The 72,089-nt window shown below is 43.4% G+C and overlaps 1 protein-coding gene across 5 annotated transcripts; it reads left to right on the plus strand.

The window, feature by feature from the left end:
* Window positions 1-2,104: 2,104 nt before the first annotated feature.
* LOC130273744 (serpin B6-like) lies at window positions 2,105-54,866 on the plus strand. 5 transcript variants are annotated; one of them, XM_056521023.1, is made up of 9 exons: window positions 2,105-2,385; window positions 34,274-34,451; window positions 35,029-35,166; window positions 35,379-35,496; window positions 39,516-39,658; window positions 46,837-47,004; window positions 47,747-47,933; window positions 49,027-49,041; window positions 53,464-54,866. In XM_056521023.1, the coding sequence occupies exons 2-9, from the start codon at window positions 34,284-34,286 to the stop codon at window positions 53,661-53,663; spliced, it is 1,137 nt and encodes a 378-aa protein (XP_056376998.1). In that variant the 5' UTR covers window positions 2,105-2,385; window positions 34,274-34,283; the 3' UTR covers window positions 53,664-54,866. The 5 variants fall into 5 exon arrangements, with proteins under 5 accessions (XP_056376998.1, XP_056376997.1, XP_056376993.1 ...); XM_056521022.1 differs by lacking the exons at window positions 49,027-49,041; window positions 53,464-54,866 and having other exon boundaries at window positions 47,747-48,408; XM_056521018.1 differs by lacking the exons at window positions 47,747-47,933; window positions 49,027-49,041 and having other exon boundaries at window positions 2,109-2,385; window positions 53,259-54,866.
* Window positions 54,867-72,089: the final 17,223 nt, after the last annotated feature.

Genomic DNA, 72,089 nt, shown 5'->3' on the forward strand with positions numbered 1-72,089 from the left:
GATCGGTGCTGCACGCTGTTAGCCCAGGGTCCCGGCTATCATTAGCAGCCAGGACCGACCCGATGTGATGCGGGGTCACGGAGTGACCCCGTTTTTCCCACCGGGATCGGGCTTAGGGCGTACAGGTACGCCCTAAGTACTTAAGAGGTTAAAGGAGAACTGCAGCGTATATTTTTTAAGTCCCCCTGTGCCCAGGCTGAAAAACAAACTATAACTCACCTTCCTACATTCTCCTGTTGCAAGAGATATCGGCGCCCCGTTCCTCCGATGCTGCTGGCTAGAAACGTCACAGTGTATAGCCGGCCGCAGCGATGTCCCACCTCGGCCGGTGATAGACTGAGCGCACTGTCATGTACAGAGCCCGGGACCTGCCTTCTCCCTGCTGTCCAGGCTCCTTACATGACAGTGTGCTCAGGCTATGACCGGCCCGAGGCAGGACATTGTTGCAGCTGTCGATATGCTGCCTGCACTGTCACGATTCAAGCCTAATAAGCCAGAAGCCAGCAGCACCAGAGGAACTGGTATCTCCGCAACAGAGGAAAGTAGGAAGGTGAGTTAAAGTTTGTTGTTTATGTTTTTGCATACCTGTACGCCCTGTGCCCGGTATATAATGCGGGGTCACGCCGTCATAGTGGGTCGGTACTGGTGGCAAATGAAATCTGGGACCCTGTGCTAATAGCATGTGGCACCGATCTTTGTGCCGCGCGCTATTAACCCTTTAGACGCAGCTTTCAAAGTTGATCGCCACGTCAAAAATGAAAGTGAAAGCTTCCCGGCGGCTCAGTCGGGTTGATCGGGACCATCGCGGTGAAATCGCGATGTCCCAATTGGCTAGAACGCGAGCGGAGGTCCCCTTACCTGTCTCTGTCGCGTACGATCGGTGATTGATTGCTCCAAGCATGAGATTCCAAAGTACAAAATAGCGTATTTTTGGTCACTCTTTATATCATGAAAAAATGAATAAAAAGGGATCAAAAAGTTCGATCAATACAAACATGATAACTTCAAATCACTGTGCAAAAAATGAGCCCCCATACCGGCCCATATGCGGAAAAATAAAAAAGTTATAGGGGTCAGAAGATGACAATTTTAAACGTATACATTTTTCTGCATATAGTTATGATTTTTTCAGAAGTACGACAAAATCAAACCTATATAAGTAGGGTATCATTTTAACCGTATGGACCTACAGAATAAAGATAAGATGTCATTTTTACCAAAAAATGTACTACGTAAAAACGGAAGCCCCCAAAAGTTACAAAATGGCGTTTTTTCTTAAATTTTGTTGCACAATAAAAAAAATTCCGTTTTGCCATGGATTTTTGGGTAAAATGACTAATGTCACTGCAAAGCAGATTGATGGCACACAAATAAGCCATAATATGGAATTTTAGGTGCAAAATTGAAAGTGTTATGATTTTTAGATGAGGAAAAAAATTAAAATGCAAAAACGGAAAAACCCTGCGTCCTTAAGTGGTTAAATATCATGTACATAGTGTAGACTAGTGTGCCTCCAGCTGTTGAAAAACTGCATCTCCCAGCAAGACTGGACAGCCAAAGACATGCTGGGAGCTGAAGGCACACTGGTTGGGTAACACTGGTGCAGACCAGTGCTCTACAAACTGCATCCCTCCAGATGTTGCAAAAACTACAACTCCCAGCAGTTGTTGGCCACAGTTTGAAGACCACTGATGTAGATATTACTGCGGCACAGGGTCCCTAAGAGTATGGCGACATGGGCCAGAAATGCTGCAGTAGAAAGCTCATTACATAACTGTGATATACTCCCATATTTCTACATTCCAGTACATGAGTCTCATGCACAGGCAGTTTTAGGCCATACAATCCTTTTTTCTACATATTTTCTATATAATACAGCTATGCCACATACAACACACACAGCAGTGGTAAAACCCTTGTTTGTTTTCTTGTAACAATACTAGTCCTAATTCACACACAACGGCTGCAGCAGGCTGACAAGATACTTCAACAATACTGCCTAGAGACAAGCACACCCATCTACAGCAGCCTCCCACACAGTCCACATGTCACATGACCCTCACGTCAGCACAGGTCCTGCAACTCACTGGTATACAGAAACCCCCATAAAAGAAAAAAAGAAAAGTTCCCACCGCTGCCCCACCCGCCAAACGCAGCCCCACCCGCCAAACGCAACTGTGCCATAATCCTCACTCATCACCACCCTAGTGACGTCACGTCTCCCTGGAGCCCATACACTGTAGCTTCTGGCGTATAGTATCGGCCCCGGGTGTGCACGTGACCTGCTGTCTCTTCACTACTAGACACCTCAGGCGCTGCACTCACTACTGCGCTGGACTGTACTGGAAGCAGTGTCACTCCCATCCGCTCCTATCGCTACCGCAGGTGAGTGTACACGGTATATATGAAAGTATTTATTACACACTACAGTGGATACTCTTTAGCTGTTCTATCATTAACTAGGTGCGTTATCCAGAAAACTTTTCACACACCTATTGTGTGTGTGTGTGTGTGTGTGTGTGTGTGTGTGTGTGTATATGTATGTATGTATGTGTATATATATATATATATATATATATATATATATATATTCGTTATGGCACACTGGTTGGGAAGCACTGATATAGGTGTGTGTGTGTGTGTCTGTCAGATAGATAGATAGAATATATATATATATCTATCTCTCCAGGACTCCCCTCAGCCTTCTATGACATGACAGCTGTTCGGAGGAGCTGTGGGAGTTGGGCTATGCTGTCATTTGCTATAATATGTCCACTTGTGAAGTGTAAGGTAAATTCAACATTGCAATATGAAAGGAGAACTCCAGAATAGGAAAATTATCGTCCATACTGCCGGCAGTAAAAAAAAATAAACAGGTACATACCTTCCTTCGCTCCCCCGGTGCCTCCAGTAACTGGTTCCGGCCTCCGCCGCGATCCTCTTCCTGGTTGCCCTTCGTCTGCGAGTCATACTGCACTCAGCCAATCACCGGCAGGCCGCCCCCTCCCATAGGTTTGCATTGAGGGGGCGGAGTGTGATGTCACACAGGGGCAGAGCCATGATGTCACAACGCTGATTCTAACGGGGTGCTGCGTGCAAGATCACAGGGGTCCCCAGTGGTGGGACCCCTGTGATCAGGGATCTTATCCCCTATCCTTTGGATAGGGGATAAGATGCCTTAGCGCCGGAGAACCCCTTTAACACCCCACAGGAGCTTGATAAATGTTCATTAAATGGGAAGTGAAAATGAAGAATTTTATTTTTTTTACACAATGCTGGGGTTACCCCAAATTTTTCATTTTCACATGTGGTAAAAGGAGAAAATGTCACCGTAAGTTTGTAAATACATTTCTTTGGAGCAAGGACATACCTCATATTGGGATGTAAACAGCTCTGCGGGTGCACACCTGGAGCGCAGTCAGGGGCCTTGACCATTAACATAGCTGCCTATGGAGCCAGAACAGCGGGACCCCCCCTCAAGGAGCGTTAAATGGGGTACACTAAGTTACTAAAGTGGGGTACAGTGGGACATAAAATAATAAAACAGGTTATGTTCCCAGAATGATGACCCAGAGCATAGCCAAAACTAAAAAATATTCCCACCCCAAACCCTATGCTCTGAGTCATCATTCTGGGAACATGATGTGTGTGGCCGTCCCTAACCTGTTGCCTCAAATGCGCACCCGCTCAGGTGGAGAGAGAGCGCTGCACATTTGAGGCGACATAAAAAAGTCCCCGATGATAGTGACTCAGTGACCCATGACCCATTTTTGGGAAAAATACCCCCAGAGGTCTTATCAGTTTTTTTTGTTAACCCCTTAAGGACTCAGCCCATTTTGGCCTTAAGGACTCAGACAATTTAATTTTTACGTTTTCATTTTTTCCTCCTCGCCTTCTAAAAATCATAACTCTTTTATATTTTCATCCACAGACTAGTATGAAGGCTTGTTTTTTGCGCGACCAGTTGTCCTTTGTAATGACATAAACCATTTTATCATAAAATGTATGGCGCAACCAAAAAACACTATTTTTGTGGGGAAATTAAAAAGAAAAACGCAATTTTGCTAATTTTGGAAGGTTTTGTTTTCACTCCGTACAATTTATGGTAAAAATGACGTGTGTTCTTTCTTCTGAGGGTCAATACGATTAAAATGATACCCATTATTACATTTCTATTATTGTTGTGCTTAAAAAAAATCACAAACTTTTTAACCAAATTGGTACGTTTATAATCCCTTTATTTTGATGACCTCTAACTTTTTTTTATTTTTCCGTATAAGCGGCGGTATGAGGGCTCATTTTTTGAGCCATGATCTGTACTTTTTTTGATACCACATTTGCATGTAAAAAACTTTTAATACATTTTTTATAATTTTTTTTTAATAAAATGTATTAAAGTAGCAATTTTGGATTTTTTGTTTTCGTTCACGCCGTTCACCGTACGGGATCATTAACATTTTATTTTAACCTCTTCAGGACACAGGGCGTATGGATACACCCTGCATTCCGAGTCCTTAAGGACCAAGGGCGTATCCATACGCCCGTGGGAAATCCGGTCCCCACTGCTAGCCGGTTGGGGACCGGAGCCGGATGCCTGGTGACCCGATCACCCGGAAAATAGGGCTGATCGGAGTTGTCAGCAACAGCCCCGATCAGCCTAAAGGATAGGAGTGAGGTCGCAAAGCTGCGATCTACTCCTATCCCCGTGCATTAGTCAGAACGGAGTTCTGACTAATGGCAGCGCAGGACAGGGGGTTCTGCCCGCCCCTGGATGTCAAGGGGCTCTGGGAAGAAGATGGAGGCCATACCTGCAGAAGAAGATTCCTGGGGGGCCTGGGGTCTTCGCTGGAGCCTGCTGGATCCTGATCAGGTAGGGAATCGACAGTGGGGGGGGGGGATTGAAAGTGAAAGTAAATCGATCTTTACTGTGGCAACCACTAGGGGGGCCAAACTGCAACTCCCAGCATGCCCAGACAGCCAAAGGCTATCTGTGGATGCTGGGAGTTGTAGTTTTGCAACATCTGGAGGGTCACAGTTTGGAGACCACTGTTACAGTGGTGCCCAAACAGTAGCCCTCCAGATGTTGCCAAACTACAACTCTCAGCATGCCTAGACTGCCCAGGCATGCTGGGAGTTGTAGTTCTGTAACATCTGTCCCTTCAGATTTAGCAATTTTCATGACATTTTTGAAAATTGCTGCTCTACTTTGAAGCCCTCTAATTTTTTCAAAAAGCAAAAATATGTTCATTTTATGCCAACATAAAGTGGACATATTGTGTTTGTGAAGAAAAATACAATTTATTTGGAATATCCATTTTCCTTACAATTAGAGAGCTTCAAAGTTAGAAAAATGCAAAATGTTAAAAATTTTCATGAAATTTTGGGATTTTTCACAAAAAAAGGATACAATTAACGCCGAAAATTTACCACCAAAATAAAGTAGAATATGTCACGAAAAAGCAATCTCAGAAACAGAATATTCGGTAAAAGCGTTTTCGCGTTATTAATTCGCAAAGTGACGGTGGTCATAATTGCAAAAAAGGGCTCAGTCCTTTTTATAGACAAATATGTCTATAAAATTAATTTTTTACGCTTTTTGGGGGTAAAATAGGAAAAAACGGACGTTTTACTTTTTTATTGGGGGAGGGGATTTTTCACTTTTTTTTTTTTACTTTTGCGTTTTTTTACATTTTTTTTTTTTTACACTTGAATAGTTCCCATAGGGGAATACCATGATTGCTAATACTGATCTGTTCTATGTATAGGACATAGAACAGATCAGTGTTATCGGCGATCTTCTGCTCTGGTCTGCTCGATCTCAGACCAGAGCAGGAGACGCCGGGAGCCGGAAGGAGGAAGGTGAGGGGACCTCCGTGCGGCGTTCTGAATGATCGGATCCCCGCAGCAGCGCTGCGGGCGATCCGATCATTCATTGAAATCGCGCACTGCCGCAGATGCCGGGATCTGTATTGATCCCGGCACCTGAGGGGTTAATGGCGGACGCCCGCAAGATCGCTGGCGTCGGCCATTGCCGGCGGGTCCCTGGCTGCGATCAGCAGCCGGGATCAGCCGTGCATGACACGGGCATCGCTCCGATGCCCGCGGTTATGCACAGGACGTAAATGTACGTCCTGGTGCGTTAAGTACCACCGCACCAGGACGTACATTTACGTCCTGTGTCCTTAAGGGGTTAAAGAGTTTTTTTTGGGCAATTAAGTGGTTTATGGAGTTAAAATTTGCAATATACTCTGGACTTGGTACATTGGGGTCAAATTGTGGAAAATTTAAATGAAAAGGGAAAATTTTGTACCGCATGTGATACTCTGAAGCAGTTTTTAATGCAGAGGCCCGGATGATCGGGGCAAGTGTCACATTGAGTGATGGTATCCTTCCGAATCCCCCTCTTGTTACACACTCTGTTTTTTTTTTTCTGGGATCGTCCCTTCTTTCCAGTGTGGGGGACCTCACCTGGAAAGTGTTGGCCTGGGACGATCCTGGCACCTATTACTTCAGTTCCTTGGGAAGTCCGGCCTGCTCTTTCCCGGTCAGCAAAGATCAGGACCTTTAGGACGTCTTCTTGGAACTGGAGGAATGTCCCTGTGTTGCCAGCGTACGGGGACAGTACAAAAGAGTTGTACATGGCAACCTGTACCTAGACCACAACTTTTTTGTACCATATCTTTGTTTTCCGCATGGCCATGTATGGCTTGAGGACTTGATCAGAAGGATCAACTCCCCCCATATACTGATTGTAGTCCAGAATATAATCGGGCTTGAGGACCGTTGTTGTGGTACCTCGCACAGGGACAGGTGAGCTGCCGTTACCATGAATAGTGGTCAGCATAAGGACATCCCTCTTATCCTTATACCCAGCAACTGGTTTTCATGGGTAAGGGCACGGGACACGGGTATGTGTGTGGTGGGGGGACGGGGAAGTGTAGTGTGTGTGCTTGGTGTAACTTTTATATGTAACGTTGTGGGATTATAACTTGCACACCGTTATATCGGGAAAAAAATGCTGTAGCCTGAACCCCTAATAGGGCCCGGGTCATGCTGAAAAATACGCGGCGGAACCTTGAGGACCTATTGGGGGGGGGTGTTTATTGTTGATGGGCACAGATCTTGGCAGAGGGCGCTATGTCCTTTAGGGGTTAAAGGGGTACTCCGGTGGAAAACATTTATTAATAAAAAAAAATATATTTATATTATAATTTAATTTTTTTTTTTTTTTTTTTTTTAATCAGCTGATTGCTGTATGCTGCAAGGGAAATTCTTCTCTTTTTGAATTTCTTTTTGTTTTGTCCACAGTGCTCTCTGCTGTCCATGCTCTGGACAGTTCCTGATACGGGCATCAGGTGTCAGCAAAGAGTACTGTAAACAAGAAAAAATAAATTCAAAAAGAAATGAATTACCTCTGTAGCATACAGCTGCTAAAAAGTACTGGAAGGGTGAAGATTTTTTAATAGAAGTCATTTAAATCTATTCAACTTTCTGGCACCAGTTGATTTAAAAAAAATAAATAAATAAAAAAAAAATACACACACATATATATATATATATATATATATATATATATATATATATATATGTTTTCCACCGGAGTACCCCTTTAACATGTCACACAATGTGCTCACATTTACATGATCGAATAGGGGAGTTTATTAACCCCTTAAGGACACAGCCCATTTTATTTTTGCATTTTAGTTTTTTCCTCCTCGCCTTCTAAAAATCATAACTTTTTTATTTATTTATTTTTATATTTTCATCCACAGACGATTATGAGGGTTTGTTTTTTGCACAACCAGTTGTCCTTTGTAATGACAGCACTCATTTTACCATAAAATGAATGGCGAAATAAAAAAAATACTATTTGTTGGGGAAACTGAAAAGAAAAACTGCAATTTTGCAAATTCTGGAAGGTTTTGTTTTCTTGCTGTACAACTTACAGTAAAAATGACATGTTTTCTTTATTCTGTTGGTCAATATAATTATATCCCTAGGGTATAGGTTTGATGACCTATAACTTTTCCACTTTTCCATATAAACAGCGGTGTGAGGGATAATTTTTTGATCTGTACTTTTTTTGATACTGCATTTGCATATATGAAACTCTTAATAATTATAAGTATTATTATTATTTTTGGGGGGAATATTATGTGATAAAAAAAAGCAGCAATTTTGGACTTTTTTTTTTAACGTGTATGCCGTTCACCATACGGAATCATTAACATTATATTTTGATAGTTTGGACATTTACGCACGTGGCGATACCAAATATGTCAATTTTTTTTTTTTTTTTTTTAACACTTTCTGGGGGTAAAATGGGGGGGAAAAGTGGCTATTTACATTTTTATTGGGGGAGGAGAAATTTTTTATTTATTTTTTTACTTTTAACTTTTCTTTACACTTTAATGGTCCCCATTGGGGACTGTTTATAGCAATCATTTGATTGCTATTACTGTTCAGTGCTATGCATAGGGCATAGCACTGATTAGTGTTATTGGCTATCTTCTGCTTGATCTCAGACCAGAGCAGAAGACCCCTGGAGATGGACGGAGGCAGGTGAGGGGACCTTCGTCCACCAATATGGATCATCCATTTTAGTGACCGCACTGCCGCAAATGCCGTGATCTGTATTGATTATGGCATCTGAGGGGTTAATGGTGGACAGCAGCGCGATCACTGATGTGCGCCATTACCGGCGGGTCCCTGGCTGCTTATAGCTCATGAAACGAGCACCACTCGCGGTCATGTACAGGATGTAAATGTACGTCCTGGTGTGTTAAGTACCAGGGCACAAGGACGTACATTTACGTCCTATGTCATAAAGGGGTTAATTAAGTTCATTGGAATGAACCCTGTGGGTGCTCATATGTTGTGTTTTTTTTTTTTTTTTATTATCCCTGGGCATTCCAAAGCCTATATTATTTATGAACCCACATAACAAATCACCTTATAACCCAGTGTTTCCCCACCAGTGCGCCTCCAGCTGTTGCAAAACTGCATCTCTCTCATGCTGGGAGTTTTAGTATTACAACAGTTGGATGCGCCCTGGTGGGGAAACACTGCTCTAACCACTACAGTAGTTTTTCTTCCTGTACAGTGGTCTGTCTCTCAGATTACAATGTTTTCAGCATACAATGGTCTTTTCTGGACCAGTGTAACTTGAAACCAGACTCAACATACAATGCCATGGACAGTCCAGATATGTGAAGCATGTCAATGACTGGAAGAACTGGTCAATTAGAATGGGCATTCACTGGTAAAACACCTGTATTCCTGAAGCGTATGCACTGATTGGCTGTCTAGGAGCCGTATAATACAGGTAGATAGTACTTGTTGTGTATTTACCTGTGCCAGGGTTAGCTGCTTCTTTGGACACCAGGTGAAGGCGGCTCCATTTTACTTTTTTGGGTCACTATGTGTACTGTACAGGACCCTGAAGAAGTTCATGTCCTCTATAGAGACAGTGATTTACAGCTCCCAGCAGATCTTTCTTTCTCTTATATCTAAGGACTTACTTTATCTGTATTAGTTATCTACTTATTTTTCCTTTTTAAGGGGTGCTCCGGTGGAAAGCAACTGGTGCCAGAAAGTTAAAGGGTAGCTCCCGCCATCACTTTTTTTTCTTTTTTCTGTCCCTGCCTATTACCCATCTATCCCTTACCCCCTCCCTTTCTTTAAAGGGTACCTCTCATCAAAAAAAACTTTTGATATATTTTAGATTAATGAATGTTAAATAACTTTCCAATAGCATGTTAATGAAAAATATGCTTCTTTCTATTGTATTTTTCCCGATCAGTCCTGTCAGGAAGCATTTCTGACTCATGCTGGAGTCCTAAACAATCAGAGCTGCCAGCCTGCTTTGTTCACAGCCAAACAGGCTGTGAACAAAGCAGGCTCGCAGCTCTGAGTGTTCTCCTTTGTGAACAAAGCAGACTGGCAGCTCGTAGTGTTTAGGACTCCAGCATGAGTCTGAAATGCTTGCTGCCAGGACTGGTAGGGAGACCCCTAGTGGTCATTTCTTCAAAGTGGAAAATTAAATAGTAAGAAGCATATTTTTTAATAACATGCAATTGTAAAGTTATTCTGCATACATTAATCTATAATATATCAAAAGTTTTTTTGATGAGAGGTACCCTTTAATTTTAATTTTTTTTTTACATATTAAAAATTCCTTTTTGTCTGCCTGATAGTGTGCTCACTACCAGGCAGACTTCCCCAGCAGGCACCACGTCACTGATGCCTGCTGGGGCCGACACTTCCGCCCGTAGTTCACCTATACAGGGCGCCTCCAGCTGTTTCCCCACTGCAACTCCCCAGCTTGCCCTGACATCTATTGGCTGCCAGGGCATGCTGGGAGTTGTAGTGGGGAAACATCTGGAGGCATACTGTATAGGTGAACACCGTGATGGCCGCACATCCCGCTCCCCGCCGTGCAGCCCGCAAACCCCCGGCCCCGTCGCGCCGCTCAACTCACTCCCCCTCCCCCTTAGTTCACCTATTCAGTTTCCCTCCAGCTGTTTCCCCACTACAACTCCCAGCTTGCCCTGACATCTATTGGCTGTCAGGGCATGCTGGGAGCTGTAGTGGGGAAACAACTGGAGGCATACTGTATAGGTGAACACCGTGATGGCCGCACATCCCTCTCCCGCTGCGCAGCCTGCAACCCCGCCCTGCTGCACCGCTAAACCCACTACCCCCCCCCTCCCCCCGCAAAAGTATAAGCATTGAGAACAGTAATTTTACCGGGGCCGGCGTGCGAGGCCAGGGAGCCTGCGCGCGTCCTCTTCCTTCAAAGCGCTCGCTCCCGCCTGTCTGACAGGTGGGAGCGAGCACCGCAGTGAATGAATTCCGACTCGTTGCCAGGCTTCAACGAGTCGAAATTCATTAGTGACGTCACTGCCGAATGCATTCGGCCACTAGGAGGGCTACCCCTAGTGGCCGAATTTAAAAGGGATTTTAAACGGTTTTAAAATCCCTTTTTTTTAACTAAAGTATATTAGAGATGTGTTGTAGTACTTAAGTACTACAACATATAAATTTTTTGATTTCATGACAGTGCCCATTTAAACATAGCGTGAGCAAATTCCCATAGCAAACCTACCTGCTCTGGGCAGTTCCTGACATGGACAGAGGTGTCAGCAGAGAACACTGGTCAGACAGAAAAGAAATTCCTCTGGAGCATACAGTAGCTGATAAGTATTAGAAGGATTACAGTTTTTAAATAGAAGTATCTGTTGAACTTTCTGGCACCAGTTGATGCCAAAATGTTTTCTACCGGAGAACCCCTTTAATCTTCACTTTTTCCTATTTTCGATGACATTTTGGGGGCTTCAAAACCAGTTACCAGGTTAACATAGTTATGGTCCCAACAAACACTGGTTTCCACACACAAGGACCACTATGTTTGTGATCCAGTGTTGCTGGCTTTCCTATCTCCAACACGGAGTGACAGCGGGAGATGCAACCAGCAGATCTGGTGGTACTGTTAGGCTAGGTTCACACTACAGAAATTCTGATTTAGAAATTTCAGTTGAAAATTCCGGTGCAGCAGAATCCTATTACTGGCAATGGGATTCCACTGCACAGTGCACACCGCTGAAATTCTGCGGCCTAAAGAATTAACTCTAATTCTTCATGCGGAATCTGCTCCGCAGACATTGCCGTCTATGGGGACAGCAATGTCTGTGCCATCCTAGCGCTTACTGGCCTCACTCTGAAGCGCCGAATGAACTTCGTAAGTGTGAACTAGGGCTGCACGATGTTGGGAAAATGTGCAATTATGGAGGTGAATATGGCGATTTCTATATGAGAAATAATAAACAAATGGTTAAATCCCCCATATCACTTCCCTCCCCCATTTCACATTTTCTCATGTCACATCCCCACCTTGTCACATGCCCCACCCGATGTCGCATCTCTCTAGATGGGGTATATTGCAGTTCGCATTGATTGGTGTGTTCTCAAGAGCCCCTTCCTGTGCATGCTGATGTCACCACTGCTTTGACTGCTTTGTCCTGTGTCTGCTTGGCTCATTTTATATTCATAAAACTCTATGGTTGCTTGCTCCTATCCTATCAGACTGTGGAAGCGGCACATGTGCAGTAGCCACAAGGCGGAACTAGAGGCAGACCAAGCTTTTTGAATATACATTAGGTGGGCATACAGAGGATGAAGCTGTGGTGAGATCAGTGTAAGTGCAAGTCTGGTTATTTGCATATACTGAAAAAGAAGCATAACGGACGAAGCGGGCCACGGATCGCATGGTCAGTATAATTTTTATCAGTGTCACCCACACTACAAGCCTTTACCAACAGGTAAGTGCAGGTGATACTGATAAGTCCCTTTTAAGAATCCCTTCCCTTAGACTTTTGTTTTCAATGAGGCCCTTAAGGCCTCATTTACGTGATGTAATTTTTTTAGCGGAATCCAGCAGAGTCACATTGTTTTCAATAGAATTCTGCTGCACCATGCAAACAGCGGAATCTCCGAGACGATAACATCTGCCGTGGAAATTCTTTCTGCAGAATCTGCTCGGAAGATCTATGAAGATGGCACATTTCCAAGCAGTCCTAGCGTCTGCATGTTCTGCCGGTGCCTGCTGTCTGCAGAATGCTGTCTGGTAATTTTCCCGGGCAGACATTCTGCGGCGTGAAGTTTGCCTAAAAGTTTAAAACTACAAGGATTGTGAGGTTGTATTAAGTTGCTGTTGTATTGACAGCAACTCTTTCCCTAAGATTTTCAGACAGCATCTGCCAGAATCCCCCTCCTCACCTCATCTTATATCCCCGATTTCTCAGGTGTTCCGAGGTGTCCTCTCCCTGGCACCAGCACTGTCCAGTCTCTATCCAAGCATCAGGTAGTCCACAGGAATAGTTTATTTTCCTTTTGTCAGACCCCCCCTCCCCGCCATCTTCCTGTGTCAATCTCATTTACAGATCTGCTAGGGGTGATCTATCAACAACTTTGTAGAGGAAGACTAATGCGGTTGCATAGCAACCAATAAGATTGATCCTTTTATTTCCTAAAAAGGCCTTTAAAAATTGGGTAAGAAAAACCCTCAATCTGGTTGCTATGGCCAACTGCACTGCTCTTGCTTTACACAGGTTTTGATACTCCCTCGCCCCTTCTCCTGTGGTTGAATTGTGGCTTTTCACAGAATATTTGCAGTAAAACAAAGATTCAACTCCAGTGCATGTCTACACCCTTATTGTAGTACAGAAAAAAGTTACCCAACATATGCAGGAATAGCTACAATATAATCTAATTCGGGATCAGACCTCATGCGCTTGGGCAGATTAAAGGAGGTATCCAGTTTCTTAACAGTACTCAATCAGTCAACATATACCTACTGCAGCAAATGAGTGTCCCGAATGGTCATGTGCCATCCTACTGACAGCACCACTCAGGCATGATGGCATGTGACAAAAACCCAGGGGAGCTGGGTGGGGAAGGGGTCTGTGCTGGATAGTTGGCGAATTGAAGAGATTAGTTCTGATTGTTTTGTGTTTTTTATTTTTTTTATTTTATTTTTTTTTAATCTGGATCAATGTTTAGGCAATGTTTACACAATTAAATTCCTGTGCGAAATTCTCCAGAAGAACTCCGCACAGACATTCCGCTGCAGGAGAGTCCCATTGAAAGTCCCTATTGCAGTGTTATCTCAATCAATGTATCTCCAACTGTTCCAACACTACAACTCTCAGCATGCATGGACAACCTTCGGCTGTCAGGGCATGCTTAGAATTGTAGCTTTGCAGCAGCTGGAGTCACATTGGTTGGGGAGCACTGATCTATAAAAGGAGAAATCCAGTGCTGAAAAACGTATCCCCTATCTTAAGGATAGGGGATACGTTACAGATTGCGGCGAGTCCGACTGCTGGTAATATGTGAATACATTTTTCACTAGAACTTATGTTTGACCTGTGGGACACAATTCTAGGAAGCCTTTTTTTTTTTTTTTTTTTTTTTTTTCAGGCATTGAACTTTATAGATGAGTAATATCAGTCTTATCACTGTACTGTGACTGTTCCTCTGGGTGTGGTTGTACTGACCTTTATCCTGAATGAGTATTTGACTAATTTATATAGACCGCATGGATCTTTATTAGTTGCTTCTTAGCTTTTTACCAATAAGTCCCATAGTGAACTAAGTCCCATAGTGATTTTAAGAAAAATCTTAAAGTAGCATTCTTGGATTATTATTATTTATTTATTTTTGCTTTATATAGTGCAGCATAGGCTATTATTAGAGAATAATTATACACAAGAGTCCCACAATACAGTGGGGATCAAAAGTTTGGGCACCCCAGGTAAAAAATTTTATTAATGTGCATAAAGAAGCCAAGGAAAGATGGAAGAAATCTCCAAAAGGCATCAAATTACAGATTAGACATTGTTATATGTCAACAAAAGTTAATTTTATTTCCATCATTTACACTTTCAAAATAACAGAAAACAAAAAAATGGCGTCTGCAAAAGTTTGGGCACCCTGCAGAGTTATCTTGTACTGCCCCCTTTGGCAAGTATCACAGCTTATAAATGCTTTTTGTAGCCAGCCAAGAGTCTTAAAATTCTTGTTTTGAGGCATCTTTGCCCATTCTTCCTTACAAAAGTCTTCCAGTTGTTTGAGATCTCTGTCTGTCACGCACTGCTCTTTTAAGGTCTATCCATAGATTTTCAATTATGTTGAGGTCAGGAGATTGTGAAGGCCATGGCAAAACCTTCAGTTTACACCTCTTGATGAAATCCCCTGTGGATTTCGAGGTGTATTTAGGATCATTATCCATTTGTAGAAGCCATCCTCTCTTTAAAGGGTCATGCCCCCTCCCATAGGCTTGCATTGAGGGGGCGGAGCCTGATGTCACACGGGGCGAAGCCTTGACATCACAACGCTCCGGCCCCGTGATCGACAGTAATCAGACCCGGAGCGAACGCGCTCCGGGGACTGATTTTACACTGGGTGCGGCGTGCAAAATCACGGGGGTCCCCAGCGGTAGGACCCCCATGATCAGACATCTTATCCCCTATCCTTTGGATAGGGGATAAGATGTCTAAGCGCCGGAGTACCCCTTTTGCTTCAGCTTTTTCACAAATGGCATCAAGTTAGTATCCAAAATTTGCTGAAATTTTATTGAATCCATTTTTCCTTCTACTCGTGAGATGTTCCCTGTGCCACTGGCTGCAATACAACCCCAAAGCATGATTGATCTACCCCCATGCTTAACAATTAGACAGAGGTTCTTTTCATTAAATTCTGTTACCCTTCTTCTCCAAACGTACCTTTGCTCATTCTGGCCAAAAAGTTCAATTTTAACCTCATCGGTCCACAGAACTTGTTTCCAAAATGCATCAGGCTTCTCTATATGTTCATTTGCAAAGTTCAAACGCTGATTTTTGTGGTGAGGACTTAGAAGAGGTTTTCTTCTGATGACTCTTCCATGAAGACCATGTTTGTACAAGTATCTCTTTATAGTGGAATAGTGGACCACAACTCCAGTGTCTGCCAGATCTTTATGGAGGGATTGTGCAGTCAAACGTGGGTTTTGAATAGTTTTTCTCACAATCCTGCGAGCTGTTCTGTCTGATATTTTTCTTGGTCTGCCAGATCTTGCTTTAACTTCCACTGTTCCTGATGACTGCCATTTCTTAATTACATTCCGAACAGAGGATATTGACATCTGAAAATGTTTTGCTATCTTCTTATAGCCTTCTCCAGCTTTGTGAGCGTCAACTATTTTCAGTTTCAGATTGTTAGACAACTGCTTAGGCTTCTTTCACACTACAAAAACGGCAGTAACAAAATCCTATACGTCGGTTAGAAAATTCCAGTAACAAAATCCTATACGTCCGTTAGAAAATCCCAGTTCATGAACTATTTTCTTCCGAACTATCTTCTGTCACAAAATAACGTCCGTTATCAATAACTGACTATAACGGATTCAAACGGCTATTAGAAAATCCCATAGACTATAATGGGATTTTCTAACAGACGTATAGGATTTTGTTAATGCCGTTTCCAGCTGGTTTTCAGATGGAACTTCATACGGATGTTTAAAAACTGAGAATTTTGTAGTGTGAAAGAAGCCTTATAAGAACCCATGGTGCTGTTTGTTGGGGGAAGGGTCAGATGAGTCTTGGCATTAAAAACCTTTGAGATTGATATCACCTGGTCTTCCTAGATGTTGATTGAGAACAATCCATGACACTGGCAGGTCTCAGCTTTGCAAAGGGGGCAGTGCATGCTAAAAATTCTGCAGGGTGCCCAAACTTTTGCAGGTGCCATTTCTTTGTTTTCTGTTATTTTGAAAGTGTAAATGATGAAAATAAAATATAACTTTTGTTGACATATATTATAAGAATGTCTTTTGATCCCCACTGTGTATTGACAAGTAAACCTTCGTATTAATGTCACAGTGAGATAATGGGCAGGGGGGCCCTGGGCACTGAGGGCGGGCAGGGGGGCCCTGGGCACTGAGGGCGGGCAGGGGGGCCCTGGGCACTGAGGGCGGGCAGGGGGGCCCTGGGCACTGAGGGCGGGCAGGGGGGCCCTGGGCACTGAGGGCGGGCAGGGGGGCCCTGGGCACTGAGGGCGGGCAGGGGGGCCCTGGGCACTGAGGGCGGGCAGGGGGGCCCTGGGCACTGAGGGCGGGCAGGGGGGCCCTGGGCACTGAGGGCAGGCAGGGGGGCCCTGGGCCCTGAGGGCGGGCAGGGGGGCCCTGAGGGCGGGCAGGGGGGCCCTGGGCACTGAGGGCGGGCAGGGGGGCCCTGGGCACTGAGGGCGGGCAGGGGGGCCCTGGGCACTGAGGGCGGGCAGGGGGGCCCTGGGCACTGAGGTTCTGTGACATGTTCCCGGCTAACAAAGCAGGCTTTTTTGACAAGCTAGGAGCCTGCACAGAGCCCTGCTTGTCCTACCCTCACTTCCGTTTTTTTGTCTCCATACAGAGACACCCAGGCAATGCCTGCAGGAACAGTAATTTTTTTACCCAAAAATATACATTTATTTTATATATATATATATATATATATATATATATATATATATATATATATAATTATATTTTTTTTTTTTTAGCCAATGTACAGTCATGGCCGTAAATGTTGGCACCCCTGAAATTTTTCCAAAAAATGAAGTATTTCTCACAGAAAAGGATTGCAGTAACTATAGATGAGTGAATTTAGTGATTCGATTCGTCACTAACTTCTCAGCTCGGCAGTTGATGGCTTTAGCCTGCATAAATTAGTTCATCTTTCAGGTGCTCCGGTGGGCTGAAAAAGGTGGATACAGTCCAGGGAGAGTCTCCTAGGACTGTATCCACCTTTTCCAGCCCACCGGAGCACCTGAAATTTATGCAGGCTAAAATCATCAATTTCCGAGCCGCGAAGTTCGTGACGAATGGAATCGCTGTAAATTTGCTCATCTCTAGCAGTAACACATGTTTTGCTATACAAATGTTTATTCCTTTTGTGCGTATTAGAACTAAACCAAAAAAGGGAGGGGGAAAAAGCAAATTGGACATAATGTCACACCAAACTCCAAAAATGTTCTGGACAAAATTAGTGTTTCAAGCATATGATGCTCCTTTAAACTCACCTGGGGCAAATAACAGGTGTGGGCAATATAAAAATCACACCTGAAAGCAGATAAAAAGGAGAGAAGTTCACTTAGTATTTGCATTGTGTGTCACTAAGCATGGACAACAGAAAGAGGAGAAGAGAACTGTCTGAGGACTTAAGAACCAAAATTGTGAAAACATATCAACAGTCTCAAGGTTACACGTCCATCTCCAGAGATCTAGATTTGCCTTTGTCTACAGTGCGCAACGTTATCAAGAAGTTTGCCAAACATAGCACTGTAGCTAATCTCCCTGGGTGTGGACGGAAGAGAAAAATTGACGAAAGGTGTCAACGCAGGATAGTCCGGATTGTGTATAAGCAGCCCCAAACAAGTTCCAAAGATATATAAGCTGTCCTGCAGGCTCAGGGAGCATCAGTGTCAGCGCGAACTATCCGTTAACACTATGACAGGAGGACCCCACAGAGACCTAAAAAGCAAGACTACATTTTGCCAAAATCCTTCTGGGAAAACGTCTTGTGGACAGATGAGACCAAAATAGAGCTTTTTAGTAAAGCACATCATTCTACTGTTTACCGAAAATGGAATGAGGCCTACAAAGAAAAGAACACAGTACCTACAGTGAAATATGGTGGAGGTTCAATGATGTTTTGGGGTTGTGTTGCTGCCTCTGGCACTGGGTACCTTGAATGTGTACAAGGCATCATGAAATCTGAGAATTACTAATGGATTTTGGGTTGCACTCTACAGTCCAGTGTCAGAAAGCTGGGTTTGCGTCTGAGATCTTGGGTCTTCCAGCAGGACAAACCATTACATCTGCAACTCAATGCCATCCAAGAGCATACCAACAATCATTCCTCTATGTAATAAAGTTTATCAACAGCGATATAAGCTACGGGACTGAGAAAAAGAGGGTGAAACTGATGAAGGAGACTGTGTTAGAAACCTGACAATGCCGTTACATCACACTGCCACTCAGTCTAAGTGTAGTTATGTTGAACTCTTCCTTACACCCCCACCCTCACCAGTAATGCTCTTTTTTTTATTTATTTTTTCTCAGTTGTTAGACTGAGTGGCAGTGTGATGTAATAGTTGAAAGGCAAAACTGAGGGACAGAAGAAAACCCCAGATTTCTGCAGAATTAAATGCAGGTGGTTTAAAAGCACCAGTATCCATTAAAGGGCACCAGTATCATTGTGCTTTTGGCTACAATTATATATAAGCTACGTGACTGAGAAAAAGGGGACTGTATGTCAGGAAGAGTTCAACTCAACTATGTAAAAGTATGGGTGTTCTTGTTTCTAGTTTTTATGTCCTCCCCTGTGTATGGTACATGAAACAGTGTAAGTTAAAAAAAAAAAAAAAAAAAAAAAAGGGGGTGCTGCAGCCATTGTTGGGGTAGGCAAGTCTCATTGAGTAAATTGATACAATTATGAGTGTATTAACCCTAATATATTCCACCTGACCAACAGGAGACCTTCACAGAAAACACTGTTTAGTTTGTGTCCCCAGAAAAGACAAATTTGTGAACCCTCAAGGAAGTTTAACCTACAAATCACACAGAATATATTGGCCCAGGGAGGACAATATATATCTGTCAGTTCTTTTGTTCACCTGCAAATGGTTTGCACTGGCACAAATTGTGTATATTTCTATACCTGATGGCAGTAACAATAAACCTAGATTCTTGTTTTACTCAAAAAAATCTGTTGCAATAATATTCAATTGGTACAAAATATATCTTTAGCAATATTGTTATACACATGGCCTCTCCAATAGTAGAGGAATGTATTTATAATCCAGCCAGAAAGCAAAGACATCAAGTTTACCTGTGCAGCTTTTATACATAAAAAAGCAAATATTACCTTGGACTATAGGGATTATAGTTGTTTACTGTATTGAAAAAACTTCTTAACCCCTTAGTGACTGCCTCACGTCTTTAAATGGCAGTCACTAATAGTCTTTAGGCACTGCTGCCTTTAAACAGTGGTAGCGTGATTGCTTTTTACAGGCCCCCTGTACTGGGATCCTTGGAGCTCAGCTGTCATTCTGGCCCTGCACCGACTGCCAGTAGTGGAGAAACCTTCATTCCTGGCAGTTAACCAGTTGCATGCTGTGGTCAAAACATGATGTAACGGAGCTGAAGGGGCCTCCTTCCTCTTAAAGTGGTCTCTTACAAAATTGCTGGCTGTATGCCTGAATACAGTTGTGCCAGAGGCATGGCTGTATAGATTGCCTGTCAGCATATGTAAAAGGACCAGTGATCAGCCGACAGATGAGTAAACGTTAGTCGTTTTGACCTGTTAGGAAATCGATGTCTGTTGGTCACCCCCTCTCTGCATGTAGTAAAGGATACACAGCCTTTAAGTCCAGTGCTGGTACTCCGATCCACCATGGTACCTCTGTTTACTCTTTTTGACTCTGCCATCTCTAAGATCTACTAAAGACATTCTAAACACACTGCTGCCTATATATTCAGCGCTATGACTGTGCGGACCTGCACTGTCCACATTGACGGCAATGCAGTCTACGCAGAATTCTACCAAAAGAGTAATTATTTAAATTATTTAGTAAAGAAATTGAGGCTCAGGGTCTAGAATAAATGGTAAGTAAATGTATTTATATTGATATATGAATTTACACAATGTTAAAATTGTATGTGTACCGTGACTCACAGTGCCCTTGTGGGTCAGTAGAAACACAGATGGAGGCAATATTCAATCAAAAATGGCAAAAATACATTAAAAATAAATCTAAAATATGACAATACTTAAAATAGAATTAATAATAGGCCACACGTGTGTAGTTATCCAGTTTGTAAAAGATGTCAGTATCACACGTTTAAAAAATAATCCCAATTTGTAATTAATGAAATCTGTTGCTATTGGCAACGGTAATGTCCACAGAAATGATACAGTACAGGTTTTTATTATTATTATTTTTTTTAATCAAAGCTCACTAATAGAGACTCGGCCGTCTCAATAGATATAGTGATGCTTTGAAGTGGATACAATGTTAGTGGTGGATACAATGTTAATAAGTAACAGATGGACTGGAATTGCTACAATGTAGCCCCGCTCTCAGAGCAGAGGGCTCGCTATTAGAGGCTCCGCAGTCTCACACGTATACAGCGACGTGTGTGGGCTTTAGACAAGGGGACTGCAGCGCCTCAGAATGCAATCACTTACATGGTACCTTATTAGAATGATAGTCCCAGGTCATATGAAGAATGTGATGGCTGTTAGAGACTCGGCCGTCTCAAAATATACAGCGGTAAGTCCGGTCTTTTAGGAGCGCGGTGGTGGTTTCATTCATTGATTCAGCTCGAGGGCTTGCAATCTCCTCGTGGCTGTGGCGATGTGCACAGAATTTCTGTGTCTGAAGGATGCCGCAATGGGAACAGATAGTTGAATGCTGGATATGGTTGGATAAAATGGAGATAATAGATTAAAGCTGGACGCGTTTCAAGTCCTCCATAGGACTTTTCCTCAGCAGCTTGGAACGCGTCCAGCTTTAATCTGTTATCGCCACTTTATCCAACCATATCCAGCATTCAACCATCTGTTCCCATTGCGGCATCCTTCAGACACAGATAAATTCTGTGCACATCGCCACAGCCACGGGGAGATTGCCAGCCCTCGGGCTGAATGAATGAAACCACCACCGCGCTCCTAAAAGACCTATATATCTATTGAGACGGCCGAGCCTCTATTAGTGAGCTTTGATTTAAAAAAAAAACAAAAAAAAAAACTGAACTGTATCATTTCTGTGGACATTACCATTGCCAATAGCAACAGATTTCATTCATTACAATTTTTTTGTTGCTATATTTATTGGGGTTATTTTTTAAACGTGTGATACTGACATCTTTTGCAAACTGGATGATAACAGACGTGTGGCCTATTATTAATTTTATTCTATTTTAAGTATTGACATATTTTAGATGTTTTATTTTTAATGTATTTTTGCCATTTTTGATTGAATATTGCCTCTATTTGTGTTTCCACTGACCCACAAGGGCCCTGTGAGTCACAGTACACATATTACATTTTAACATTGTGTAAATTCATATATAAATAAATGTATTTACCATTTGTTCTAGACCCTGACCCTCAATTTCTTTACTATTTATTTGCCATTTTCGACAACATGGGTATAGGTGCCATTTGAGTTGCTCGGGTCGCAGGCCACTAGTCTGATAAGAGCCTCTCCCAAAATGTTCTCTATTTAAAGGGGTACTCCGGTGCTTACACATCTTATCCCCTATCCAAAGGATAGGGGATAAGATGCCTGATCGGGAGGACGCCCAGTATCATGCACGCTGCACCCCGTTTGTAATCAGTCCCCGGAGCGTGTTGGCTCCGGGTCTGATTACGGTCGACCGCAGGGCCGGCAGCGTGTGACGCCGCGCCCCTGCCCCCGTGTGACGTCACGCTCCGCCCCTCAATGCAAGCCTACGGGAGGGGGCATGATGGCTATCACGCCCCCTCCCGTAGGCTTGCATTGAGAGGCGGAGCGTGACGTCACACGGGGGCATGACGTCACACGCCATAATCAGACCTGGAGCGAACACACTCCGGGGACTGATTACAAACGGGGTGCCGCGTGCATGATCCTGGGTGTCCCCAGCTGCGGGACTCCCGCGATCAGGCATCTTATCCCCTATCCTTTGGATAGGGGATAAGATGTGTAGGCACCGGAGTACCCCTTTAAATTATTTGTCTGCTCCGGATTTTCCACAGCAGAGTTTTGGACCACTTACAGATCTGTCATTAGAAAAACCCATTCTTCTTCCAACCTGCAGGGACCTTTTTATATTGTGGATCTATACTTCGGCAACCTTAGTGCTTGGTCTCTGAAATGCAAAAAGTAAATTACATTCGCTGCACTTCCGCAGTTATATGCAGTGATATATAGTGGGGATTCTGTGTTAATCACATGGCCGACTTTTTTTTATTTATTTTTTTATATGCTGTGCCTGTGGCAGACCGTTCCTCCTCACAGTAATAGATGTAAGCACATTGTATGGGTCTGGTCCCCATAATGTAGATTCCTGTGTAGACATCTCTCAAATCTGCAAATTGGATAAATATTTTAACCCCTTAAGGACCCAGCCAATTTTCACTGTAGGACCCGGCCATTTTTTGCACATCTGACCATTGTCACTTTAACCCCTTAAGGACGCGGGGGTTTTCCGTTTTTTCATTTTAATTTTTTCCTCATCACCTTCTAAAAATCATAACGCTTTCAATTTTGCACAAAAAATTCCATTTGATGGCTTATTTTTTGCGCCACCAATTCTAAACCACCAAGTCTAAAAATGACACCTTATCTTTATTCTGTAGGTCCATATGGTTAAAATGATACCCTATTTATATAGGTTGAATATTGTCGTACTTCGGAAAAAAATCATAACTAACATGCAGGAAAATTTATACGTTAAATATTCTCATCTTCTAACCCCTATAACCTTTTTATTTTTCCACGTATGGGCCGGTATGAGGACAAATTTTTTGCGCCATGTTCTGAAGTTTTTATCGGTACCATGTTTGTATTGATCGGACTTTTCGATCGCTTTTTATTCATTTTTTTCATGATATAAAAAGTGACCAAAAATACGCTATTTTGGACTTTGGATTTTTTTTGCGTGTACGCCATGGACCGTGCGGTTTAATGAATGATATATTTTTATAGTTCGGACATTTCCGCACCCGGTGATACCACATATGTTTATTTTTATTGACAGTTTTTTTTTTTTATGGGAAAAGGGGGGTAATTCAAACTTTTATTAGGGAAGGGGTTAAATGACCTTTTTATAATCATTTTTTTTTTCACTTTTTTTTTATTTATTTATTATTTTTTTTTTGCAGTGCTATAGCTCCCATAGGTATAGCTATGGCACTGCACACACTGATCTGTTACTCTGATACCTGCAAAGCCGTAGCTTGGCATGGATCAGCGAGATAGGGGCTCGATTGCTCAAGCCTGTAGCTCAGGCTTGGAGCAATCAAACGCTGATCGGACGCGAAGGTGCAAGGTAAGGGGGTCTCCGCTCGCGTTCTAGCTGATCGGGACATCACGATTTTATCGCGATGTCCCAATCAGCCCGACTGAGCTGCCGGGAAGCGTTTACTTTCACTTTTAGACGCCTAAAGGGTTTATAGTGTGCAGCACATCGATCGGTGCCGCACGCTATTAGCCCAGGGTCCCGGCTATCATTAGCAGCCGGGACCGACCCAGTGTGATGCGGGGTCACGGTGTGACCCCGTTTTAAACACCAAGATCGGGCGTACAGGTGTGCCCTAGGTCCTTAAGGAGTTAAGCATTAATAACTCTGGGATGCTTTTACTTTTCATTCTAATTCCGAGATTGTTTTTTCGTGACATATTCTACTTTATGTTAGTGGTAAAATGTTGTCAATACTTGCATCATTTTTTGGTGAAAAATTCCAAAATTTTTCACACCATTTTCAAAATCGAAATTTTTCAGGGACCAGTTCAGTTTTGAAGTGGATTTGAAGGGCTTTCATATTAGAAATACCCCATAAATGACCCAATTATAAAAACTGCACCCCTCAAAGTATTAAAAATGACATTCAAAAGGTTTGTTAACCCCTTAAAGTGTAGCTCCCACCAAGTAATATATAATATAATCTGTCCCTACCTATTAGTAATCTAGCCCTAACCCCCTACCTGGCTTTAAAAAAAAATTAAATCGCTTTAATAGAGCAGATTTAGTGCTTCTAAATCTGCTCTATAAAGCAGGGCAGGAAGCAGCGCTTCCCAGCAAGCGCAACGTCACTGATGCCTTGCTGGGCGCTTGCTTCAGCCCTCAGATCGTCTATGCAGCGCTCCTGTCGGGAGCGCGCATAGATGATCTGCCAATAGCACGGCAGGCAGCTCCGGGGTCTCCTCCTCCCTGTTTACCTGTGCATGTGCTATCCAGGGAGGAGGAGTAGAGGAGCATCGCCGGCCTGCCGTGCACGATATTACTGCCGAGACCCAGGACCGATTACAATAATGGTAGCTATTCTAAATAACTGGCAATACAATAGAAAACCTTAGAAACCCCACCAATGATCTTAATTACGCCACTAAATAGTTTAGAATTAGCTGTAGGCACATTTATTATAGAAATACTGATGAATAATCATCAGTGTGCCTACAGCTGTTTCTAAACTACAACTACCAGCATGCACAGACAGCTGTTAGCTGTCAGGGTATGCTTGTAGTAGTAGTTTTGCAACAGCTGGAGGCACCCTGATGATTATTAATCAGTATTTCTAAACTAAATGTGCCTACAGCTGTTGAAAAACTACAACTCCCAGTGTGCCCATACAGCTGTCAGGGCATGCTTGCTGTTGTAGTTTTTCAGCAGCTGGAGGCACACTGTTTGAGAAACACTCATGTAATTATTAGGGTGGGTGCCTCCATCTAATGCAAAACTACAACTCCCAGCATTACCATACAGTCATCAGCTGTCAGGGCATGCTGGGAGTTGTAGTTGGCATGCTGGGAGTATTAGTTGCCGGATCCTAACCATAACATGTTGCTGCCATAATTATTATAGTTTTTAAAGTTATATAAGACCTCAGATCAGACTTACCCATCCGGAGGATCAGCGCAGCAATGAGTGCGAGCGCTGCCTCCGGACAGGGTAACGGGGGCGGGCGGGGCCGCGCGCGAGGCCAGTGGAGCTGGCCAATGCGCGTAGCCCCAGTTATCAGCGTGCTCGCTCTCGCCTGTTTGATTGACAGGCGGGAGCGAGCACAGCAGTGCCTGGATTTCGACTCATTGCCAGGCTGAAATGAGTCGAAATCCAGTAGTGACGTCACTGCTGAATGCATTCGGCCACTAGGAGGGCGACCCCTAGTGGCCGAATTTAAGTGATTTTAAACTTGTTTAAAATCACTTTTTTTAATTAAAGTATATTAGAGATATGTTGTAGTACTTAAGTACTACAACATATCAATTTTTTTACTTCATGACAGTGCCCATTTAAGGATGCAGGGTTTTTGCATTTTCATTTTTTCCTCATCACCTTCTAAAAATCATAACGCTTTCAGTTTTGCACATAAAATTCCATATGAAGGCTTATTTTTTGCGCCACCAATTCTACTTTGCAGTGACATTAGTCATTTTACCCAAATATCCACGTCAAAACGGAAAAAAATTTAATTGTGCGACAAAATTTAAGAAAAAATTTCAGCTTCTAACTTTTGGGGGCTTCTGTTTCTACGCAGTGCATTTTTCAGTAAAAATAACACTTTATCTTTATTCTGTAGGTCCATATGGTTAAAATGATACCCTATTTATATAGATTGGATATTGTCCTACTTCGGAAAAAAATTCTAACTACATGCAGGAAAATTTATATGTTAAAAATTCTCATCTTCTAACCCCTATAACTTTAAAATTTTTCCGCGTACGGGCCGGTATGAGGGCTCATTTTTTGCGCCGTGTTCTGAAGTTTTTATCGGTACCATTTTTGTATTGATCGGACTTTTTGATCGCTTTTTATAAAAAAAATTTTTTCATGAAATAAAAAGTGACCAAAAATACACTATTTTGGACTCTGGATTTCTTTTGCGCGCACACCATTGACCGTGCGATTTTAATTAACGATATATTTTTATAGTTCGGACATTTTCGCATGCGGTGATACCACATATGTTTATTTTTATTTACACAGTATTTTTGGGGGGAAAAGGGGGGGGGGGGGAGAAGGGTTTAAATGACCTTTGTTAAAGGGGTATTCCAGGCCAAGACTTTTTTTTTATATATCAACTGGCTCTGGAAAGTTAAACAGATTTGTAAATTACTTCTATTAAAAAATCTTAATCCTTCCAATAGTTATTAGCTTCTGAAGTTGAGTTGTTTTCTGTCTAACTGCCCTATGATGACTCACGTCCCGGGAGCTGTGTAGTTCCTATGGGGATATTCTCCCATCGTGCACAGCTTCCGGGACGTGACATCATCATTGAGCAGTTAGACAGAAAACTTCAGAAGCTAATAACTATTGGAAGGATTAAGATTTTTTAATAGAAGTAATTTACAAATCTGTTTAACTTTCCGGAGCCAGTTGATATATATATATATATATATAAAAAAAGGTTTTGCCTGGAATACCCCTTTAACTTTTTTTTTTCCCCTCTTTTTTTTTTTTTTTTGCAGTGCTTTAACTCCCATAGGGAGCTATAGCACTGCACACACTGATCTCCTATGCTGTTCCCTGCAAAGCCATAGCTGTAGCTCAGGCTTGGAGCAATTAATCGACAATCGGGCGCCACGGAGTCAGGTAAGGAGACCTCCGCCTGTGTCCCAGCTGATCGGAACATCGTGATTTTATCGCGATGTCCCAATCAGCCCGACTGAGCTGCCAGGAAGCGTTTACTTTCGTTTTCAGACGCAGCGGTCAACCTTGATCGCCGCGTCTGAAGGGTTAACAGCGCGCGGCACAACGATCGATGCCGCGCGCTGTTAGCCAGGGTCCCGGCTATGATTAGCAGCCGAGATCGGGCGTTGGGCGTACAGGTAAGCCCTATGTCCTTAAGGAGTTAACCCTTTAGGTGTTTCACAGGAGCGACAGTGGGATTTTGGAGAGTAAGTTTTTCTGGAAAGGTTTTTTGGGGGCATGTCCTATTTAAGAAGCCCCTATGGTGCCAGAACAGCAAAAAAAAAAAAAAAACACATGGCATATTATTTTGGGAACTACACCCCACAAGGCACGTAACAAGGGGTCTACTGAGCCTTAACACCCCACAGGTGTTTGACAACTTTTCGTTAAAGTTGGATGTGTGGGATTCCCTGTCCTGCCCCGCCTATTGTGGGCAGAACGGGGAAACCGAAAGTAACCTCCTCTCACCCCCGATCTGCTATTGGTCGTCGTGTCTATGCAACCAATAGCAGGGATAGGAGGGGTGGCACCCCTGCCACCTCACTCCAATCCCTTCAAGGGGATCGTGGGTGTCTTGGACAACCGCGATCCCCCTTATATTCCGGGTCACCATAGACCCGTAATGACCCGGAATTGCGCAAATTGCAAGTGTGAATTCACTTGCGATTTACCGCGATCGCTGACATGGGGGGGGGGGATCTGATGATCTGACCCAAACCCCCCCCCCCCCCCCCCGGGCATTTGCGCGGGGTGCCTGCTGATCGATATCAGGGTGTCAGGACGTACCTGTACGCCCTAGATCCTGAACAGGTTAAGCTCCTTTCTTCAGCACTATGCCTCCATGTGTCTATTGTCCCACACAGTTGTGGCCTACCTCGGTTCTCTTATCCCATTTACTAGTAGAATGCCCCCATGCTGGGGTCCAGGTAGTCAAACTCAACACTGGTCACATATCTAATCTAATAAAATGTCCAATGTCCCACTTTGATAATACACTGCTCAAAAAACTAAAGGTAACCCTTAAGAACACAATGTACCGTATTTATCGGGGTATACCACGCACCGGCCTATAACACGCACCCTCATTTTACCAAGGATATTTGGGTAAAAAGTTTTTTACCCAAAATCCATGGTAAAATGAGGGTGCGTGTGTGCGTGTGTATACCCCGATACATCCCCAGGAAAGGCAGGGGGAGAGAGGCCGTCGCTGCCTGCTTCTCCCCTCTGCCTTTCCTGGGGTCTAGAGCCCTGCTGCCGGCCCTTCTTTCCCCCTGGCTATCGGCGCCGCTGCCCGTTCTGTCCCCCTGACTATCGGTACCGGTGCCCCATTGCCGGCACCGATAGCCAGGGGGAGAGAAGCGGTGCCGACAGCCAGGGGGAGAGAAGGGGCAGCATCACCCATTGCCGGCGCCGCTGCCCCGTTGCCTCCCCTCATCCCCAGTGGCATAATTACCTGGGTCGGGTCCGCGCTGCTGCAGGCCTCCGGCGTGCGTCCCCTGCGTCGTTGCTATGTGCGGCGCACTGACGTCATGCGCCGCGCCGTGCATCGCATAGCAACGACGAAGGGGACGCACGCCGGAGGCCTGCAGCAGCGCGGACCCGACCCAGGTAATTATGCCACCGGGGATGGGGGGAGGCAACGGGGCAGCGGCGCCGGCAATGGGTGCCGCTGCCCCTTCTCTCCCCCTGGCTATCGGCGCCGGTACCGATAGTCAGGGGGACAGAACGGGCAGCGGCGCCGATAGCCAGGGGGTGAGAAGGGCCAGCAGCAGGGCTCTAGACCCCAGGGAAGGCAGGGGGAGAGAAGCGGGCAGCGACGGCCTCTCTACCCCTGCCTTTCCTGGGGCGGTATCGGCGTATAACACGCACATAGACTTTAGGCTAAAAATTTTAGCCTAAAAAGTGCGTGTTATACGCCGATAAATACGGTAAATACAAGTCTATCACACTTCTGTGAAATCACACTGTCCATTCAGGAAGCAACACTGATTGACAATCAATTTCACATGCTGTTGTGCAAATGGAACAGACAAAAGGTGGAAATTTATAGGCAATTAGCAGGACACCCCCAATAAAGGAGTGGTTCTGCAGGTGGTGACAACAGACCACTTCTTAGTTCCCATGCTTCCTGACTGATGTTTTGTTCACTTTGGAATGCTGGCGGTGCTTTTACTCTAGTGGTAGTATGAGATGGAGTCTGCAACCCACACAAGTGGCTCAGGTAGTGCAGCTCATCCAGGATGCCACATCAATGCGACTGTGGCAAGAAGGTTTGCTGTGTCTGTCAGCGTAGTGTCCAGCATGACCGGTTTAGCGGTGGGTCAGTAATGGTGTGGGGTGGCATTTCTTTGGGGGGGGGGGGGGTGCACGGCCCTCCATGTGCTTACCAGAGGTAGCCTGACTGCCATTAGCTACCGAGATGAGATCCTCAGACCCCTTGTGAGACCATACGCTGGTGCGGTTGGCCCTGGGTTCCTCCTAATGCAAGACAATGCTAGACCTCATGTGGCTAATCATACGATTAGCTCATTCAATCAGATCTAGGATGTGTTATCTTATTGTTCCCTTTTTATTTATTTTTTTGAGTACTGTATATTAGCAGTCATAACCACACATGGAATACTGTGTACAGTACTGGGCACCAGTATACAAGAAAGATATAGTGGAGCTGGAGAGGGTTAAAAGTCAGGCAACCAGAATAATACATGGAAATGGAGGACTACAGTATCCAGAAAGATTATCAGAATTACTTTAGAAAAAGTACATCAGGGGGCAGTTTTTTCCCTTTAGTATGGGGCAATTGGCATCAGGTTCAAAAGTTATTTAATCTTTTTTTTGCCTTCTTCTGGATCAACACAGGAGGGATAAAATAAGGTTATAAGTTGAACTCAATGGACTCTGGTCTTTTTTAACCCCTTAACGACATTGGGCATATATGTAAGTCATGGTACGGTGGGACTTAATGCACCATGACGTACATTTACATCATGTACGTGACCACAAACACTGAACCAGTGCTCGCATCATGCACAGCAGGTCCCTGCTGCTGTCAGCAGCCAGGGACCTGCCGGTAATGGTGGACATCAGCGATCGCGCTGATGTCCGGCATTAATCCCTCAGATGCCGTGATCAATACAGATCGTGGCAGTGTGGCACTTAAAATGGATGATTGGATCGCCCACGGCACTGACCCGTCTGTCCCCTGGGGTCTTCTGATAAAGCAGACCAGAGCAGAAGATTGCCAATAACACTGATCTGTGATATACCTATGCATAGCACTGAACAGTATTAGCAATCAACTGATTGCTATAAATAATTTCCTATGGGGACATAAGTGTAAAACAAAAGTTTAAAAAAATCATCCTTTTTTCCCATTTTACCCCCAAAAAGTGTTTAAAATAATTATTAAACATATTTGGCATCGCCACATGCGTACATTTCTGAACTATCAAAATATAATGTTAATTATCCCGTATGGTGAACAGCATGAACGTTAAAAAAAAAATTATTTAAAAAAATTTGGATAAAAAGTAAAATATAATCAAATTTGCCCTCATACCGCCCCGTATACGAAAAAAAGACAGTTATAGGTGGTCAAAATAAGGCAATTTTAAGCATACTAACTTTTGTTAGTGGTACAATTATTTTAAAAAAAGCATATAACATGGGTATCCTTTTAATCATATTGACCCACAGAATAAAGAAAACATGTCATTTTACCATAAAGTGTACAGCATGAAAACAAAATCTTCCAAAATTTGCTAAATTGCGGTTTTCTTTTCAATTTCCCCTCAAAAATATTTATTTGGTAGCACTGTACATTTTATGGGAAAATGAGTGATGTCATTACAAAGTAAAATTGGTCATGCAAAAAACGAGCCCTCCTATGGTTTTGTGGATGAAAATATGAGTTATGATTTTTAGAAGGCGAGGAGGAAAGAATGAAAAAGCAAAATTAAAATTGGCCTGGTCCTTTAAAGGGGTACTTCGGGCACCTAAACCTATAGCCCATCCTTTCCCTCTCGCCAACCTATGTATTTGTCTAAATATAATTAATTAGCTATATAGAGTCTATGTGCAAACTCCTAATGGTGACTAGCCCCCACCCTCCTTAAAGACGGACAACACATGATTTCTGGCTTCACAGCCACACCTGCCCTCCCTCTCCCTGTGTGAGAATTTTGTCAGTAGAGAAGTCTCCTCAGCACATAACGCTGCTCTTTTCCTGCTGTAGATCTAATCACTGACTGCTGCCATTCAGAACATTGCTTTTATTTATTGCTTGGGGGAAAAGATAGTTTGAAAGAAAAGAAATGTGATGGGTGCGGCTGACTACAACACAGCATGCACACAGATAGTAAGAGCAATTGGCTGGCAGCCATTACACTGACTGCTGGGAGTTATAGTCTGGGCTGCAAGCAAGAAAATATTCACAAGACAACTGGGGCCAAAGTAGCTGGCAAAATCACATGGATAACTACAGGGGACACAGAACAGGTATTGTGGTGCATTTGGGGCATTTTTACTTGTATTAACTTCCCGGGAGCACCACTTTCAGGCCAAAATGGGGTTAAACCTTAAGAACTATGCAACTATATAAGTGCAGATACTGGATGGTGTGTCTACATACCTGAGGTATAACGGTGTCGCAGGTGTTGTGCACGCTGTAGCCAGTAGCCACATTTTTAAGGAAGTGCTTGTGCTCCACTCCTCTTCAGTGGGCACCAGAAAAAAGGGACAGACCTCATGGGGGGCAGGCCAGTGTCTTTTGGTGTTCCTACTAGGGATCGACCGATATCGATTTTTAGGGCCGATACCGATAATCAGTGGAGGTTAGGGCCGATAGCCGATAACTTATACCAATATTCCGGTATAAGTTATCGGCTATTTATCCCCCCTCGACACCGCTGCAGGTCATTGATTTAAAGCGGGCGCTTTAAATCAATGCACTGCAGTGGCTTTTGCAGTGCCATAGGCCGCGGCCGCCACCACCCGCTTCTCTCCCCTACCTGTCGGGGTGGTCCGGGCCATCCATCCCTCCTTCCTGTAGTGTCCGGCGGCATTCCGGGTGGAGGGTGCACCGGTCCAGGCTGTCCTTCTCCGGGGGTCCTCTTCTCTACTCCGGGCAGGCTCCGGCCTAGTAGCGCAGCATAGACGCCGCTGCGCAATGACGCCCGTGCGCAGCGACGCACCTGACGTGGCGGCGTCTATACAGCGTACTAGGCCGGAGCCTGCCCGGAGTAAAGAAGAGGACCCCCGGAGAAGGACAGCCCGTACCGGTGCACCCTCCACCCGGAATGGCGCCGGACACTACAGGAAGGAAGGATGGATGGCCCGGACCACCCCCCATTACGGGTAAGTTTTATAAAAAAAAATGTATTTTTTATTGACTCGGAGGGTGGGGGAGGGGCCCGACCGGTATAGCGGTATGGGCAAAAATCCATACCGATATACCGCCCAGCACTACGGTGGGGGGTGCGACGCGGGGGGGGGGGGCGGTCGCGGTGCGTGGGGGGGGGGCATTATCGACTTATCGGCAAGGTAATTGCCGATAATGCCCAAAATCGTGATTATCGGCCGATAATATCGGCCATACCGATAATCGGTCGATCCCTAGTTCTTACACGTGGCACGTCTCTTCCCACAAGCCACCAGTGGCATAAATATTTGCAGTAGTGGCCGGAGACTCGGGCCTATGGGCGTGAAGCCCAGGTCTACAGCCCCTTTAGCCCCCCAGCGATGCCACTGGTCACCAGCGCTAACCTGAATATACAGGTAGATAGTTTTTATGGGGAGAGAGCATTGCACATACAATAGCAGTGGGTGGGAGAAACCATTGCACATACAGCAGCAGCTGCCTCCCAATGCAGTTAAAAGTAAATTACATTATCAGCACTAAGATGAACATCTGAACGACTTCTTCAATTGTCACTCAGTCAGAAGCACAAAAACAGGGTCACCCGCACTATCTACCTGTATGGTTGTTGGTGCGAGTTTCCTTTTAAGCACTGCAGCTTTATCCTCAGTCAACCAACGTGTTTAGCAAGAAACACCAAATTTGTTGTGCAGCCTGAGCCACTGTGATGAAGTTGGTGCACCCTCAGACTGACTGGTCTAAGTTTACGCTGTCTAAATATTAGGATGATTAAATCTGCCACACAGATTTTATTTTGTTCCAGATATTAAGCACATCCATGATGGGACAATTGTAGCATCACATGCAATATTACAGAAGTATTTTTCAAGTTGGAAGCATTGCTCCTAGGGGAGAAATAGGGCATCTCTCTGAGGCACCTTACAGCAGCTTTTAGTCCATAGTTTATAAAGTATATAGGACCCTTTTTCTAATGATCAGTTGTCTGACCCTATGTTTTATGGGGGGGGTCTTTGTTCTTCATAGAAGCAGTTGTCTGGCCTTTAACAACTGAAATCAAGGGGAGTAGCAGAAACAGCTTGAACTGGCACTTCAGGAGCTAAAATTAAAGGGGTATTCCTGGAATTTTTTTTATTTGACTATGCTACAGGGGCTTTAAAGTTAGTGTAGTTCATAATATAGTGTCTTTACCTGTGTGTGACGGTTTTCTCACAATTCTTATGTGATTTTCATCCCAATATTTATTTTTAACAGCATTCAAAATGACTGTTGTCTCGGAATTTTCCCAGCTTGCAATGCGGTCGAGACCTGACTCACTAGTCAGCTGATGATAGGGAGCCTGTCTGCTTCAATGGGTGGAGAGAGCAATCTGCAAGTAATGCAACAGCTGGAGGCACTCTGATTGAAAACCACAGGTCTGCAGCTCATTTATGTTTCAATGGGTGGGGTAGCTGATGTGTGGGAAGGAGGAAAAGTGAATCATGGGATTTGTAGGCAAGCAAGAAAACTGAAAACGGGAAATACAAGGTCTGAGAAAGCTAGCCACAGTGTTATGGTAATCTCACAGCATAGTCATTTAGCCCAAGACAAGCACAGATCCTTCCTAAGCATGTCCATTACTGTCTGCCAGGTACGTACTAAAATAACCTTATGCTGGATAACCCCTTTAAGCTGAGACTTCCTGCTCTGTACAGCTTTTTTTCCCCCAGTAATGCACTTCTTCACAGAACAGTGAAAGGTGGCACCAGTAGAATAGATATGCACAATGACTTTTGCTCAGAGGACAGCTTCCCCCCCCCCCCCCCCCCCCCCCCTTCCTGTAGAGTGACATCTGATAAATGGTAAACTGTAGTCTATGTTTATAAGTCCTGCCTTAAGGCATATAACTAAATGCTGTATATAAACGACCACCTATTTATTTTACAGGCCCTGAACAATGGATTCCCTCAGTGCAGCTAATGGAACCTTTGCTGTAAATCTGTTTAAGAAACTTACAGAAAGCAATAACAAAGGCAACTTGTTCTTCTCCCCGCTTAGCATATCCTCTGCTCTAGGAATGATTTATCTTGGAACTAAAGGAAATACTGCTTCTCAAATGTCAAAGGTGGGCAGTAATATTACAGCCATAGTGACTTATCGTAATATACTTGTTAGAAAATATTGGTTTTATGTATGAAACAATTGGACACAGTTAATAAAGTTTAATCAGTCCTGAAACCACCAAAAATCAGATAATCAATGTGCTTCCCGGTTTAACTCTTTATCACTCCCTTCCCACTCATGCCAGCTCCCTGTCCAGGGCAGATGTAGAGCACTACAGGTCTGCAGCACCTGATGCATTCATTGCCTGCCTGCTCCTGTGCCATTGCTCAGCACAAGGCAGCATGGTGTAAGCACACCTCATTTTTACTTAACTGTCACAATAAAAATATGTATCTCAAACAATGGCACAGCACTCCAAATGCAAATCCAGAAAATGCAAGTTTATTCGGTTTGCATGATCAAGTGCCACCCAATCAACTCTTTATGGGGCTTCCACACCTGTGGTTGACCCACCACCAATTAGTTTGTTGTCTCCTACCCTGTAGATGGGTGATAATGTGTACTAGTTAAAGGTGTTATACAAGATTAAAAGTTATCTATGCAGTGTATTAACCACAATGGGAATTATTTTGTAACAGGTGCTACAGTTTGAAAAAGCAAAAGATGTCCATGGAGCATTTCAATCTCTGATCTCTGAAATCAACAAACCAGGCACAGATTACCTTTTAAGAACTGCTAACCGCCTGTATGGAGAGAAGTCCTTTACATTCCTTGATGTAAGTTAATTGTCCTCCTGAACTTTGGACGTAGACTCACTAGTTCTGTTTTTCCTTCACGTGAAGTCCTTGCATGATATATATAAGTTTGCAATGTAAACTATCTACATTTGTAGTGAGAACTTTGTGGTGTAAAATCTTAATCTTAGTGATGTCTCCTGGTAAAATCTTTTGCAGATGGAAGTGTGTAAAGTGCTATTTGAATTTTGCAGGAATTTTTGGAATCTACCCAAAAACACTACCATGCGGATATACAGTCTGTGGATTTCTCTGCAAAGTCAGAAGATTGCAGAAAGGAAATAAATTCCTGGGTGGAGCAAAAAACTGAAGGTGCTGGCAATTACTAAAATGTTATATACAGTACGAAGGAGCATTATTGAAAAGAGCCTAGGGAACAGCCAGGAGAGTATGAGAACCTTTCCAGTTGATGATCGCCAAAGACTGAGCCCAAGAACTGTGTTTTTATTTTTTATTTATTTCCTGCGTAGGATCAGATTACTTATTAACATGTAGTGTTAGCATGAAAACTTTTTTATGTATAGCTCAGTAAGTAGGTAATTTTGTATGCGTATAACAAAATAGTTATCAGAATTGCTGACCGCCATATACATAAGAGAAAAACGGAATTCCAGCGCAGGTTCTTGTGCAATAAGAAATAATTCTTTATTCAAGCCATGACAGAGCAGGATACAAAGTGACGCGTTTCAGCCGGTTTGACCAACCTTACTCATACAAAGAAAGTGTTACCACAGCCATATTCTTATAGACAGAAGGAATCATCAGTCCGATGCAAACACCTGATGCGGGTAGATGAGTTCACTCCCACAAGAACATTTCAAGTGACAGAGGTAAAAATGGATAAACCACATTTAAAGAAACATAATGTATATGAAAACTTTTTAAATGACTGAGTATACAAAAGGCAGATCACAATGTAGATCATAATACAAATGTTGTATATAGAAATATATTATAATATAATAGTAATAAAATTGTGAAGTGCCAAAAAATACTTATTTATAGTTTGAAAAATGCCAGGTATAATAATATAACATGTATACGGTACATTGCTGAGACAAAGGTAGATATTTTGTAAAAAAGAAAACAGAAAAAAGCATGGAAAATCATAACCATAATATGAAAACCTGTTATAAGTACAAAGTATAAAAAAATATGAAAAAGTGTGTGTATATGTATGTGTGTATGTATGTGTATATGTATATATATATATATATATATATATATATATATATATATATATATATATATATGTATGTGTGTGTGTATATATATATATATATATATATATATATATATATATATATATATATATATATATATATTAATATATTTATAAATATATATATATATATATTTATATATATATATTAATATATTTATATATATATATTTATAAATATATATATATATATATTTATATATATATATATATATATATATATATATATTAATATATATATATATATATATATATATATATATATATATTTATATATTAATATATATATATATAATTTTTAATTTTTTTTACATAAATGTAATGACATATTATGGTAAGATGGCAGGAAAAAGTATATATGTAAAAATAACATCAAACATATAAATCTAATAATGTCTGTCTTCAGTTTAACCCTTTGGGAAACCGTGTGTCACGCTCAAAGATTTTTTTTTTTTCTATAGTTACCACCTCTTTTAGGGGGAATAACTCTTTTAATGCCCACAAGGGTCATAGAAGAAAAATCACCCTGTTGTACCTCTGCACAATGCTGGCTAGCCATGGAAGTGTGACGAGAATTATTTGTGAGCCTTTATTTGTAAGCCATGTTGTAATTGTGGGCTTTGTACTACAAAACAGACTTGGAGATAATTTCTTTCCGATGGTAGGAGCCTTTTTTGAAACACACCTGTAGCCCACATCCAGTATTGAACTGTATAAAGGGTCACTCTTAATAATGGGCATATATTTATGGATTAGGTTACAGATGGTTCCAAAGTCCTGACTGTATTGTGTGACGAAAACAATAGTTTATTTTTATGTGAAGTAGTATTAGTGTTTCCTAACAGGATTTTGTGCAGAAAAAATAAGGTGTGTGGAGTCTTTGTTAGTAGCAACAGTTGTGGCTCGGTTTATGCTCCACTTAGGATAGCCCCTATGTATGAGATGCTTTTCTATGTTATCAGCCTCAATATTGAATAATTCAATAGAAGAACAATTTCTTCTAGCCCTTATCTCCCCCACGGAAAGATTTTTAATTACATGGGGAGGATGGCAAGACGCAGAATGTAAAATAGTATTAGCGGCTGTTTTTTGCGAAAAGTGGAAGTGACTATCTTTTGAAAATTATCACCAATTAAATTAAGATCTAAAAAAGAATTTTGATCCTTACTGTGTTACCATAAATTTCCTGTACATACCATTGAATGCAAGCGAAAAAAATATTAGGAAAACTATTTCTGATATAGCTCATTTTAATTCTCGTCACACTTCCATGGTTAGCCAGCATTGTGCAGAGCATCAAAAGAGTTATTCCCCCTAAAAGAGGTGGTATTTACAGACAAAAATTTTTTACGTCTATTGGATTTTGCAGCTTGACACACAATTTTCCAAAGGGTTAAACCGAAGACAGGATGTTATATTAAATTATTAATTTATATGTTTGTATGTTATTTTTACATATATACTTTTTCCTGTCATCTAACCATAATATGTCATTACATTTATGTGTGTGTGTGTGGATAGATAGATAGATAGATAAAGGGCGGAATCCCGAAAGCTTGTCTCTACATAATCTTGTTAGTCCAATAAAAAAGGTATTACAAGATGCTGCAACTACCGATGATTTTGCTTTTGGCATCACTGGACTAATACAGCTACTCCTATCTAATCTATATAAATAGATAGATAGATATAATTTATTTTTTATACTTTGTATTTATAATACGTTTTCATATTATGGTTATGATTTTTCCATGCTTTGTTTCTGTTTTTTTTTTTTCTTTTTTACATACCTTTTTGTCTCAGCAATGTTTACATGTTATATTATTATACCTGCCATTTTTCAAACTATAAGTATTTTTTGGCACTTCACAATGTTATTACTATTTATATTATAATATATTTCTATATACAACATTTGTATTATGATCTACATTGTGATCTGCCTTTTGTATACTCAGTCATTTAAAAAGTTTTTATATACATTATGTTTCTTTATATGTGGTTTATCCATTTTTAACTCTGTCACTTGTATTGTTGTTGTCGGAGTGGACTCGTCTACCCGCATCAGGTGTTTTGGCCGGACCGATGACTCCTTCTGTCTATAAGAATATGGCTGTGGTAACACTTTCTTTGTATGAGTAAGGCTGGTCAAACCGGCTGAAATGCTTCACTTTGTATCCTGCTCTGTCAGGGCTTGAATAAAGAATTATTTCTTATTGCATAAGAACCTGCGCTGGAATTCCGTTTTTCTCCATATTACTTGGTCTTGGTTCACACGTGTCCGTGCGCAGGACTCTGGCTGGGAAGGTGAACTGAGAAAAACTGTTTGTCTACATATAGCCATATACATAGGTTTGGGAGGGGAATAAAACAATAGCTGGTTGACTAATTTCCCAGCTACTGCCACAGGAAGTGTCCAGGAGTCCTTGCTTTCTTCCTTAAATGCACAGAAGTTCCCAGGCCCCTACTCAACTATTTCTGACGGCTCTAGCATTTAGACAGGAGACTGCTAGAACTGTAAATCTTACCTGAGAAGGGCCTAAGCTCCTAGGCAGCCCTCTCCCCTCTAGACCATTTGTCTAGGGCTGCCAGCAGTTTTAAAGGCTCAAAACTGCTGACAAACTCCCTTTTTAAGCTTTAAGTTAATTAAAAGATTATACCTTTTCCGATGTTGGTGAACTAGTATAAACTAGGAGTGGAACAGTAATCTCCTTTCCCACTATGTGTTTTTTTTATTTTTTTTCTATCCTTATGAAAATTGTCTTGTTTCTAGGGCATGTATTGTAACAGTATCCTTTTGTTTTCTGTGGTAATGAAATACATTTTTTGCTATATCGGATACCTTTTTAATTTTAATATGGCTAGCATTACATGCATCAGTTTGTTTGTATAAAAAAAAGTGGGGCAGGATTTTTTATAAATATGGATGATTATTATTTTTTGGCCCAATTACCAGAATTTTCAGGTTGAATGCATAATAACTTACTATAGCCGTGCTGGAAAACAATGATCCTAATAATTAAAATAGCAGTTTATGAATACTTTTGGATAACTTTTATTATTCTGAAAATATGAATAACCTGCATTTATATTTCAACCTGTATTTCAGGTAAAATCCAGGATCTGCTGCCCAGTGGTAGTGTGGATTCTCTCACCAGATTAGTACTAGTCAATGCCATATACTTCAAAGGAAATTGGGCAAACCAGTTTGATAAAAATGCTACACATGAGATGCCTTTCAGGCTGAATAAGGTATGTATATAATGTGTAATTTAAAATGAAAATTTTTATCATAAACAGCCGGGCTTCCACTGCGACTGCCACTACCTGAGTGAGCTCTAGATGTCGCTGTCAATTGCAACCAAGGCATCTATTGGGTTGACAGGAGGAAGAAGCTCCTCCTGTAGCCCATTGGCTCCTAACAATGTGATTATAGGGTGCTGTTGGTTGCCATGACAGCCATAGCATAGTGAATATCATTACCTTTTGGGTCTATCCCTATCTATGATTGCAACCATATCTATAAAAAATTGTTGATGTTTTTTCAAATTTTCCATTTTTCTACCTATTTTTTTAAATAATCCTGAAATCTTGGTTGCTATTCTGGCCACTAGGCATTGTTTCCCAGTAATGTTTTTCTTTTCACCACAGGAATGTGGTTTTTGCTATTATTTTTGAGCTGGTACCCAGATTTGAGTAGTATTTGTCAATGCCTGCTGTATAGTGGCTAAAGCTCCCCACCCCCTGTTTCCTATCACACAGCTATACTGTGAAATACAGTGATCCCTCAACTTACAATGGCCTCAACATACAATATTTTTTAACATACAGTGGTCTTTTCTGGACCATTGTAACTTGAAACCAGACTCAACATACAATGCTACAGACAGTCCAGATCTGTGAAACGTGTCAATGGCTGAAAGAACCGACCAATTAGCAAGACGCCGGCGTGCATACACAGCACGTCTATCCGGACACCGTGCTGGTTCACTCTGCCACAGCAGAGGTTTACCTGATAACTCTGGATGTCTATCCCCTTTATTGGTCTTAGGCTGTAGTCAGGACCGTATCAGCATTTGACTACACAGCGCTATTATATGTTTACCTGGGGATGACGTCTTTTTTTGTCATGATCATATGGACATGAGTTTGCTGAAAATTTCCATTATGAATGGTTTATTCTAAGTCTTATGTAATAGGCTTTATTATAAGCCCATTTTCTATAGAACTAGCCATTCTTTGTAATGGTGTGAGGATTGGCACACCTGGATATATTGTATTCCCCTGATGAAGTGTGGGGGATCCTATGCTTGATCCATCCCCCATACAGAAACTCGTTGGGACAGGGACAACCTTTTGGCTCAAATTTGGCATTACAAGCTAATTAAGAAAGCTCTATACTTTTTTCATATGACATTTGTTGCTTGTGATACTATAAACATCCTTTTGCTACTGGGTGTAGTTTAATATATCTTTTTCTGATCATTGACAATTTTGAATTGTGTGGTCCATTCCAGTGACCAATGTGTATCACCTCTGCTTGGTGACTCTGTATTATGTTATGTTTTGTCTTTTGTAGTAGAACACTTGATATTTATATTTTATTTAGCATATAATTAAAAGCTAAGTTTTATACAACACCCCTGTTCCTTTTGGAACAACACTTTCTCTAAGAACTGTACAGAACCCTGAAGAAGCTCCTGTCCTCTACATAGACAGTGATTTACAGCTCCCAGCAGATCTTTCTTACTTTTATATGTAAGGATTTGCTTTATCTGTATTAGTTATCTACTTAATTTCCTTTAATCCTCATTTTCTCTATCGGCTCCATTGGGGGACACAAAACCTTGGGTATATGCTGCTGTCTCTAGGAGGCTTGACACTATGGAAACCAAAAAGTCGTCTCCTTCCAGCAGGATATACCCGCCTCCAGGCCACTGAACAATTCAGTTTTTGCTTAGTGTCTAAAGGAGGTGGACACTGGTCTGGTGTTCTCCAGACCAGGTCTCATATTTTTTTTATTTTTTAGGTTTAGGGAATGTGTTAGTGCTTTATTCCTTTTTTATTTCTGTTATCAGGTGGGGACTCAGGAACTACGGTTCACTGTTTCCCCTTTGCAAGAGGTGGCAGGCATCTTGGATGTACTGTTAACCCCCTCTCGCCAGCGGTCAGCACTTGGGGTTGTACCTCATGGGTCCGGGTCCCCCTACCTCCCTGTTCGCCTCGCTCTGAGCTTGGCTTGCTGCAGGTGAAAATGCTGACTGAAGACTCCATGAGGTAAGTTCTTCAGACAGGGTGAGTATATCTCCCTCTCTCTACAGGACCTGGATGAACCCTTGCAACCTCTGGAGACCCCTGACTTGTGACCACTCTTATGCTATTTTCTGGGGGTCTGCCTGGAGGGTATTGTCCCTCCTTATTCTCTATGGAGCCCCCCCCCCCCCACTTTTTATATGGAAAGGGGCTCTCTTTATTAGGGGCTCTCTTTATTCATGAGGGGAATGTACAGTGGTGCTTTTGTGTGGAGGTTTTCCCTGCACTCCGGGCCTGGGATCACTATGCGCGTGGCTGCCGGCTTCAGCGGCAGCAGCGCTTTTACTTTCACTTTGCCTTCGGCGGCCGTGTGTGTGCGCTGGCCGCCATCAGCCGGGAAACTACCGGCGGGTTATCTCAGTCCGCTCCCCAGCTCCCGACCTTTGCATATGCGCTTCACAGGTGCGCTCAGGGCCGGGAGCGGGCGCCATTACATGGGCTTTCCAGTAGTGCGGTTTAGCTCTGCCCACCGCCTTGCACTTTTCTCCGGTGCAAAAAAACTCTCTCCTACAAGCGCTTTGCGCGTGCAGAGAGGAGTTTTCTCAATCAGTGTGCCCTTATTCTAGCCCGGCCCCCCCTCCCCTGCTCCTTGGTCCAAGTTTCCAGCTAGCTCACAGGAGTTCTCCCAAGAAGGTGCCGGGTTAAGGGACACAGACTTGGGGGGAGGTTGTTTTTCTTTTTTTACACTTTTAAGGCTTTTAACTCTAAAATGTCAACTTGCTCTGCCTGCACCACTGCTCCCCCAGACCCCCTGGTCGTTTCTGTTCCAGATGTCCCTCCAGACCCTGTGGTTCGGCCGTCCCTCCAGCCTGGGTGTCCTCACCGGCCCTCCAGAGGGACCCGTTCCTCTTCTCCCTATGCTGACCGCGCTTGTAAGCGTCATCGGGGTGTTTCTTCATGGTCTTCCCCTGAGTCTTCTGGCAGGCATGGGCGCTCCCCTCTGAGGAATCGCTCCCCTGCTCCGCAGGTTGCAGGCGTCACTCTTCCAGAGGACGCTCTCATGGTTGCCGCTCTGGCTCCCCAGACCCACGTACCAGGTCAGCCTCTCCCTCATCCAGGGCCGCCTCAACACGCTCCCATTCTCCTGGAGAATTTGCAGATGAAGTCTCCGATTCGGCATCTGATTCAGAGGACCGATCGGATATGGCTGACACGGGGAACTCATTGGTTTTTACCATAAGAGACACCTTCCATCTAGAGGACCCAGGATCTTCGGACGTAGTTCCAGAAGTATCCTTTCATCGTGTCCGTCCAGCACCCAAGATGTTGGATGCTGGAATCCGCCTGGAGGCATCCTGACGAGGTTTCAGGAAGCAAAGAAGGTTCGGGCACAGTATCCTTTCGCTAAGAACGTCATCTCAAAGTGGACTTCTCCTTCGGTGGACCCGACCAGTCTCACACCTCTCTAGGGCTACGCCGCTGGCGGATGCGGCTGCCTTCAAGGATCCGGCAGGCAAAAAGGGTAGAGACCTTGGCAAAGTTTGCATTCGAAGCGGCAGGTTCCTCTCTGCTTCCCGCCTTTGCTTCTGCCTGGGTGTCGGAAGGCACTATCAGTTTGGTCCTCCCAACTCCGTCAAGGTGTTCTTTCTGGATCTCCTCCAGAGGAACTGTCTGACCTAGCGCTCCAGTGCTCCAAGGCTGGAGACTTTCTGTGTTCTGCTTCCATGCAGTCAGCCTGCTGTGCTGCCTTTGCCACTGGTAACCTAGTGGCCCTCCGTCGCTCCAGGTGGCTTAAGGCATGGGACGCGGATGCCGCTTCCGAGAAGTCTCTTACAGAGTTTCCATTTGCCGGTCCCGACTTGATGAGATCATCTTTGAGGCGACGGGCGGCAAGAGTTCCTTATTACCTTTAGAATAGGGCCCGCACTACTTCCCGTAGGAAGTCTTTTTTTATTTTATTTTATTTTTTTTCTTTTCGGTCCTTCGGACTTCTGGTCCCGATAATGGGTCGGGGCAGGCACCCTTGCAGGACAAAAAGGTTCCCTCCTTCCGGGCGCTCCCCTCTTGAAAATCGGAAAATCATTACGGACGTTTTGCAGCCAAGTCTGGCACCCGCAAACCCACTTCCGCATGAAGGGACACCCCCACCCGCAAATTTTTCTCAGGTGGGAGGTCGTCTTTTATTTTTCCAAGACGTTTGGGCAGCGCACATTCAAGACTCCTGGGTCAGGGACGTGGTGTCCAACGGTTACCGGATCGAAATTGCTTCTCTTCCGGAGCCCCCCTGTCCCCTTCGCTAGCGGGGGAATTTTGGGGGGCGCTTCAGTCCCTTCTCATCCAGAGAGTCATTATCCCGGTCCCTTCCAGGGAGCGCTTTCGGGGTTCCCAAGTAGGGCTGTTCTGTGCTGCCCATCTTGGATCTCAAGCCTTCTAATCCGCCATTTCCGAGTGGAATATCTGTGCTCAGTGGTGGCGTCTATGGATCAAGGGGCGTTTCCTTCCTCTATGGATATCTAGGATGCCTACCTCCAGGTTCCTATATTTCCCGGCCATCAGCGGTACCTCCGCTTGCGGTTCCGGAAGGTCATTTTCGATTTGTGGCCCTCCCCTTCGTTCTGGCCACTGCTCCGCGGGTCTTTACCAAGGTCTTGGCACCCGTCATAGCCCTACTACGGTCGCTGGGTGTCTCAGTGATTCCTTACTTGGATGACCGCCTCGCCAAGGCCTCCACCAGAGCCCAGGCTCGGGAGAATGTGAGCTTCCCTCTTGAGACCTTTTGTAGCTTCTGGTGGATGGTCAAACGAGACAAGTCTGTTCTCTCCCCCACCCAGTCTCTGGTCTTCTTGGGGCTTCTCTGGTCTTCTTGGTCCTGCCCGATCTGTTCCCCCCCCCCCCCCCTTCCCAGGGTTCGGAGGAAGCTCAAGGTGGAATGAGTTTCCGCCATTCTGGTGGCCCCACACTGACCCCGAAGGGCATGGTACGCCGACCTGGTCTGGCTTCTGGACGACGTTCCGTTGCGTCTCCCACTTCGTCCAGACCTGCTGTCACAAGATCCACTTTGTCACCCCCATTTACAGTCGCTGCATTTGGCGGCTTGGTGGTCGAGACCGCGGTTCTAAGGGGCTGCGGCTTCTCTTCCCAGGTCATTCGCACCATGCTCAGGGCTCGCAAGTCCTCCTCTGCGAAGATTTATCACCGTACCTGGCGTGCTTACTTTCATTGGTGTGAAACTCAGACCTTTTTTCTCCAGTTACCTTTTCCGTTTCCCGTCTCCTCTCCTTTTTGCAGTCAGGGTTTAAACAAGGGCTGGCTCTCGGCTCCCTTAAGGGTCAGGTTTCGGCCCTTTCTATTCTCTTCAACGTCGTCCCGGCTTCCAATTCGCATGTCTGGACCTTTTTTCAGGGCATGGCACACGCTGTCCCCCCTTACCGGTCCCATTCTCCATCTTGGGGCTTGAACTTAGTTCTAGGTGCTTTCCAGGATGCACCTTTTGAGCCTCTTAGGGAGGTTCCCCTTCGCCTCCTATCCTGGGAGGTGACTTTTTTCTTATGGCTATTACTTCCATTAGGAGAGTATCTGAACTGGCACCTCTTTCCTGACGTTCTCCTTTCCTGATAGTTCATCAGGACAAGGTTGTTTTCTGGCCAGATCCGTCCTTCTTACCTAAGGTTGTTTCGCCTTTTCATCTCAACGAGGACATCGTCTTCCATTTTTGTCCCGCTCCTTCTCATCCAGGGAGCGCTTACTCCTCCACAAATTGGATGTGGTACGGGCTGTTCGGACTTATCTTTCGATCACCTCTTCCTTTCGTCAGTGCGATTCTTGTTTCATTCCTATGGAAGGTCGTCGGAAGGGACAGCCTGCTTCCAAGGCCACCATTCTAGGTGGATCCGATGTGCTATTTCGGAAGCTTACCGCTGCATGGGGAAGGTCCCACCCTTCAGGGGTTTGGCTCATTCCACCCGCTCTGTGGGAGCATCCTGGGCTCTCCGAAACGAGGCCTCTGCCTCGCAGATCTGTAAAGTGGCCAACTGGTCGTCTTTGCACACTTTTTCGAGATTTTACCAGGTTCATACCTTCGCATCGGCTAATGCTAGTCTGTGCCGTAAAGTGTTGCAGGCGGCGGTGGTACAGCCGACTGCCTGACCTTTTTTCTCTGCCCACCCAAGGGACGGCTTTGGTACGTCCCAAGGTTCTGTGTCCCCCAATGGAGCCGATAGAGAAAAGGAGATTTTTTAGACTTACCGTAAAATCTTTCTCGAAGGATCCATTGGGTGACACAGCTTCCACCCTTTTCTGGGGTTCCTTTTTGGTTATCTGTCCGAGGGAGTGTTCAGTTTATTTTTCTTCTGGTTCTCGGACAGTTCATGTTTTTTTTTTCCTTTGACCTGTCGGTCTCCTCCTATTGCTCTGTGACTAAAACTGAATTGCTCAGTGGCCTGGAGGCGGGTATATCCTGCTGAGAGGAGCCGACTTTTTGGTTACCATAGTGTCAAGCCTCCTAGAGACAGCAGCATATACCCAAGGTTCTGTGTCTCCCAATGGATCCTTCGAGAAAGATTTTACGGTAAATCTAAAAAATCTCCTTTTTTCATATTTTTGGATGATATTTTGGGGGCTTCAGAATCAATTAACAGGTTTCCATAGAGTTATGGTTTCAGCATACAATGGTCGTCCTGGAACCAATTAATATTGTAACTTGAGGGACCACTGTAGAAACATTTAGACTGCCTGCTGTCATTACCAGTGAGAGCTAAGGAGTCTTGTTAAGTAGAAAAACTGAAAGACAAACTGCAGATATAAATTTTCACTATTGACTTTAGTAGGGAGGTCAAAATTCACAATAAATCTGTGCTTTGGATTCTGCTGCTGAAATGCAATTACTTTATATTATATTTTATATATAAAATACATTACATTATGGCAACACACATTGGAAAATATAAAGATGAGTTTGCTGAAGTCACTTTTGACCCTTATACAAAGACAAGCTGCTATCAAGATTTATAAATTTTAAATTTATGTTGGCCATAGACATTAAGAAACTCACTTGATATCTGTTTTTACCAAAATCAAAAACAATATTTGAATGTCATATGGTATTCTGTTACATCCATCTGTAGTTGTATGAACACAATACTTTAAGCGCTGATAACAAAAAATGTTCTCTTGTTCAGAATGAAACCAAACCAGTGCAGATGATGTATAAAAAGGCCAAATATCCAATGACGTATGTTGGGGAATTGTTCACCAAAGTCCTTGAGTTACCATATGTCAATAATGAATTGAGTATGATCATCATGCTCCCTGATGATATTCAAGATGGAACCACTGGGCTGGAGAAGGTAGGAATCTGCATCAGATTGCTTCATTCATTTTCCTTTTTAAATATTAAAGAAGCAATTATTTGGTTGCTATGGGCAATTGGTCAACTTTTCCTCAGGTTTTGATAAATGTTCCTAATAGTCCTCACACTAGTGACCATGTTCAGGTCATTTTTGGAACATATGCCAATTTTGTTCTGCTTGGGTTTTGGCCAGTGGAATTAATGGATTCCATTACTGTCTGTGCATGGCCATGTTTGCATCATTTTGCCAGCATATCATCTGTGCCATAAACACAAACCTGATGTGAATAAGCCCATAAAGATAATAAAAATGTGCCCCAGCCTTACACTTTTGTCCCTTAATAAATGAATTTTTGCAAGTGCTAACAGTATATTTGAGTGCAGCTCAATATTCTCCCAAAATCTGCATCAGTCATGTTGACTTTGTAATTGGGTATTTCCCTTGGAGGAATTCTGCTAACAGTGTCCGACACAAGAATAGCCTCCCTTTTATTATTAAAATAAACTTCTATCCTTTGGTTTGGATGTATAAGGAAGACAGGGAGTTGCCCGTTAAGTGATATAAAGGCTATTGAAGCAATACTATACTATTTTCTGTCCTGAACTCTCCTTCTCAAGTTATGAGGGTGTCTCCTTTGTCCTGAGCCCCTTGCTCAGAAAGCTGTCCTTCCACAAGCTTCATTTGTAACTGGCAAAGAACCATTTGTAATGTAACTGTTAAAATGTTTTGTTCATTTCAGCTTGAAAAAGAATTAACATATAGCAAATTTGTGGAATGGACAGATCCAGACAGAATGGACATTACAGAAATGGAGTTGCATGTGCCAAAGTTTAAGCTAGAAGACAATTATGACCTGAAATCTTTACTTATTGATATGGGAATGTCTGATGCTTTTGATCACAAAGCCGATTTCTCAGGAATGTCTAGTAATAATGACCTAGTCCTGTCTAAAGTAGTACACAAGTCTTTTGTAGAAGTGAACGAGGAGGGTACAGAGGCTGCTGCAGCCACTGCCGGGATTATGATGCTCCGTTGTGTAATGATTGTGCCTAAAATTATATGTGACCATCCTTTCCTCTTCTTCATCACTCATAAACAAAGCCGCAGCATCTTGTTTACTGGTAGATATGCTGCACCCTGAGGAATTTCAGTGAAATAAATGTGCTTGTGAGGGCACTTTACCTACTTTACCTATTCTAATCTCATATTTGCCATATTTGCAAGTATTCAGATCAGTGCTTCTCTTGCATAACTGCTCTGTTATTTAATTATGACATAGCTTTGTAAAGCTTATACAGTCTTCACTCACACTTAAAGGGGTACTCTGGTGGAAAACTTTTTTTTTTTTTATAATCAATTGGTGCCAGAAAGTTAAAAAGATTTGTAAATTACTTCTATTTAACAATATTAATCCTTCCAGTACTTATCAACTGCTGTATGGTCCACATGAAGTTCTTTTCTTTTTTAATTTTCTTTTCTGTCTGACCACAGTGCTCTCTGCTGACACCTCTGTCCATGTCAGGAATTGTATAGAGCAGGAGCAAATCCCCATAGCAAACCTCTCCTGCTCTAGATAGTTCCTGATACGGACAGAAGTGTCAGCAGAAAGCACTGTGGTCAGACAGAAAAGAAATTCAAAAAGAAAAGAACTTCCTCTGTATCATACAGCAGCTGGTAAGTACTGGAAGGATTAAGATTTTTATATAGAAGTAATTTACAAAGCTGTTTAACTTTCTGGCACCAGTTGTGTTTTTTTTTTGTTTTTTTTCTATTATTTCCACCAGAGTACCCCTTTAAGGTTACCATACACTTTCAATAGCTTTCTGCCAAATGTTCATCTCTTCTGTTCCCCACATACATTAGGTTTGGACGAACCTTCATATGTTCTCAGTGGAGAGAGGGGTAAGCCACTGTCAGGCTCCTCTGCATCAGTGAGGCAGTTAAAATCCAAAATGCCCAACTGTCCATCTGTCAGGAGGGAGTCGGAAGGCAGTCAACTGGTCCTTCCGTAATTGGAAGGTTTGGCTAACCTTTGTCTGATGTGTTTAGGGACCTTTTTAACAGCCCATTGTAACCATGTTTAACACATTAGGATTTTCCACATTTCTACTGAACCAGAGAGATACTGAATGAGGCCTTATTTTTACTAAATTTGTATGACTTCTTGTAGTCCAAAGAATAGTGTATTTCACCTTCTTCTAACCTGTGGAACTTACTGCCATTTCAGTCTTGCCATCACAGTGATATTATCATAGGGTGAGTGACTCCCAATGGTTTTCTTAAAGGTTGACATGACCTGTTAATTGTAAAATGGCTTGTTAGGACACTGGCCACTCCTTATATGTGTATCAGGTTTGTCTTTAGAAAACCAAATTTAACTTCTTTGTTTTGTTATTTTTTATGAATACTTGCACTATTTTTGACTTTAATATATAATAATATTTTCTCCACTTTCCATTAATGTAGGTAATGTGTTTTTTTACTTGTATCAGTTAAATACCAAATAAACAGTCCTCTGTAGTATAATGGGTGTGCTCAATCATTATTTTTCAGCAAAATGGTTCACACATATCCTTAAAGACTTTAATAAGATTGTGTCAGTCTAAACAATGCCCCACCAGCACACAGTCTCGCTGGATTTATGTAGAGGGGCATGTCTGTACATAAATCCAGCAATCGTGGGCGCCTATGCTAAAATCTTCACTAGCTCCGAGCTAGCAGATATTTCAACAGCAGTTTGACCTGGTTTGCTGGCGTAAACTGCCTTAAATCTAGTGAACAGTTGGCCACTCTCCCTTACTCCAAAATCACTTCCTTTTTCTGCTAAGCCATGCCCATTCATCGAGTGGTAGCTAAAACGGCAAATATTCGCATATCATATGGAGTTTGCACAAAAATCTTGCGAATGTTTGCAGATTTTCCTAGTTAAAAAAAAAATCCCATTGATAATTACCCCCTATGAGTTCTGTTATATGAGATGTTATAGACTCTTTAAGAGAGTTTTCTTTTCTTTCTTTAAACAGTGGGTTAAGTACAGTTTTCCTGCGCTGGGCATTTTTATGCAAAACTCAGAAAACTCCTTTAATGTTTACATTTCATCTAATCTTTTAGCTTTATTTCATATTAATACTTACTATAGTATTTCCATAAGCATACCTAGTGCCCCTGGCGAGGTGCTGTATCAGTCAGGGGCGCTAGGTACGCTTATGGTAATACTATAGTATTCCCCCCCTTTTGCCACATAGTTATATTAAGTAACTCACAATTTATGTATTTTCTGATTGGCGTCCGCCATGACAACTTCTTCCAGCCAAAACTTCATTTCTTTAGCATCTGCTGGACAAATATGTCAGACTGCACATTTTTTCAGTGCTGTTCCCACCTGTGCACAATCTCCCCATCTGTAGGCCCCCCAAACTGCTCCCTTGGTATCCTGCACGGTAAAAGGGGGTAAAATAGTAGGTCCCCCATTAAGTAGGTGTATTCCCCCCTACAGTAGTAGGTATGTACCACGGCAGTTATTTCCCTTTATTAGTTACAAACCTTCCCGCCCCCCTGGTTGGTAAATAAATTTTTCGGTAATTAGATTGATCCCCCTCCCCAAGTAAGTAAATATGTTTATAGGTGTGTGTGTGTGTATGTGTATTAATGTGTGTAGGTTGGTAGCCAGGTAGGTAGCTATACAGGTGGCAGCCAGGTAGGTAGCTATGAAGGTAGGTAGCCACGTAGGTATGTAGCAACATAGGCAGGTAGGTAGCCAAAACAAATCTGTGTATTAAAACTCTGTTGCAAATCTGCTGAAGATCCACAGCATGTAAACATATCCTCAAAGGGTAGATGTACCATATGTGTTATCTGTGCAATTACAAATACTCTGGGTTTTAGATATAAAGGGGGTTGTGCTATGCTAACTATTTAAGAACAAGGGGGAGAAGATTTTACAAAACCTGTGCAGAAGCAAATTTGAACAGTTGCCCATAGCAACCAGACAGATTGCTTCTTTAATTTAAAAAAAAAAGTTGGGCAACTGGTCAACTTTTCTCTGCACAGGTTTTGAAAAAATCTCCCCCAAAGTAGGGATCAACCGATATAGTTTTTTTAGGGCCGATACCGATGATCTGTGGAGGTTAGGGCCGATGGCCGATAACTTATACCGATATTCCAGTATAAGTTATCGGCTATTTATCCCCCCTGCGACACCGCTGCAGATCATTGATTTAAAGCGGGCGCTTTAAATCAATGCACTGCAGTGGCTTTTGCGGTGCCATAGGCCGCCGCCGCCGCCACCCGCGTCTCTCCCCCTGCCTGTCCGGGGGTCCTGAGACCTATCACCGCCACCGCTCCCCCCGCCGCACCGCGCCTAGGGGTGCCTCCAGCTGTTGCAAAACTACTACTCCCAGCATGCCCGGACAGACAACGGCTGTCCGGCCTTGCTGGGAGTTGTAGTTTTGCAACAGCTGGAGGGCCTACTGTAGGTATAGTATATTATACAGACCCCTGTCCATCCCAGAACCCTGACTCACCTTCCCAGTTGCTGCAGGGACCGTCCGGGCCATCCATCCTTCCTGTAGTGTCCGGCGGCATTCCTGGTGGAGGGTGAACCGGTCTGGGCTGTCCTTCTCCGGTGGTCCTCTTCTCCACTCCGGGCAGGCTCCGGCCTAGTAACGCTGCATAGACGCCGCTGAGCAGCGACGCACCTGACGTCACGGCGTAGCGGCGTCTATGCAGCGTACTAAGCCGGAGCCTGCCCGGAGTGGAGAAGAGGACCCCCGGAGAAGGACAGCCCGGACCGGTTCACCCTCCACCCGGAATGCCGCCGGACACTACAGGAAGGATGGATGGCCCGGACCACCCCCATTACAGGTAAGTTAAATTTTTTTTATTGACTCGGAGGGTGGGGGAGGGGCCCGACCGGTATAGCGGTATGGGCAAAAATCCATACCGTGGGAGAAAAAAAACGGTTTCCGGTTCATACCGGTATACCGCCCAGCACTACGGTGGGGGGTGCGATGCGGGTCGGTGGGGGGGGGGTTGGTCGCGGGGGGCGGGGCATTATCGGCAAGGTAATTGCCGATAACGATAATGCCCAAAATCGTGATTACCGGCCGATAATATCTGCCATACTGATATGTCGATCCCTACCCCAAAGTGCCCATAGATTTACACCTCTTTCTGTGTTCACCCCTGGAGTATCGAGTGGTAATTTCTTAGAATTAATCTTGCAAGAGGGATACCGTAGAACTGGTTCGAAATTTCTGGCGAGTAGGTGAAAAAGTTTCATTTTAATAATTCACTGTGTACATTTAATTCTGCATGACTAATAATCACGTGGGTTCCAGTCATCTGCATCACTCCAGAAATCTATTAGCAATCTGTTAAATATAGCTTTTATTATTTTTATACTTAAAGGGGTACTACAGGGAAAAACTAATGTTTTCAAATAATCTGGTTATACAGATACATAAATTACTTTCATTTTATAACCTTAATCCTTCCAGTACTTATCAGCTGCTGTATGCTCCAGATGAAGTTGTGTAGTTCTTTCCAGTCTAACCACAGTGCTCTCTGCTGACACCTCTGTTTGTCTCAGGAACTGTCCAGAGTAGAAGCAAATCCCCATAGCAAACCTGTACTGCCCTGGACAGTTACTGATATGGACAGAGGGGGCAGCAGAGAGCACTATGGTGAGACTAGAAAGAACTACACAATGTTCTCTGTAGTATACAGCTTCTGAGAAGTACTGGAAGGATTAAGATTTTTATATAGAAGTAATTTACAAATCTATTTAACTTTATGCCAACAGTTGATTTCAAAACATTTTTTCCATCAGAGTACCCCTTCAATGCTTTTTACTTTAAGTTGTAATTTAGACTACAGAAATTCCTTTTCCATTTCCTTTTTCAAATATGTCCCAGTATTTTTCAAATAGTTATTTTGTGTAAATTCTCTTCACGTCTGCAACTTTTTTTGTTAGGTGTCCAATCAATATTAAGGCAAGAGCTGCAGTTCTCATCCCTCGCCATAAAAACTAACGAAATACTAATGCAAGACCCTGTTATAGGTCAATCAGATCTGTTTGAAATAGATTTGTCACAACATCATGGCTATATTACAGAGGGAAGCCATGATGCTTGTGTGAACAAAGCTTTACTGGGATTTATTTGTTATAAAATGGAAAAACAATCTCACTATATTCTTTATTTACATAATGTCCACTTTTAGATAATGTGTTTTCATGTTTTTATTTTCAGCTTGAACAGGAACTTACTTATGAGAAATTTGCAGATGTGACAAATCCGGACAACATGAACAGAACTGAAGTGGAACTCTCTCTGCCTAGGTTTAAGCTAGAAAACTGCTATGATCTAGAGTCTGTTCTTGGAGGATTAGGCATGACTGATGCCTTTGACATAGGCAAATGTGATTTCTCAGGCATGTCTGGGGATCGGGATCTAGTTCTTTCCAAAGTGATCCATAAGTCCTTTGTAGAAGTGAATGAGGAGGGCACAGAGGCAGCTGCTGCCACAGGAGCTGTTATTATGCTTCGTTGTGCTCGGTTTGTTCCTCGATTCACTTGTGATCATCCTTTCCTTTTCTTTATCATACACAAGCAAAGCCGCTGCATCCTGTTCTTTGGTAGATTCACTTCCCCTTAGGGCTGGATTCACACACTGCAGACCTTATCTGTATAAAATTTGCAAATATTAACATACAAACTTACATGCTGTTGACTTGACTTCTCACAGTAGAGTTGGTGTAATATTTTGAACTGCCTTACCATACATTTCCTTAACATTTTAAAAACATAGCGCTGATTGAACAAGGCTTCACAGATACTATAAACAAGATGGAAACCATGGAAACTAGGTATTTGTTTCATTACTGTATTTACAATACTTCATTTTGAGATCCCACTTTTACATATTGGTGGTTCTGGTTAAAAATTATCCATTTTAACTAGGGATATACAGATACTGTTATCGGGACCGATACTGGACATTTGCACGAGTACTCGTGCAAATGTCCCCGATACTTGCCGGCTGCAGGTATCACGGAGGTGCGGTAAGCTGCCTGTACTCCCCACTCCCGAGCTGTGCAGCACGGTCAGCATCTGAGCATAGCCGTGACCCGCATTAACCCTTTAGATGCCGCAATCAAAGTTGATTGCGGTGTATAAAAGTCCTGAGAGTCCTACCGGTTAGCTCAGGGATGCTGATCGGGATCACCGTGGTGAAATCACGGTGTCCCGATCAGCTGTGAGGATGGCCGGAGGTCCCTTACCCTGCTCCATGCGTCTGTTCGCTGCTTCTTTACTGCTGCCAGCCATGGCAGGCAGTAGTAATGGAGCGCTGATAACTATGATCAATGTTAAGCTATGGCATAGCATTGATCAGTGTATGCAATCTACAGATTGCATGTAATAGTTCCCTATGGGGACTAGAAAAGTGGAAAATGAAAAATTTATAATAATAATAAATGTGAATTAACCCCTTTCCAATAAAAATTTTTATCAACCCCCTTTTCTAGAAGTTTAAATAAAATATATATATTTTTAATTTTAAAAAAAGCCCTTTCTCTTATAAAAACTAAAAAACAAATAAAAAAACTTTTTCCCATTAAATAAAAAAAAACCTGTTACATGACATTGAAAAAAGTATCAGTAATTGGTATCAGCGAGTACTTAAAAAAAAAAAAAAAAAAAAAAAACGGTACTCGTACACGGTCTTTAAAAAAAAAATGGTATCGAGACATCGCTAATTTTAACTGCAATTTTGGTCATTTGCAGCAAAAAATGCATGCATTATTTAGTTGGGGTACTGCTAATTAGCTGAATGTGTAAACACGGACTTACTGTAGTAGTTCTGCTGTCAATCAAAGCCACCAATATGTAAACGTGGGATCTCAAAATGAAGTAAAGTCACCATTGGAAATCTTCCCAACCTCTGTGGGATTAAAGTGATGACATTATTTAAATGACAATAATAGGCCCCTGACTGTCTTTTCATATTGGCTTCTTTTTTTCCTATCTTAATTTCTCCTTCAGTTCAGTAACACTAATTTTGACATGTAGCAGTGATAGATTTACAGCACTTTTAGTGCATCATATTACAAACCTTTAAATGCACAAGTATTACAATCTGGTTTAGACACCTGCCCTAACAATCTGTGATTCCAGCTCCTGGAGTCTCTTAGGCTGGGTTCACATAACGTTTTTCCCAATACGGGAGCGCATATGGCTGGGGGGAGTTTTCTACCGGACCTAAAACCGTGGTTGACTACGGTTTTAGGTCTGGTAGAAAACCGCATACGGGGAAAAATGAGCCGACCGGAGTGAACAGAATTGAAATGAATTACATACGGGCCACATACGGCAGGGATACGGGAGCGTCCGGTTTTAGCTCCCCCCTGCTGTATGCGCTCCCGTATTGGGAAAAACGTGATGTGAACCCAGCCTTACAATCAAGTAGTATTTTGTAGTTTGTATTATTGCAAAGGAAAGTTTTGTCTTGCTCCTGCAGGTAAAATGTAGATTTCAGTGATGCCCATTCAAGTGAGTGGATTATTTTCTTGGGCCAAGAATGCTAGAGCAGGAGCTGCTTTAACTTAGCAGGGGATCCCCAAGTGTATGATATTCATCTGCCCAATGCTGCCAGAAGATAAGGGTTGCCTTCATGGGAAAACTAAAATGTTGCTTAAAATGATGAGGCTATGTTCGCACAGCAGAAATTTGTTGGAATGTCCGGCCAGAAAATTTACGGTGGACATTCCCCATCTCTATAGACGGCAATGCATTTCCGAGCAGATTTCGCAGAAACAATTGACATGTCTGTTCTATTTGTGGAGGCTGGAAATTAAATTTCCGTGCGAGTTGTTTCCAGTGCAGAAATTCTGCCATGCACACGGTTCACCAGAATCCCATGAAAACATTTGGACTCTGCTGCAATAGATTTTCTGAGCGTAAATTATCTGCTTGATCCTGCTCTAAAATTCCACTGTGTGAACACTGCTTTAAAGTTAAACTGTCAGCAGCCTCTACGTTAATGTATGAATGAGGCTCGGGTGCCAAGGGGGTGATCCCCAGCATGGCAAGACCCCAGGGTTATACCTACCCTCAATGGTGAATAAAAGGAGATGGGTTGGTGCACCCTGGGCACTTGGGGCCTCATTTACATAATTGACAAACCGGTTGCTGACAGGTCCACTTTAAAACAAAGCTTGTGTGCCTTTTATCTCAATAAACAGGGAAGCAATAATTCTATCTTATGTGCAAAATCTGTATTTTTAGAAATGTGCTTGGTTTTTACAAGCTTGTTTGCAATAATGTTAGTTTTGTCTGTTTTCTTTTTTTTTATTTACAGTGAGATTTATAATTTCCACATTACAGATCACTGTATAGAATTACTATAAAAATATATTCACCAGTATTATTTTTTAAATTTTAAATGGTTACATTTGATAGGTTTTCTGGTTTTATATATATTAAATATTTTATAATGAGAAGTAATGCAACTTCGATTGATGGAAATCTTGCTGAGATGCGATAACAGAACCTCCTTTGCATATGCCAGTTGTCTGGTGTCATAATTTCCCTCTGGCGCACACTGGAGGAAATCTGATCGCCGAACTGATGCCATTCATTTAAATGGGACAGTTCACATTCATCCAGTGTCTCAAGTTGGACACCTGATGGTGAAACACGCTGCAAGGCCGCCGGATAGGGGAACGCATCTTGCTGGGTTTCCCTGTCCGGAATGAACAATAATTAATGAAAGATTCTAAACAACTGATGCCAACTGTAATTCTAGCCTAATGTGATCTTATACTGCGTTCACAACTAAAGGGCTCTTGGTGAAAACTTTGTTGTACAGTTGGGTGGCTTCTTACAGTATAAGAACACTTTTGTATGTTCCAATTTCTAAGTGCAAGTAGAGACCTTTTATCACTGAGAAATGTATATGCAATGTGCAATAGTATAAGTTGCATAACTTTTTATTATACAATGACAAAGCCTTCATTTTATAAAACAGAAAATCCCATATTTTGGTTTAAATATTAACTAAAATGTAATAGTTTGCCTTACTTTTACTATGTGCACTGTATATATTTGCATTCCCTCACCCAAAAAATGTAAGTTACAGATTTAGAATTTCAGGCTTCGATTATGATGTGGCCTATTTCAGATAATCTATTCATGTCATACTTGGCAGACTGTTACAATAGATATGTTGGATGTATACTTTAGGATTCCTTGGCTGCCTTTTTTCCAGATGTCAATATTCGGAACAAATTTATGCTCCTCATTTATAAAAACCACAATAAATGCATTGACATTGTCACCATTTGTAATTTGCCTTTAACCTCTTCAGGACGCAGGGCGTATGGATACGCCCTGCATTCAGAGTCCTTAAGGACGCAGGGTGTATCCATATGCCCGTGGGAATTCCGGTCCCCACCGCTAGCCGGTTGGGGACCGGAACCGGATGCCTGCTCAAATCGTTCAGCAGGCATCGCGGCATATCGCCCAGGGGGGTCATTATGCCCCCCCATGTCGGCGATGGCCGCAGATCGCTGGACAATTCAGCCCAGCGATCTGCGGCGACACTGGAGACCCGGTGACCCGGCATTACTGGCTGATCCGGCACCGAACAGCCATAGCCAGCAGGGGTGAGGTGGCACTGGTGCCACCTCACGATCGCCCTGATTCAATCAGGGCACCTGCTGCGGGTGTCACTCCCGCAACCCGCTCCGCCCCTCTTCCGGAGGACGTGAGCGGGTGCGGGACGTGGACCCCGGCAGCTGGGGATCCCGATCCCCGGCGTCCCTGTTGGGATCGGGGCCCCAGGAGCGGCAGCGGAGAGGGACTGACCTGGGGAGCAGCAGTTGGAGGTGATTAACAGCCTCCTTCTGTTGCTTAGCAACAGCTCCCAGCATGCAAAAAGGGCATGCTGGGAGCTGTAGTTATGCAACAGCAGGAGGCAGACCACCACAACTCCCAGCATTCCCTTATGGGCATGCTGGGACTCATAGTTTTGCAACAGCTGGAGGGACATTTTTTTCTATGGAAAAGTGTACCTTCAGCTGTTGTATAACTACAACTCCCAGCTTGCACAAACAGCTAACGTGCATGCTGGGAGTTGTAGTTATGCAACCAGCAAATGCACCACTACAACTCCCAGCATGCCTGTTGGCTGTCGGTGACTGCTGAGAGTTGTAGTTTTGCAACAGCTGAAGGCACACTGGTTGTGAAACTCAGAGCTTTTTTTTTTTTTTACCTAACTCAGTGTTGCACGACCGGTGTGCCTCCAGCTGTTGCAAACTGCAACGCCCAGCATGCACCGTATATGCTGGGAGTTGTAGTTTTGCAACAGCTGGATGTCCCCCCCCCCCCCCTCCCCAATGTGAACGTACAGGGTACAATCACATGGGCGGAGGTTTACAGTAAGTATCCGGCTGCAAGTTTGAGCTGCGGCAAATTTTCTGCCGCAGCTCAAACTGCCAGCGAGAAACTACTGTGAACCCCTGCCCATGTGACTGTACCCTAAAAACACTACACTAACACAAAATTAAATAAAAAGTAAAAAACACTACATATACACATACCCCTACATACCCCCTCCCCAATAAAAATGAAAAACGTCTGGTACGCCACTGTTACCAAAACGGAGCCTCCAGCTGTTGTAGAACAACAACTCCCAGTATTTCCGGACAGCTGTTGACTGTCCAAGCATGCTGAGAGTTTTACAACAGCTGGAGGCATCCTGTTTGGGAATCACTGGCGTAGCATACCCCTATGTCCACCCCTATGCAATTCCTAATTTAGGCCTCAAATTGGCATGGCGCTCTCACTTTGGAGCCCTGTCGTATTTCAAGGCAACAGTTTAGGGTCACATATGGGGTATTGCCGTACTCGGGAGAAATTGTGTTACAAATTTTGGGGGGGTATTTTCTGCTTTTACCCTTTTTAAAAATGTAAAATTTTTGTGAAAACAAGCATTTTAGGTAAAAAAAAGTTTTCTTTTTTACATATGCAAAAGTCGTGTAACACCTGTGGGATATAAAGGTTCACTTAACCCCTTGTTACGTTCCCCAAGGGGTCTATTTTCCAAAATAGTATGTGATGTGGTTTTTTTTTTTTTTTGCTGTCCTGGCACCATAGGGGCTTCCTAAATGCGGCATGCCCCCAGAGCAAAATTTGCTTCCAAAAAGCCAAATGTGACTACTCCTCTTCTGAGACCTGTAGAGCCAGCAGAGCACTTTTCACCCCCATATGGGGTGTTTTCTGAATCGGGAGAAATTGGGCTTCAAATTTGGGGGGTATTTTCTGCTATTACCCTTTTTAAAAATGTAAAATTTTTGGGAAAACAAGTATTTAGGTAACATTTTTTTTTTTTTTACATTTGCAAAAGTCATGAAACACCTGTGGGCTATTAATGCTCACTTTATCCCTTGTTACGTTCCCCGAGGGGTCTAGTTTCCAAAATGGTATGCCATGTGTTTTTTTTTTTTTTTTTGCTGTTTTGACACCCTAGGGGCTTCCTAAAGGTGACATGCCCCCCAAGAACCATTTCAGAAAAATGTTCTCTCCAAAATCCCCTTGTCGCTTCTTCCCTTCTGAGCCCTCTACTACGCCCGCCGATCACTTTATAGACATATGAGGTATGTGCTTACTCGAGAGAAATTGGGCTACAAATATAAGTAAAAATTTTCTCCTTTTAAATTGGGTCTACAAGAACATGCGAGTGTAAAAAAAATGAAGATTGTGAATTTTCTCCTTCACTTTGCTGCTATTCCTGTGAAACACCTAAAGGGTTAAAACACTGACTGAATGTCATTTTGAATGCTTTGAGGGGTGCAGTTTTTATTATGGGGTCATTTATGGGGTATTCCTAATATGAAGACCCTTCAAATCGACTTCAAAACTGAACTGGTCCCTGAAAAATATCGAGTTTGAACATTTTGTGAAAAATTTGAAAATTGCTGCTGAAATTTGAAGCCCTCTGGTGTCTTCCAAAAGTAAAAACTCATACATTTTATGATGCAAACATAAAGTAGACATATTGTATATGTAAACCAAAAAAAAGTTATTTGGAATATCCATTTTCCTTACAAGCAGAAAGCTTCAAAGTTAGAAAAATGCAAAATTTTCATTTTTTTTCATAAAATTTGGGGATTTTTCACCAAGAAAGGATGCAAGTTACCATAAGATATTACCACTATGTTAAAGTAAAATATGTCACGAAAAAACAATCGTGGATTCAGAATAAGTAAAAGCATTCCAGAGTTATTAATGTTTAAAGTGACAGTGGTCAGAATTGCAAAAAATGGCCGAATCCTTAAGGTGAAAAAGGGCTTAAGGGGTTAAAAGGAAGTTTAGTTTCCATTTGTTTTTTTGGTACTAAACATTTATGTCCATTACAACTTCTAATAAAGTAACATTATCAGACAAACACCTTACCGACCATATTGAACAAAGAAAGATAATAGAAAAGCAGAAAGCAACCTAAAGGATAATGCTGGATTTTGAAGAAAGAATTTATGCCAAGTGTATGGTATATCTTCTACCATATATTGAAGACAAACTCTAAAATATATATATACTGTACATTTACAACAATTAGAGTAAATTAGTATAAGCTTTATATATAAAAAACGGAAAAAATAAATAAAAATCACATGAAACCACATCTACACATATTTCGGAAATATATGTGAGATAGACTAATAAACAATGGGCCCTAAGGAAAACAGAACTGAAACAACAAGTTAGTGTAAGAAATAATCATGGATGAAATGATAGGTAGCAAGAGACTCGCTACATTAAAGGTATCACTAAGGAGGAAAAAAAACACTGTATAATTGGACCAAAACACTGTATAATTGGACCAAAGGGAAAACAAGATAATACCTGCCATGTATTCAGTCAAGCCCTATGCATACATACCCCAATGCATGTTTTGCTACAGGGTGCATCATCTGGGAAATACCTTTCTAAGATCATATAAAGAGATGACTTAGAGCAGGGGTCTCAAACTCCTGGCCCGCGGGCCATTTGCGTCCTGCGGAACTAAATTTTGCGGCCTGGGTAATGGACAGGTGATTTCTTCAGGCATTTAGCCCTGCTTCATCCAAGTGTATATAGAAGAGTAGATAATATGTACTGTAAATATATTATTATTTTATATACCCACAACTACAAGTTGCTTTCAATGTACTTGTTTAGACTTAGGGGTTATAAGGTGCGCAGTTTATAGATCCAAAAGTTCTCATGTTGTCTTAGAGTATTATATCTTTGAGGAATATCTTTATTAATATGTTCAATAGCGGTGATCTTAAATGTAGATAATCTGGTATAACAAAATGAGTGCCAGGAGCATATAACCTGTATAATTGCAAAGAGTATTAAGAGCATTATAAATGCCATGAGCGTATGACAGTGAACCACTATGAATGTATAATACAGTATAAATTGCTATGAAGCTATGGCCCGTGTATCATGAGCATAGAATCATGTAAACCCAAATTGCCTAATCAATATAACTGCCCAAAGTGTATGAATAGTGTCAATGGCTCGATCATGTGATAACAAGTACTATGAACTGGAGAACAATATGACATCTGCGGACAAATGAACAGTATAAATGCCATAAATGTGTACATGCCATGAGCGTATGTAAACTATAAATACAATGCGCCTAAAACGGTATGACAACCACAAGCATGACCTGAATGCTGCCCCGAGCGAGTGAATAGTATAAATGCCATAACCATATGTAAAGGATGCATGCCAAGAACGTGTGAACAGTATAAATATTAAGAGTATATAGACAACATCACTGCTATAAGAGTATGACCATATGCCTGCCCGAGCGTGTGAACATTCTAAATAGCAAGAGCGTATAGACAGTATGACTGCTATGACTATGACCGTATGCCTGCCCCGAGCGTGTGAACATTCTAAATAGCAAGAGCGTATAGACAGTATGACTGCTATAAGAGTATGACCATATACCTGCCCCGAGCGTGTGAACATTCTGAAACAGGTATGTGAACAGTGTAAATATCAAGAGCGTATAGACAGTATGATTGCTATAAAAGTATGATCGTATGCCTGCCCCGAGCATGTGCCCCATGAACAGGCGTGTGAACAGTACCAACGCCCAGAGTGTATGAACAGTATAACTCTATGATCGTGTGACCAGTATGAGTGACATGAGTGTAAGCCCAATGAAGCCCCTATCGCATCAATATTGATGCCTTGAGAGTACCGACCATATAGCAAGCGTCCATGAACAGTATAATGCCATAGGTGTATGTACTACCTAGATGTCAGGGTTCTACCAATCAGCATCGCTGCCACAAACGCGTATGCTGAGTGTAGAATGCCATAAGGCATTGATGTAACAGCTATGACATAGTACCGAGAAGCCGCTAAATAAAAACATTATGACCTATACATTTGAAAGCTCTGTTGTAGACTCATTACATATACCACAGAAAATATTGACAAGATTACACGCTCCCAAGCTATACCAAAAACGCATACGCAAAGACCGTAACAGACGTGTATTACTAATATGAAATGTGTGTGCCCTAATGCTACAACGTATGCCCTGTAACACCATAATATATCTACAAGGTAAAGCATACAGTGCATGTGTGAAACCATACAGTGCAATGTGTGAAACTACATGCATGAAATTAACGCCTTTTGAATGCTACCATGGAAAACCCACCTAGTGAACTGCTATAGTAGTTATGCTATATGTAGATAGGCCCTATAAATAACCAACAGTACTGCAAATAACAAATACCATACCGTATCTACCGCTTGATATTATAACCGTGTGGACCGTATGTATGCTACAAAACAAATGTACTGAATATATATCTATGACCGTACCCTCTGTATATAACACTGTACGCCTATACTGTACACTATCTGTAAACACCGTGATAGTATGGACTGTACACCACGCTGCCACCGTACCCGCTGCACGAGCTATTACAAATATACGTACCGCACAGAAGCCATGACCGTACATATTGCGCATAACAAGGAAAGATTGTACTGTAAAAAAACATCATGACTATATGCACTGTATATGATTTTCTTTTTATAACCATGATTAATGCATCTGTATTGAAACCACAGCCTATGAATTCCCTTAACATCATACCATTGCTAATGAATAAAACCAACTTTATACAGCGAGCAAGTGCCTAGCAGTACACGTGGGAGCACATCGCCACCTAGCGACGGCATCCCTGCACTGCAATCAGCTGAGCCTCCGAATTGAAACCCCCCCCCCTTTTTTTTTTTTACTTTATGCAGTGAGCAATAGCCTTGTAGTACACAAGCGTGCGCAGTGCCGCCTAGCGATGGCGTTCCTGCACTGAAAACAGCTGAGCCGCTGAAATGGAAACTATGCCGGGACCTGCAGCCCCCATCCCCCGGACAAGCTGGTGCCCCTGGGGCGTTCTTGGCGAACTTACTGTCATGCCCACATAACCATTGCACCAATCAAGCCCCAATGACACCCCGGTACCAATGCTGCATACTTCGGAAGGGCTGCAGACCCCCGCTCCCTGCCCACCGAAACATAAAACTGAATACGAGAAAACACCTGAGAATAGCATATCCCTTCACCGGATACCGGCACTTACCAACCAACTACCCGATAACCCCCCGAAAACCTCCGCTACTGAAATCCACATACTTCTGAGAGGGTGCACCGTACACTGAACCACCGCCAAACGCAAGGCACGCACCTGTGTGACAGGGGGTGTGCTTTAAATACCCAATGCCCCTCCCACAAATATGTACGCACCTGTGTGACGGGGGGATGTGTTAATTATTCAATGCCCCTCCCACAAATAGAGCCAAATAGGCTTATCACTTGTACTAAACCGAGTGGTACCACGATGGGGATGCATGTTGCGCCTAGTTTTGCAAACCTTTTTGTTGGGCACTTTGAGGACACCGTTTTATACACACAGCCCTTTTTTACCTACTGTAAATATTGTAAACGTTATATTGATGACACTTGAAGAAATCGCTTCTTTTTTACAACAACTCAATAACAACGACTGGGGTTTAACTTTTACACAAAATATTTATAATAAAAATGCCAAATTTTTATAAGTGGTTGTCTTCCATACTGATGATTTTAAGAATAATACAAAAACCTATTTTAGGAAGGTAGATAGCAACCGCTCTCTAGACTACACCAGTTCCCACTACAGAAAATGGCTTTTAAACATCCTATATGGACAGTTCAAAAGAATTCGTCGGAATTGCACATTAGAATCTGATTATACAGCACAGAGCAAAATCCTTAAATGGGCACTGTCAGATACAAAAACTTTTGATATGTTGTAAAGCATGCACAACCAATAGGTTTTGCAATTGCTTTCATTAGAAGATTTTCAGTATTTCATACTGAAAAAGCCAGTCAAACAACTGCCCCCCTGCCTGCTTGGACACATACTAGTCCTGCTGTGTCCATGCATCATCACCTACATCATAGACACACTTCCTTGATTGACAGCTGTGAGTGCAGGGCTCAGAGCTAGAGGAAAAATCCTCCCACTGTCAGCTTGTGTCCCGCTTCTGTCAGTGAGGACAAGCTGGGAGTTGTAGTTTTGCTAATGCTAGGAGAGATGTCAGCAGACAGCAGGGAGGGGGCGGAGACCTGAACAGTGAGGCCACGCCCCCTCCCTTTGAGAGGAATTCAGACTAGTGAGCTAAATTAAAATTGTAATAAAAATAAAGGTGCTAGACACATAAAAATTAGATGTACATGGTCAGGATTAGGTACTAAGTGATATAAAAAAAAATATTTTTTTTGTTGGATCTGATGGGTACGCTTTAAAAGCAGATTCCATGCAAAGAAGTATCCAAAGAGACTTATGGAATCTGCTAGCAATAGAGCTAGTCAACTTACACAAGTAGAATGTATAATAAAAACTAACAAAGATAGTGCCGACGTATCCCAAGAAAAATGATGCCTTCATTTTATTACCACCTTATCTAATAATAGCAACCAGATCAAACATATTTTGGCCAAACACTGGGACATCCTATTGAACGATCCATTTCTTCAATCCATTCTCCCATCCAAACCGCAGATAACATATCGTAGAGCACGATCTCTGAAGAATATACTTGCTCCTAGCAACCTAATAAATCAGTGATAAAAATTCTTCTAGTTTTCTTCACAAAAATGGATGCTTTAAATGTAACCATACTCGATGTAAATGCTGTTCTAACTTGACACACCTGGCAACAGAACTCTGATTGCAAATTTCAGGAGAAACTTTTCTCATTAAAACCCACATGCCATGTGATTCCAAATATGTTATTTATCTCCTGCAATGCACGTGCAAAATGCAATATGTTGGCCGAACAATGCAATGTCTGAGGAACCGTGTGAACAAGTATTGAAACAATGTAACTTTGAAGACAACATGAGAACTTTTGGATCTATAAATTGCGCACCTTACATCCCCTAGGTCTTAACGAGTACATTGAAAGCAACTTGTAGAAGTGGGTATATAAAATAATTATATATTTACAGTACATATTATCTACTCTTCTATATACACTTTATATATATATATATATATATATATATAATGATTTTTTATATAGATTTTATATGTATGTGTATATATATATATATATATATATAAATATATATATATACATTCTTAAAAAAAAATGCTTCAAAAAGGCAGTGAGAGACTGCCGAAACGCAGCACCTGATTTTGCTGTGAAGATGCAATAAATACTCACCTATTTTGAAGTTTACCTGTGTGTGCTGCGGTCCTTTGCTATATATATATATATATATATATATATATATATATATATATATTGTCACGATGCCGGCTGGCAGGTAGTGGATCCTCTGTGCCAGAGAGGGATTGGCGTGGACCGTGCTAGTGGATCGGTTCTAAGTCACTACTGGTTTTCACCAGAGCCCGCCGCAAAGCGGGATGGTCTTGCTGCGGCGGTAGTGACCAGGTCGTATCCACTAGCAACGGCTCAACCTCTCTGGCTGCTGAAGATAGGCGCGGTACAAGGGAGTAGACAGAAGCAAGGTCGGACGTAGCAGAAGGTCGGGGCAGGCAGCAAGGATCGTAGTCAGGGGCAACGGCAGGAGGTCTGGAACACAGGCTAGGAACACACAAGGAAACGCTTTCACTGGCACGATGGCAACAAGATCCGGCGAGGGAGTGCAGGGGAAGTGAGGTAGATATAGGGAGTGCACAGGTGAAGACACTAATTGGAACCACTGCGCCAATCAGCGGCGCAGTGGCCCTTTAAATCGCAAGGACCCGGCGCGCGCGCGCCCTAGGGAGCGGGGCCGCGCGCGCCGGGACAGGACTGACGGAGAGCGAGTCAGGTACGGGAGCCGGGGTGCGCATCGCGAGCGGGCGCTACCCGCATCGCGAATCGCATCCCGGCTGGAGGTGGAATCGCAGCGCCCCGGGTCAGTGGATCTGACCGGAGCGCTGCAGTGAGGAGAGTGTAGCGAGCGCTCCGGGGAGGAGCGGGGACCCGGAGCGCTCGGCGTAACAGTACCCCCCCCCTTGGGTCTCCCCCTCTTCTTAGAGCCTGAGAACCTGAGGAGCAGATTTTTGTCTAGGATGTTGTCCTCAGGTTCCCAGGATCTCTCTTCTGGACCACAACCCTCCCAATCAACTAAAAAAAAATTTTTTCCTCTGACCTTTTTAGAAGCCAAAATCTCTTTAACGGAGAAGATGTCCGAGGAGCCGGAAACAGGAGTGGGGGGAACAGATTTGGGAGAGAAACGGTTGATGATAAGTGGTTTAAGAAGAGAAACGTGAAAGGCATTAGGAATACGAAGAGAAGGAGGAAGAAGAAGTTTGTAGGAGACAGGATTAATCTGGCACAAAATTTTGAAAGGACCAAGATAGCGTGGTCCCAACTTGTAGCTAGGGACACGGAAGCGGACATATTTAGCGGAGAGCCATACCTTGTCTCCAGGAGAAAAAATGGGAGGAGCTCTTCTTTTCTTATCCGCGAACCTCTTCATGCGTGATGAAGCCTGTAAGAGAGAATTTTGGGTCTCTCTCCATATGATGGAGAGGTCACGAGAAATTTCATCCACAGCGGGCAGACCAGAGGGCAAGGGGGTGGGGAGGGGGGGAAGAGGGTGACGGCCGTACACCACGAAAAATGGGGATTTGGAGGAAGATTCAGAGACTCTGAAGTTATACGAGAATTCGGCCCATGGAAGAAGATCTGCCCAGTCATCCTGGCGGGAGGAAACAAAATGTCGTAAATAATCACCCAAGACCTGGTTAATTCTTTCTACTTGTCCGTTGGATTGAGGATGATATGCAGAAGAAAAATTTAATTTAATCTTGAGTTGTTTACAGAGAGCCCTCCAGAATTTAGACACGAATTGGACGCCTCTATCCGAGACGATCTGCGTAGGCAACCCGTGAAGACGAAAAATGTGTACAAAAAATTGTTTAGCCAACTGAGGCGCTGAAGGAAGACCAGGAAGAGGGATGAAATGTGCCATTTTGGAGAATCGATCAACGACCACCCAAATAACAGTGTTGCCACGGGAAGGGGGTAAATCAGTAATAAAATCCATACCAATCAAAGACCAAGGCTGTTCGGGGACAGGCAGAGGATGAAGAAAACCAGCGGGCTTCTGGCGAGGAGTCTTATCCCGGGCACAGATAGTGCAGGCTCGCACAAAGTCCACAACATCCGTCTCCAGAGACGGCCACCAATAGAAGCGAGAGATGAGTTGCACAGATTTCTTGATACCCGCATGACCTGCGAGATGGGAGGAGTGACCCCATTTGAGGATTCCGAGGCGTTGGCGTGGAGAAACAAAGGTCTTTCCTGGAGGAGTTTGCCTGATGGAGGCTGGAGAAGTGGAAATCAGGCAGTCAGGAGGAATGATGTGTTGCGGAGCAAGTTCAACTTCAGAAGCATCTGAGGAACGAGAGAGAGCATCGGCCCTAATGTTCTTATCGGCAGGCCGAAAGTGGATTTCAAAATTAAATCGGGCAAAGAACAGAGACCACCTGGTCTGGCGAGGATTCAGCCGTTGGGCAGACTGGAGGTAGGAGAGGTTCTTGTGATCGGTGTAAATAATAACTGGAAATCTTGATCCCTCCAGCAGATGCCTCCATTCCTCAAGTGCTAATTTAATGGCTAGAAGCTCTCGATCCCCGATGGAGTAGTTCCTCTCCGCCGGAGAGAAGGTCCTAGAAAAAAAACCACAAGTAACAGCATGCCCGGAAGAGTTTTTTTGTAGAAGGACAGCTCCAGCTCCCACTGAGGAGGCATCAACCTCCAATAGAAAGGGTTTAGATGGGTCAGGTCTGGAGAGCACAGGAGCCGAAGAAAAGGCAGACTTGAGCCGTTTAAAGGCGTCTTCCGCTTGAGGAGGCCAAGACTTGGGATCGGCATTTTTTTTGGTTAAAGCCACGATAGGAGCCACAACGGTAGAAAAATGTGGAATAAATTGCCTGTAATAATTGGCGAACCCCAAAAAACGTTGGATAGCACGGAGTCCTGAGGGGCGTGGCCAATCTAAGACGGCAGAGAGTTTGTCTGGATCCATTTGTAGTCCCTGGCCAGAGACCAAGTATCCTAAGAAAGGAAGAGATTGGCATTCAAACAGACATTTCTCTATTTTGGCATAGAGTTGATTGTCACGAAGTCTCTGAAGAACCATACGGACATGCTGGCGGTGTTCTTCTAGATTGGCAGAAAAAATCAGGATATCGTCCAGATATACAACAACACAGGAGTATAAAAGATCACGAAAAATTTCATTAACAAAGTCTTGGAAGACGGCAGGGGCGTTGCACAGGCCAAAGGGCATGACCAGATACTCAAAATGTCCATCTCTGGTGTTAAATGCCGTTTTCCATTCATCCCCCTCTCTGATGCGGATGAGATTATAAGCACCTCTTAAGTCCAGTTTAGTAAAGATGCGGGCACCTTGGAGGCGATCAAAGAGTTCAGAGATGAGGGGTAGGGGGTAGCGGTTCTTAACCGTGATTTTATTAAGACCGCGGTAGTCAATGCAAGGACGTAGGGAGCCATCTTTTTTGGACACAAAGAAAAATCCGGCTCCGGCAGGAGAGGAGGATTTACGGATAAAGCCCTTTTTTAAATTTTCCTGGACGTATTCAGACATGGCAAGAGTCTCTGGGGCGGACAGAGGATAAATTCTGCCCCGGGGTGGAGTAGTGCCCGGGAGGAGGTCGATAGGACAATCATAAGGCCTGTGAGGAGGTAGAGTCTCAGCTTGTTTTTTGCAAAAAACATCCGCAAAGTCCATATAGGCCTTAGGGAGACCGGTTACAGGAGGAACCACAGAGTCACGGCAAGGGTTACTGGGAACCGGTTTTAGGCAGTCCTTGGAACAAGAGGGCCCCCAACTCTTGATCTCCCCAGTGGACCAATCCAGGGTTGGGGAATGAAGTTGAAGCCAGGGAAGTCCAAGGAGAATTTCAGAAGTGCAATTGGGGAGGACCAAAAGTTCAATCCTCTCGTGATGAGATCCGATGCACATTAGAAGGGGCTCCGTGCGGAAACGTATGGTACAGTCCAATCTTTCATTGTTTACACAATTGATGTAGAGGGGTCTGGCGAGACTGGTCACTGGGATGTTGAACCTGTTGACGAGAGAGGCCAAAATAAAATTTCCTGCAGATCCGGAGTCCAAGAAGGCCATAGTAGAGAAGGAGAAGGCAGAGGCTGATATCCGCACAGGCACAGTAAGACGTGGAGAAGCAGAGTAGACATCAAGGACTGTCTCACCTTTGTGCGGAGTCAGCGTACGTCTTTCCAGGCGGGGAGGACGGATAGGACAATCCTTCAGGAAGTGTTCGGTACTAGCACAGTACAGGCAGAGATTCTCCATGCGGCGTCGTGTCCTCTCTTGGAGTGTCAGGCGAGACCGGTCGACCTGCATAGCCTCCACGGCGGGAGGCACAGGAACAGATTGCAGGGAACCAGAGGAGAGAGGAGCCGAGGAGAAGAAACGCCTCGTGCGAACAGAGTCCATATCCTGGCGGAGCTCCTGACGCCTTTCGGAAAAACGCATGTCAATGCGGGTGGCAAGGTGAATGAGATCATGTAGATTAGCAGGGATTTCTCGTGCGGCCAGAACATCTTTAATGTTGCTGGATAGGCCTTTTTTAAAGGTCGCGCAGAGGGCCTCATTATTCCAGGATAATTCTGAAGCAAGAGTACGGAATTGTACGGCATACTCGCCAACGGAAGAATTACCCTGGACCAGGTTCAACAGGGCAGTCTCAGCAGAAGAGGCTCGGGCAGGTTCCTCAAAGACACTTCGGATTTCCGAGAAGAAGGAGTGTACAGAGGCAGTGACGGGGTCATTGCGGTCCCAGAGCGGTGTGGCCCAAGACAGGGCTTTTCCAGACAGCAGGCTGACTACGAAAGCCACCTTAGACCTTTCAGTGGGAAACTGGTCCGACATCATCTCCAAGTGCAGGGAACATTGGGAAAGAAAGCCACGGCAAAACTTAGAGTCCCCATCAAATTTATCCGGCAAGGAAAGGCGTAGACCAGAAGCGGCCACTCGCTGCGGAGGAGGTGCAGGAGCTGGCGGAGGAGATGATTGCTGAAGCTGTGGTAGTAACTGCTGTAGCATAACGGTCAGTTGAGACAGCTGTTGGCCTTGTTGCGCTATCTGTTGTGACTGCTGGGCGACCACCGTGGTGAGGTCAGCGACAACTGGCAGAGGAACTTCAGCGGGATCCATGGCCGGATCTACTGTCACGATGCCGGCTGGCAGGTAGTGGATCCTCTGTGCCAGAGAGGGATTGGCGTGGACCGTGCTAGTGGATCGGTTCTAAGTCACTACTGGTTTTCACCAGAGCCCGCCGCAAAGCGGGATGGTCTTGCTGCGGCGGTAGTGACCAGGTCGTATCCACTAGCAACGGCTCAACCTCTCTGGCTGCTGAAGATAGGCGCGGTACAAGGGAGTAGACAGAAGCAAGGTCGGACGTAGCAGAAGGTCGGGGCAGGCAGCAAGGATCGTAGTCAGGGGCAACGGCAGGAGGTCTGGAACACAGGCTAGGAACACACAAGGAAACGCTTTCACTGGCACGATGGCAACAAGATCCGGCGAGGGAGTGCAGGGGAAGTGAGGTAGATATAGGGAGTGCACAGGTGAAGACACTAATTGGAACCACTGCGCCAATCAGCGGCGCAGTGGCCCTTTAAATCGCAAGGACCCGGCGCGCGCGCGCCCTAGGGAGCGGGGCCGCGCGCGCCGGGACAGGACTGACGGAGAGCGAGTCAGGTACGGGAGCCGGGGTGCGCATCGCGAGCGGGCGCTACCCGCATCGCGAATCGCATCCCGGCTGGAGGCGGAATCGCAGCGCCCCGGGTCAGTGGATCTGACCGGAGCGCTGCAGTGAGGAGAGTGTAGCGAGCGCTCCGGGGAGGAGCGGGGACCCGGAGCGCTCGGCGTAACATATATATATATAGTTATTAATTTATTATACATGATTTATACAATTTACTATACATGATTTTATCTATCCATTTAAATAGAACGTGTGTGTGTGTGCACTCACCATGGGATTCACAACTCGATGCTTCTCAGACCCGGAACGACCGGGGACTTAGTCAGCAGACTTGCGTGGTGCTCAGAGGCAAACAACCAGTGTTTTCTCACTACTTAGTGCTTCATATATGTACCAAATATGTATTTTATATATAATTTTTTTTTTTTTTTATTATTCATATATACTATTCATCAAATTATTATATTTTATATTTGTTCTTTTCATTCCCTACTAAAGATAAACTGATGTTTTCTATAGAATATTCCGCCAATGTGCTTTTATCTGTTCAACCTATGGATCTAATTTCATAGTGTATTTTATGGTCCCTTATGGTCCCACATATGGGGGATACTCTCCCTTCTACCTATATAGCCCCCTTTTAATATATTTACACATCTACCTTTATTTTACCTGTGTGGACCTTTACTGCAACATCTTGATTTTCATCCATCTACTTTCATCTATATTGTAATATCATT

This window comes from Hyla sarda, chromosome 5 (assembly GCF_029499605.1).
Source record: "Hyla sarda isolate aHylSar1 chromosome 5, aHylSar1.hap1, whole genome shotgun sequence".
Classification (NCBI taxonomy): Eukaryota; Metazoa; Chordata; class Amphibia; order Anura; family Hylidae; genus Hyla; species Hyla sarda.

What these genes read in the sequence shown, in the direction of transcription:
- LOC130273744 (XM_056521018.1), top strand. Translation starts at nt 34,284, where the DNA reads ATGGATTCCCTCAGTGCAGCTAATGGAACCTTTGCTGTAAATCTGTTT. An exon ending in CTGCTTCTCAAATGTCAAAG is followed by an intron (nt 34,452 to 35,028) that starts GTGGGCAGTAAT and finishes ATTTTGTAACAG; the next exon opens with GTGCTACAGTTTGAAAAAGC. An exon ending in GAACCACTGGGCTGGAGAAG is followed by an intron (nt 47,005 to 53,258) that starts GTAGGAATCTGC and finishes TTTTATTTTCAG; the next exon opens with CTTGAACAGGAACTTACTTA.